We start from the raw sequence: 72,089 nt of genomic DNA, 5'->3' as shown, positions 1-72,089 counted from the left end.
ACACATTTTTGCGGATTGAGTCGTATCCTGTAGTGTCGGCAACGTAGAAATATTGCTCTTAAATGCTGCAAATGATCAGTCTGCTTTCGCGAATGAGCCGGAAGGTCGTCGAGGTATGGTTGAATGATGTTTTTGATGTCATGGAAGGCATAATTCATTGCCCTCTGAAAAGTTGCCCCCGCGTTCTTTAACCCAAAGGGTAATTTTCGATATGCGAATGTGCCCCACAGACAAATGAATGCAGTCTTTGACTGGTCGTGTGGGCAGATATTTATTTGATTATACCCGGAGAATCCATCCATGAATGAAAAGATTTCGCATCCGGCGCATTCATCAATTATCTGGTCAATGAAGGGTGTAGGGTAGTTGTCTTTTGGACAAGCTTGATTTACATCCCTATAATCGACGCACACTCTAATTGTCCCTTGTTTTTTCATAACAGGGACAATATTCGATACCCAATCGGTTAGCGGAACCGGGTAGATGAAACCAACATGGAGAAGTTTTTCAACTTCTGTCTTAATGGCAACAGATTTCTTGGGGTGCACCTGCCTTAGCCATTGTCGTACTGGTTTGACATCTGGATACATCTTAATTTTGTGTTCAAAGATACTCGAGTCGATGCCTGGCATTTCACTGTATGACAAAGAAAAGACATCTCTGAATTCGCAAAAAAGAGCGTTATATATTTCCATTTCTGAAGGAGAACAACATTTGCCGACATAAATATTCTCTACAACATCTGTTTTGGTCGAGATATTTATGGCTATAGTCTCTTCAATGTTGGACAAGTTTTGCTCGGAATCCACCGTATTTACAGTATTTGATAGAAAATCAACTACTGAAGGATGGTAAAGGTCATTTTGAGTATCTTCTTCATAATCCGGAAGAAGAGAATGATGGTGGGAATCATTCCATGGTGCTCCTTCAATTACCATAGCTTGGAGAATTCCTTCGGCGGTGACATGCACTCGCGACCAAGGATCTGAAGGAGTACCATATTCTCTAGACCTATCTACCCAAATGCTTGATGAGCGTTGACTTAGATTTGCCCCCCATGCTAGAAATATTGATTGCTATAATATTTCTATTGGGCTCAGGGGAAAAACCATTGCATGATCCATGTTGATATCGTTTTCTGAGATCTTTATAGAAGATATCATGTTGCAGGTTCCTATCGACGCTACTTACGCTAGATTGATTAGAGGTGGAAGGATGAAAGTTCCCATTAAAATAGGATCTTTTAGTAGGCCTAATCCGATATTCTGAAGTGAATGGGGGCTTCCATGGATCATGGGAATGCTTCCTGTAACTTGAGAACCATAGGGGAGGAAGTTTTGTTGATCGACGATTGTAATCCCTCCTTGAAAGGGAAATGAAATCTTTCTAAAATAGGTCGACACAACAGCTGCCATGGAATATATCCATGGTCGTCCCAGTAGGATGTTGTAATGAAGATTCCCATCGATGACTTCAACATCTATTTCTACTGTTTTCCCTCCTAGTTCAACTTTCAAGTTATTTAGGATACCGTATGGGGTATATGTCCTTCCGTCGAATGCTTTTAATGTCGTCGCAGAGCACGACAAGGTTGGAGACCCTAAAGTTTTCCAGCAACTCATCGACATAATACATGTAGATGCCACCTCATCAATAATTGTTCGATGAACAGTTTTGTTGAGGGCTTTCACTTGAACAAGGAAAGCTAGTTGAGCTGGTAATTGAGGATCGTATCCTTTATGGTCGAAGGATACAAGATTGGAATCCTTTGGATCAATCCCACCAATGGCCGATAATAAAGCCTGCCTTTGGGATGGGCAATTTTGTAGTACTTCAAGAGTCAACATAGCAGATGGCGATTGGGCCAAATCTTCCACTATGTTATAATGCTGCGCCACTCTAGTGCGGGGATTAAATGTCGACTTGTGTACTACTCCCTTGGGCAGTTTTATCGTCAATTCAGGGATGGTGGGTGGTACAACTTCTGTCGAAGTTGTTTTCGAACTACTTGGTTGATCTTTATCCTTGTTGTTCGACAGCTGCGGATTGTCGTAGTCTTTGTTCCTTGTCGAAATCAAAGCATCATTCTGTTGTTTTGAAATCAACAACATTAGCACTTGAGACGGGGAAGCATTTCCACTTTCAACCAGATTTGTTCCTAGATTTGGAAACGGATCAGTTAACACTGCTGAGGTTTTCAAACTCTTAAAGAATTTCTTAAGCTCAGCTTTGTACGTACATTCAGAGGTCCACTGATCCTCATCGCATATATGGCATGGAGTTCTTGGTTTCCTATTTCGAGGAGGGTTTGAAGAAGATTTTTTAGGTGATGATTCATCATGTTTCTTGTTCTTCCATTTGCCTTTCTTCTTGCTTCCTGGTTGTTTGGTTTCTTTGCCCTTATCTGTCGATACGACATATACTTCCGAAGCAAGAAGTTCATCTTTTGCATTTTGACCTGAAATCTTACGGGCTTTCTTGGATGTAGCCTTTTTCGATTTCGTGTCTATCTTGCCAATCACACCATCGTCGGCATGAGAGTCACTGTTTGATTTAGGAGGAGGAGGAATTGAGAATTCCGGTCTAGGGGCGTCAAATATTTTGTCATAGAGCATGCCGGACTGAGTGTAAATCAAGTCCAGATATTATGCATGAGCGATAACTTGCTCTTCTATTACGACTCCCCCCTTTGCCACATCTTCCGTGATGGAAGGTAGTAATGACTTGATAAACCATTCAACTAATAGCTGATCGGGAACATACGTTTTTACCATCCTACGACGACGTCGCCACTCATGTATATGATCAGATATGTGAGTGGCCGTTGTCTGTTTGAAGTTGGTAAGAAGTTTTGTTCCCATTTCATACCTTATTGGTAATTGAAAATGGGTTAAAACAGTTGTGGCTAAGGTACTGAAGTTGTCGAACGAAGCTCTAGGAAATTCAATGTACCATTTTGCCAATGGATCTTCACCCGGATTTCCATTAAATTTAGGAATATCTGATGGAAGTTTATGCGGAGTCGCTGGCCACCAAGGGGCGTAAGCAATTGGATCGTTTGTTAATCGGTTTAAATCAGGTAACTCTAAAGTTGCCACGAATGGTAACTGTTGATTCAGGTTAGGTGAAGCGTACCCAGGATATGATGGAATCGCCTGAGTAGTTGGTCTTTGCATACTTGCATAATGCATTTGATGTTGGTATGTTTGGTAAGGTTGGTGGACTTGACCATTGTAAAATGGTTGATTTTGACCGTTTTGAAAGTACGGTTGTCCACTGTTCGCAAAGATCTACTGCTCAGCACCTTGGTATACTTGTTGGAATTGCGGTTGTTGGTATTGCACCAGCCATGGTTTTGAAGCCATGTGTTGTTGCTTGATACTAACTGTTTGACCAAGGTGAGGGGTAATTGTACCCGTTTGGACCTGTGTCGCCCCACTAGTCGGTGATTGTGGTTGAGTCGCCGGGTCAAGGGGCTGTTGCATTACAACCTGAGAAACCTAAGGTTGACATACAACAGGCAGCGCTTGAACTTGCAACACCGTCACAATAGCTGGCGTAGTCGGGATGTTCGACATAGGTACGCATTGTTGCATCGAATACACAATTCTTGGTTGTTGGGGTAGTATAGGTACCCAACCACTTGAGGTAATTCCAGTATAACTTGAATGCTGTTGTGAACTCCCGTATGGATATCCTCCCAGAGGGGATAGTGAAAGGGCATACTGCCCCCCATACAGTGGTAATCCAGAACTCAAGGGAATTGTTTGCCCTTGGGGACCGGACTGTCCAAATTGACCTCCAAATGGATCAATTTGTTGAGACCCAACATAAGAGTTTCCAGATTTTATTCCGGATGAACAAACAGGAACGGACCAGATTGTCGAAATAGCCCCTGAGTGGGCTCCTTCTAGCGGTTGAGAGATAGTTGGGACAGATGGTATGCCGGCGAACATTGTCGGAGTGACAGCAGGGAGTTCTACCATCGCTGTGTCAGATGACACAGTCCTAGATGTTGACGATTGTTCAGACATTTGTAGCCTATCCAAAATATTACCTAGCGATTCTAGAGGAACTTCCGCTAGTGGTAGACTAACTTCTGATGTCGAAGGATATAGAGTGATCCCGACTCCAAAGTGCGTTGGAGTACTCGTTTGAGGATCTTATAAAATTTCTTCTATTGCAATCAGACCAGGTGGAAGGGGAATACCGTCAAGTCCGTAAAATATTTCTGGTGCCGAAGAAGGTGTGAAATCAGTAGCGACAGATGTTTGGAGAGTAATACTCCCCGAACCGGTTGTAGATGGAACTGGTTCGGTAACACAAGTGTTTATTCTCAAACTAGGATCAGTACCACTGTCCTTCTGTGGCTGTTGAACTTCTTCTGTTGAGGCAGGGATTCCAGAAATGTTTGGAGTAACCGGAGTCTCTGATGTCGTTGGAACACTTGTTCTAACTTTGATAGGAGATTTGGAACCGGTTAAACGAGTTCGCTTTGTCCGTACTGGTTTTGATTCTGGAGACAAAGACGGTTGACTCGTAAGCCTCCGCGAACAACAGGGTTTCAATTGAATTTCTTCCACGATTGCGGATTACTCGATCAACTAAAATAAAGGGAAGGTATGTTTCCGAATTAAATGAATTTTAGACACTTTTGACAGAACTTGTTTTTTCAATTTTTAAGAGTCAAGAAAAAACAAAAGATGACTCTAGTCTCCTTCGATTTTTAATGAGCCTGAAGTGACAAGTGCTCAGATGGACCTTTTCTATTAAGGAGTCTGAAAAGGAACGAAAGGGACTACTCTAGAGGTCTAGGTAGAGGGAGTACCAAACCAATCGCAAAACTGCAGAATAATTTTTACGGTACGACAGTCAATCTTCCCGAATGCTGTGTTCGGTGCATTGTGATCAGTAGGGTGGCCGACATGGCTTCATATGGATAAAGGTTTTAAGCCTATAGGGGTCTTCCAATATATACTTGACGGTACGTGGGAGCACAAGTCCGTACTAGCACTCATCATCTCAAAGTGGAGGAATCACCCAACCATCAGTGAGGACAACGGTTACCAGGCTTTACGACGGCGAAATACGTCTCTAGCCTAGACCTCTAAATGTTGTGCGTTAAGTTCCAAAGCGTTGTTAAGTTCATTGAATTTATTTTAAGTTGATCTTTCTTATGAAGTTTTCCTTTTGGGATCACCACGAGATGTAGATGTAATTCCTAAAATGCAATCTAAAGATGATAAACAAACTTTTATCTCTTTTCAGCAATGAAAATCCTAGCTACTAGGGGAAAAGAAAGACACAATATTTTTGCAAAGAGCAAAGAGCACACTGTAAATTCACTTTTCCTAAATCAAGCCAAACAAACTGCCAATATGCAAATTCACATGCATGTGTTTTGTTTTTCACTTTCTTAATATTGATGCCTAAAAGGAAAGTTGATGTACAAATCTGAATTTGCTTTCAAGTGACAAACACAAACAAGCTTCTTTTCAAAATCAAAAGGTAGAGATGATTACGACACTTTATGATTTTGAAATAAATACTCGTTTCGACACTAGAAAGTCACAAATTCAAGCCAAAGGAAAAATTAAAAGCATAATCGACTATCAACAATAAATAAACTATCTCCTATGATCAAAATCGACACTTGCGACAGATCTAAATCAAAGGACGACAGTACGACTATTATACTTTTGCAATGGAAAACTGTAAACGACGCAACAAACACATAAAAACATCTACAGTTTCTTTTGTACAACTGAGGTGGGATATCAGTAAGGAAAAGGGGTTTGAAATAGTGAAATATTGATCACAAGCTGCAAAAATCAGAGACAAAACTGGAAAAAATGAAACAAAGAACCTCAGCCGCACAAGGCTAGGCTGATCAGCGCACCTGTTACACAGAGAAACTGCATTGTAGTGCAGGTAGCACTCTCGAGAAATGCGTTGAAATGTAGAACCTATTCACAGAGCCTGCGCTGGGGCAGAAACGAGAATTCTATCCGGGTTTTGGGTCACAATTTGCAGTTTAATCTATGGTTTTTGGCCGAATAAAAGCAATCAGAAATGCACAATCAGTTAGTTTATGAGTCAGCTGTTCAAATCATAAAAAAATCCAGTGAATGGATCGAAGCAACAGATGTCTACTTTGCATTTTTTAATGGAAAATGCAGATCGATTGCTACTTCTAAATTTATGAAACAAACAACAAGAGAAACACAAACAAACTAACTAGACACGATCCCGAGCGGAGTCGCCATTTTGTTATCAGGAAAAGTGTCTATCTAGATCTGCTCTATCCCACTAAGGTGTGACAGCTACCTTAGAAACAAACAGAGAAAATGACTTTTGTATTCTTCTTTATTAACTATAAACGAAGAGGAATAGGATGAACCAACCTGTGTCTTGCGCTAGTCCTTTGATCCAATCTCTCTCCTCTTTGACAGCTTCCAGCTACCAGCTCTCTCACTCGCCCAGCTTCACCAAGTACCTGTAAGATCATAGAAGAAGGAAACTATACAAAGACATGGATTCATATTCACAAATAACATAGGATCAGATTTAAGTTAACCATACAAATGTAACAAGCATCAATTTTGTTATCGGGAAAAGTGTCTATCTAGAACTGCTCTATCCCACTAAGGCGTGACAGCTACCTTAGAAACAAACAGAGAAAACTACTTTTGTATTCTTCTTTATGAACTATAAACGAAGAGGAATAGGATGAACCAACCTGTGTCTTGCGCTAGTACTTTGATCCAATCTCTCTCCTCTTTGACAGCTTCCAGCTACCAGCTCTCTCACTCGCCCAGCTTCACCAAGTACTTGTAAGATCACAGAAGAAGGAAACTATACAAAGACATGGATTTATATTCACAAATAACTTAGGTCAGATTTAAGTTAACCATACAAATGTAACAAGCATCAATGAAACACAAGCATGGAGAAGAAACTCAAATAGTTTTATTGATATACAAGAAGATCCAGGAGGAGTTACAACCAATTATTCCTGACCCAGCATCAAACTCCCAGCAAAGAAGTCCCTTCTTCAACCCCAACAAAGCATAGATCACCCAATTATTTGATATGTATCTCAAAACCAACAACAATTCCTTACAATGTGCAAAATTCCAGCCTTTGGATCTCTGGGATGAGGGATCCATATATAGATGTATGCAAGGAGGATGAGTCAGCCCATGAATTGATTAGTGGCTTCTCTCTGTCAGTTCTTGCTTCCACTTGGAGACTGAAAGCCTCTTACTCATCCTTGGTCGAATTCAGTGTGGCAAGTGTCATTGGAGAAGATTCTGGAAGCTTCCATTGTCTCTCCACCTCGTGGAATGACTCTGCCACTTGTCATTTCCCGCTCAACACACCCTAGTAGTGCATTTAGGTGCATTGCAACACACCTAGCTAGTGGACTTAGGTGCTATGCAACGCACTTGGCTAGTGGAGCAGCTGAAATGATCCTGATTTGACTTATTCTGAGCAGTTTCTGGTGTAGAACTTCTGGGAGAAGCTGTAATTTGTTGACCTTGTTCCTTTAGGAGTTAGAACAAAAATTTTAGGGACTTAGGAACCCTTGGTTTATGGACATTTCATGCTTAGAGCTGTAAGGCACAAAAATGTCTATAACACTAAGAGAACCTGCAGAGCACAACACAACAATGCAGATGAATTTGATTGAATATAGGGGTGAGGTTTATATGGATTTCCTTTATTGTCTCCTCAGAGCTTCTTTGATCTGATATATTATCTAAAAACCAAAGTATCTTGCTGGAAAATGACTCACAACCTATGTAAATCTCATGGATGCGCTACTCTGCTATGATATATTATATATAAACTAAAGTCTCTTGCTCGAAAATGAGTCACGACCTACACGAATGGAGACTGAGTCTCTTGCTCAAAAACTAGTCACGACCTACAATAATGGAGACTAAGTCTCTTTCTTGAAAATGAATCGTGACCTGCACGAATGGAGATTGAGTCTCTTGCTAAAAAATGAGTCATGAGTTGCACGAATGGAAACTCTATAATTTATGTAGGAGAATCCCCTAAATTCAACCATGCCCTCAATTTGAAATCTAAGAATTTGGGGTGATTGCAACTAAATCCAACCTCCAACCCAGGAAATTGGGAAATTGCAAGCAAAGCCAGCCTCCCAAACCGGGTGAATTAGGCTTTGTGTTGTTTATTTGATTTATTATTTTTTGGCTAAAATGTAATAAATATTTAGTTTTTAAATAAATTTTGCATTGTTTATCTGCTTTATTTGATTGTGATATTAATTCTCTCCCTGATCTATTTGTCAAGGGCTTCATTAATGCTACACCATTCTTGAATCATCATTGAACCTTAGCTGGAATCATCATCATGTTGACTGTGAGTGGTAGAGAGCATACATTATAACAGAAGTTCCGAGATAGTGAGACTAAGACTATATGAAGACAATCAGGGTTCTGAGGTTCCTTCATCACATACACTCATTATCATGCAATAGGTCCACTGAGATTGTGATTACACTCTTGCCCTGAGATCCTTACCCTTTATGTAAGCCGAGACTGTGAGTGATGTTGTCGCTCCTTGTTATGTCGAGAATGCGATATACATATATACGTATGTCGAGATTAAGATAGCACGATCTCCAGAAGCTAAGACTAAAATAAATACATAGTCCTCTTCATCCATCCGAGATCTACTAGCATGAGGTCCCTTCTTCATCAATCCATGTATTGATTCATAGATATGCCACGAGTATTTAGCCCAATACATTGATGAGTTCCGTGTCCACATTATACCTCCAATTTCTTGTCATGACCACACCTAATACCCTAGCTAAGGTGTAGTCAGACCCTAGTGCAAAATTTACTCTCCATGCGAGATTTGAGAGTGAGATCTTCTTCCTTGATTGCGTTCTCTATGCCTTCTTGATTGTCGTTCCTTCACCCAAAAATTTAGAGAGACAAAAATGCGAAATTTCTTATGTTCTTTTTGGTGACCCTCTCCTGGGAATTTATAATAGTTTGCCCATATATGCAAGCTGACATGATTTTGTGAGCTGTCATGACTCTTTCTTTATCCAACATGAATTTCATTTTCTTAATTAATTTGATATTGCAGCCAACATGAATATATTCTTCTTGATTTCGCTAGCAGACTTCTTTGGAGGATTATTCTTGGTCGTTGGAGGGCTGATACACACCTTTGTGGACTTGATTATATTTACATAAAGTCATGAAGAGTTTCTATACACATAACATGACTCTTTGATACATAAATAAATCCTAAAGACATAAAGAACAAGTATTTCACCTAGTGACACTTCTTACTCATAAAAACCATGTGGCAAGATTACAAATATAATTTATTTCCTTTTATTACAAATACAAAGATCATGTCAATATGAAGACCAAACCTAGTTACACTTTCTTCAACACTCCCTCTTAACTAGGGGGGTATTCATAATGGTACTTGGTCATTCTCAATTTGAAGAATTTATCATAAGAAGAATCATATTTGTGTTTAGTCAATTTAGTGTTGTCTAAATTGCTATCATAAATTGTCAACCAGGAGCTCGTAAGCTGATGAAGTGAGGGTGTACTATATGTACTTAAGCAACCTCTTAGATCTTTTTGTCGTTTGGGGGTGTTGTTTGTGGTCAATTTAACTTCCTAAGATGGAGTGATGATTTTATAAACAGATGAGTGATAGTGTGTGTAAGGTGATTTCTAAATGAGTGAGTGTGTGTTGCTGGTGATTTCTAACTACCTTCTAAAATTTGCAAAGAAAGAGCTTGAAATAAATAACTTGAAATGAACTGAAAGCAAAGAACCACTTTCTAATGGCACTAGACACTATTCATGCTGCTGCAAATAAAAAGGTCAGAAAACCACTTTAAAAACCAATGATAATGTTCATCTCTTCCTAACGCTCTGCTTCCAACATATAGTACTATGTAAAACACGATTAGGAAGTAGTTAGAGATAAGTTTAAAAAGTGATAAAGCTCTAAATGACAAATTATAACACCACTGTGCCTTTCTCAGGCATTCTGCTTCCAACATACATTGTTATGTGTAACAAGTGAAGAAAGAGTTAGTGATATAAGCCAAAAGCTACTCAAAGCAAGTTGTAATTTATTAGTAATCGGATCTCTTAAAGATGAACAATTTATGATAAGGAGACCATCAATGTGTTAGCATACAGCTTGAGGAACTAAGCTAGAAGTAAGCTAAAAAAAATCAAAGTAAAGGCAGCAACTATGAATATGTCCACTGAAAATACCATCAGATATAAAGAAAATACACAAAGACAAAAACAATCTCGGGTTAAAAACCTGCAAAAGAACAATACTGATCAGTTTAAAATAAATGATGGAAATGAAATGACATGAAATCAAATGGTACACTATTATACATGATGAAATAAATAGAAATTGTTGAAAGCAGGAAAATGAAATCAAACACTATGTACACGGGCTGTCATAGATGGGGGCCCTCCATCCAGGCAACCAACTTAAAAGATCAGCTACGAAAAGGTGAACAAAACAGTCTTCTTTTTATAAAACCAGCATGTCAAAATACAGTGAAAAGTGCTGTAGGAACAACCTTCTAAAACAGAGTTTTTTATAACAAAATCAGCACAACAATTACAATATTCAAAAAGCTAATCTATAAGCGTTGGCACACGCTTTATTTATAAGCACAGAGGCAACTACCCTCTGCGTGAAATAAGCAACTACAGCCTAACTTATTAACTACGCAGCAACACATAGTCTTAACTAATTAACTTGTGCAGCAAACACGCAGGAAACTCCGTGCACTTTTGAGGGAAACGGTCATCATGGGAGATAAATCTGTGTTTGGATCCTGTCTTTAGCTATCTTCGTGGCGTGGAGGAGGTGCCAGCTATAGTTCCGTGTCCCAGCTGCTCATGGCTCCCATGCCACCGTTTAGAACTTGACCGTTTGACCGAGGGAACACCTGCGTTGACCAAGGGCTTACGTGACTGGTTTGGCTCAACCAATAGCATACGATCCATGTGTACATCCAACCCAACATGCCCATGTGGCCCGTTCCTTGAGAAGACACGTGGAGCATATCAAACAACAAAAAGGCTGCGGAATCTCTGAGTAGCTGCGGAATTGTTGAACAACTGCGGAATTGCTGAACAACTGCGGAATTGTTGTATATGTTCCAAAATTCTAATCAAATAGTCACACATTAGCATAGTTAACAAACCATGATAAAAAGACATGTAATGCAATAATTTGAACAAGTTAATGGAGGAAAATATGGAAAAAGGAAGAAGTGAATGGAAAAAGGCTGTTGGGAAGATGGCTAAGTAAGTGCAAGGTTGAGGCTCAACAATTTGCAATCCATCTGTTATAGCATCATTTCAACCAACATTGTTTCCATTTAGCAAGGCCTTGACTAACAACTCCATCTCTCACTTAGATTAGAGCACAATGTTGGCGAGACCAATGACTAATAGACACACATCATCATTATCACTCTTAGGGTCATACCCACCTAGGTGTCCTCCGAGTATGCCCTACTTGGACTATTCTCATCATGGGTTCCCAACCCTCACGAATATTGGCCCTCTTACTCACTCTTGCCTTGGATTCCCTACCACATCCTCAAAGAGTGTTGGATGCCAGATGATTACACAATCCTCCATTATTTCTTCCAAACTAAAGACAAGAATGTCGTGTATAACTCTCCCTCTTAACCAGGGAAGAGTTCCAAGTTTATCCTTACTCAGAAACTTGCACGAGTTCCTTTTCTCATAGGAACTTCCCAGAGCTCCCTCTCACCCTGGGACTCTATCATAGGTGCTTTATAGGGTCTTCTAGTTGACTGACGATTCAGGACTTTGATGTCATCAATTTCTTCATATGTATGGTTCAGTCATCCATAACTCTCTTCCATCATGTAATTCATTCTTTCCCAGAAATTATCCTTCTTGGCTTTACATCTGGGGCTTCCTTCATAAGCTCATCTATCCTCACCTTCCTTCAACAGTGATTGCTATGGCTCACAAGGTACATAGTTGTGACATATTTCACAACTCTCCTTTTCTTAATCCTACACACATACCTAGACTTTTTCCAAGAGATCATATACCGAAAACAAATTACATATTACCTTTTGGTGATGGCCTTCTTTGAGTGACATATTCTTGTAGGTATCAATCATCCTACATAGATGTTGACACATCTTCCAATGACATATGTTTTCAAGTGTCCTCATCCTTTCAAACGTCCAACAAAGTCTTCACATATTTCCAAGAGGTTTCTTGGTCAAGTCTTCCTGATCTTTTGGACATTGATTTCCTTCATCAAGGTTTCATACTTCACGATCTCTTCCATCCTCATATCTTTCATTCACAAGAGATATTAGAGTTCTTCAATTGTAGTCAACTACCTCATACTTCATATTAGGGCATATTATGTTGATTTCATCTAGTTAGACTTATGTCTTTCTACATCCTTTCAGAGGAGGAGATCCTTTCCCTTTTGATCATGGTTGATCCATTTTATCTGCAACCATATATCATGACATTACAATATCAAATGAAAATAAAAATACAATCATACATACCTCATTTCTCCTTCAGGTGTCTTTCAACAACTTTCTTGATTGAATGGATCTTCAATCCCTTAATTGTCTTCATCATGTCATCAGTCCTTTGCCTCATGATTTTCGTAAGTTGGAAATCCTAATGAAACTCTTGTTGCCTTTCTAGACTAGGGGATCCTGCGCTGAGGTTACTATCAGAGACTCTTTAGCATCTAGATTGTTCCTATTTGGAAAATGTTCCCTTTGACCAAGATGACTTCTTCCTTTCCTTTGATATTAAACGAGATTCCCAAGAGCTATGTTCTCCATGATTCATACGAGATCGTGTTTCCATGATGCCACAATGCATCTTCTTACAATGATCATATATGCAAGGACTTCTAATAGGATCCTTTTGAGAGGGACACCATCTCATTCATAATGGAGATCTATTACTCCCTTTTCCCTGATCCTTTCTTCAGCCTCCTTCACCCTTCTGGAAATATAGTATTTTTCTTTCTTGTCAAACTTCCCTTTCCTTTCCACACATATTTGATTCCTTTCAAGTTGTCTTTCTCTACCTAGCATAGAGACCTCAAATTGTTACAGAAGGAAATTTCTGTATCCCGAGGACACCTGACATCTTGCTTATTAAGAATGTAGATGATTTTTTCATATCCTCTTTCTTATATCTCCCAAATGACATCTCATGAATATATTTCTTCTTTACTTCATGTCAAAGATTTCCTTCTCTAATTTGTATATATCTCTTATTTATATCCTTTCTTACCACATAGAGATGAGATAACTTTTAAGAGTTCCTCCTCATGAGCTTAAAGGAGACCTGTTCATTGACTTCCCTTCCCTATAAGGATTATGTCAATCCCCTTTATTCCGTTTAAGATAACCCATATATTGTATGGATCTCCTTGCATTCATGAAGCCATTTCAAAGAAAAAAAGATTGCAAATCTTCAACTCGCATTCTATTTAAGTGACATAGAACTTGCATTCTCTGTCATTCAAATGTATACAAATCTTCAACTCAATGTAATATCCCTCCAAGACCAAGAGAAATCCCCAAATACAAGAATGCTTCTCCAAATGCAAGAACACTGAATTCTGTAAACAGAATAATGAAGATCTTCATTTCGGCTCGAAAATGAATTAAATTAAAGAAATGGAAGTAACATCAGCTCAATATAATAGTCAAAACGGTTCATGATTTTATGTCGTCTTGCATATATGGACATAACCACTATAAATACCCATCTAGGGTCAGAAAAAATACATGAAGAAAAAATCTTGCACGCCTATGAAATTTCACATATAGGAGCAGATCCATAGTAGGGTTTGACTGCACCTCGTTCGGGTTTTAGGTGCAGTCATGATCTCAGGTATATGGAGTAGGAAGGAGGAATCTCGGCCAAGTCTACAACTCCAGGTGAGGAAAGGATCTCGACATATCTATGAGACCCTTTGCATGACTGTAAGGTGCAGTTCTCAGATCACCGTAATTGCATATGGGACAACAATAACTTCAAGTGGCACAGTAAGCTGTGATAGTGACTGTAAAGCCCTCATATATATCCTTGTAGTTTTGATCTAGGCATATATATGTGTATCTCGGTGATCGCACACTATTACAGTCTCGACATAATAAGGAGCAGTAGTAATCATTACAATCTCGACATAATAAGGAGCAAAAGTAACCATTACTGTCTCGTCTTAAATGGAAAGTAATATCTCAATGCAGGAAAGAAAGTAATCACAATTTCGGTGAACCTAATTCATGGCAGTCAATGCATATATGTGATAGAAAGAATCTTGGAATCATTACTGTCTTTATATAGCCTCGGTCTCACTATATCAGCTTAAGAAGCATCACATTGATTCTATTGTTGCCCTCATTATCTTGGCACTTTTTTCATAAAGTACACTCTCTACTACTCACAGTGAGCATGATGATGTTTCTAGCTAGGGTACAATGATGATCCAAATATGGTGTAGTAGCAATGAAGCCCTCGGTGCATTGTGATGAGCCTCATAAATGGGTAATTATATGGGCTCATTTTACCTCCTAACCTAGTCAAATCAACCATTCTCTTAGCTTAGTGTATGATTTTTTGATTATATTTATGTTTAGAGAGTGAGTTGAGTTAGTTATGATGCCATGTGGTCTAATGGGTTTAATGTATATTATTGATGAATCTTGTGGTCAAAGTCAAGGATGTAGTGGAAAAATGGCAGCAATAACTCGAAGTGGAAAAAGAAGAGGACTTATAGGAGGGAATCTCCCTCATTTATTACTCCTCACTTAGAATTCCCCTTCATTCAGCTCGGAGAACAAGAGCCATGTCATGCAGTAGAGGCAGGCGAGCAAGTCGAGGATGACTGATGATTATCTTGAGTTTTGGGAGCCAAGCCTCCATGATTTTAAGGAAGCTGTTGGTAGCTTCACTTGTATAATTAGAGAGGTCTAAGGCCTCATTAAGGTTGGATTTTTGTTGTAGTTTTTCTTATGTAAACTTTGCTCAACTTTGAGCTTATTATCTTGACAATTCATGTAATCTTGTTATTTTTTTGGGAATAAAGATGGAATCATTTTTGAGTTAGCACTGTGTTACATCAGAGGGCTAAAGCTCTTGGGTTAGGGCCAAATCCAAGTAACCAAGCTCCTCTTTATTTGTATTTGTATGTTTCATTTCATTTTGTAAATTAGGTTGATGCTAGATGCATTTCTTTTATGGTTAAGAATAGGTTTCTTTTGATGATTCAGTAGGTTTCTTCCATTTGTGATTTCTATAGAAGGTTAAGAAGTTATAAAGAAAATATCTAAAAGTGATATCCGATCTAATACCTCTATCAGAATCAGTTTTTTTTAGTAGCCGAAGTTTTTTTTCTCTTCTTGACAAAAGCACATTTTTTTCCAGCAGAAATATTTTTACAGCACTCAGATTTTACAATGCATTCAATCATATCTATTGTGGGAGTAGTTCCCACTGGCAAGAAGAAATATCATGAGTGGTCTTAGAAAATAAAGCACACCCTCAATTTCAATGAGTTGTGGAAAGGTGTGTTGGAGACAGAGACAAAGAACTAGAACAACCTAGCTCATACAAGGTGTTCGCCATTTGGGAAAATAACAAGAGCAAAGCCTGTGCATTAATTGCAACATCTGTAAGTGAAGAGGCGAGTCGACATATTTCACCATTTTTCAAATGCTTTCGAAGCCTTAAAAAAGCCAACAAAACTCCATGACTCACATTTTGCACTTGAAGTTGTTCAACTCATGATTAAACTCTTCACTCTTGAATTACAAAACAATGATCCTCTTGTTCTTGCATCAAAAGTAAAATCCATAATGCATGATATCAAAGTCACTAACATTGAACTAGATATTCCTCTGATAGCTTTTCTCAAGGAACTTTATCCTACTTACTCCAATTATCTTGAGTCATTGCAAGCAAATGGAAATCTCAAAGATATTACCTTTCACTCTCTTGTGAAAAAATTTACTGAAAGAGAGAGATTTTGGAAAGAAGACAACCCTTGAATCTTCTGAAGAGACTGTGTGCCTTACTCATAAAGAAAAGAATCTTGCCCAAGATTTTTCCAGAGGAAGAGGTGGTTGAAGAGGAAAAGGAAGATTTGCATTGCATACGCGGCAAAATAAATGGATCTCATCATGCCTCCACATGAAAGTTACCTTGGGACAAAATTGAGCAACAAAGAAACCAAACCAAAGGTAAAACTAATGACATAGACAAAGGTAAAGCACATGAATCTGCTCATTATGTTGTGGCACAGTGTAATATTGGAGTAAGTGAAGACTTATTTAATGCTTCACTTGCTTCTTGGAAAAATGATTGGTTGCTTGATTTAGGAGAAACTTGCCACATGACTCATAGAAAAGATTTTTTTGAAGAATTTACTGACAATGTTGATGGAGTAGTATATCAAAACTCAAGCCATCAGGGCTTGGCACAATTAGGCTTAAATTGTCTGGCCTACCAGACTTCCTGCTACATCATGTTCTGTATCTCCCAGAGTTGAAGAGAAACTTGCTATCCTTGGTCCACATCCGCCAGCAAGGTCACTCCATTCAGATGTTTGATGGCAATTTTGAGGTGAGAAAAGCATCTAACCACTCACTTGTCATGAGGAGGATAGAAGAAAAAAGGCTTCTCAAGCAGTAGGGTACCTCAAGTTAATAGAACTCAAATTCACATTTTATATTATTAATATTTTACCATCATCATATTATAATTAATAGCCACAAATAAAATACAAAACCTCAAATTAAAAACTCTAAACATAAAAAGTTGATAATAAATTAACATTGAATGAGTTAAAAATATAATAAAAAATATGTTGTAATAAAATGAAATACTTAATTCATTTAAAAACTTTAAATTGCAAAACTAACTAAACCCATTTCATGCCCCACATATGTATATAATTTTCCTCCATAAAAGCTCGTGTGGAGGTCATGATCTTTTACATAAATAATTGACAGGTAAAAGTATTAACATGTCAAATTTATATTAAATACTTCATTATATTATGAAAGTATTGACTAATATTCAATGCTTCCTTATATTTTGAATTAAAAATTTATATATTTTTCATATTACTATTAAATAACATTTAATGTAGTTTATGAATGGATATAACTAACTCTGTTTCTTGTCGGCTTGAAATTAGGTTTTCCACATGTCCACTATATATTTAACTGCACTTTTCCGTGGTTCACTTTATTGTTTATTTATTTATATGTGGTAAAACTCTAGGTAAACTCAATCGATCAAAAAATTAGTGTGTTTAAAGTGTCCTAATGGAGGTTATTCCGGAGGATGTTGTTGGAAAGTGTTTGCTGAAAATGCCTTATCAGCATTTTCTTTCATAGATCATAGTTTATTTTGATTGAAAATCTCTGTTTTTCTAGATGCACTTATTTCATTTCTTGCTTAATCTCATTGGTTGATTGTCTGTTGTTTATTGCTATGGGGTAAAATGCACAATGGATATGGAATGAAAGGCCTTCCTGGGACCTTCGACAGACTATAAGCTTATCTACAAAAGCTACCAAGTTACACACATGTTCATCTATCAAACATAAATTGACAAGGTATGGAAAGAGGATCACCTTTGGTTTCTTCTAGATTTTCTTGGGGATATCTGTACAGAAAGAAGAACTCCTTCAAGGCTGGCTCCAAGACAATTATTGCACAAAGGACAAGGCAAACCAATCATAGCATACACTCATGAAAACTGATGTAAGAATGCACAATAAACATATATTAGTGTATAAATTAACTACTCATCTTGACAAGCATCACAATGAACAAATAAATGAACAACATTACCGACACAGTGGAGTAGGGAACACAACTGAAGTTATATATTTATAGTGGAAGAGTGATTACAACCATCCGTTGTATTAGCCTTCCCTTGCCCCTTATTCCTCTCTCTCTCTCCCTCTTTTAGCTCTCTTCTTCAAGAATATGACAGTTTCACAACAGATCAATGGGCTATCCTTCCAAATGCTCTGACCCTTTTACAATGGCCCTCTCGCTGCTTATGTAGCAATCGAATTAGGGAAGCCAAGCTCCTCCTAGAGTTCATTAGGGAAAAATCCATGAACCTGCCTTGTTTTCAAGCTTTTTCCCATTTGCCTTCTTTCTCAAATTAGAATTTCTCCAAATATCTTGATTTTTGGAGTTTCCTTGCTTTTCTTGAGCAAATTTAGGGATAAATATCTAGATATTTGTGAGCAGATTCATTGGCTTGACCCTCTGAACTTCCCTTAGATTCACTAACGCTCCCCCTAGTCTAACAACATGAGTTAGCAGGGTGACTAATGCTCCTCTATGCTTGGTAACAAGCTTTATAAAGCAGGTTGAGAGTGTGCAAAGAGTGTTATTGTGGAGTCAAGGCCTGCAATTTTGGTCTTTGCTTCAATCATCTTGTCCTGCAATTGTGGTCTTTGCTTCAATCATCTTGTCTTTCACCTTTAATTTGATGAGGATCTCATTTTTCCCTATAACAGATGCCCCATAAAGTATGATATCAGAGGCAAAGACGATGGCCGAAATACTTCATGAAAACTATAATTTTCTGTCAAAATTTTGTAGAGAGAGGGAGAAGTTTCGGGTGGTAAGGAAAACTTGATACAACACATACATATATATAAACTGCTAAAATCATGTCCTGAGTCGTGCATTCCCATTCTTAATAGCTATATCAAAGTAATTTTCTCTTCTGAGATATAACAATGATGGCCGCCGACAAGCACAGAGTGGATCCAATGTCATAATAGATCATCCTAAAATAGTTGTCTCCAAAGAACAATATCCGTATCTTGGGAGAGGAAACAAGGTTGAATGATGCAAGCCTATACCCAAGGTCTTGATTTCCACTTCACCGAACAGCATAGATCGGTACATGTGATAAGATGTGTTGACGTTGAACATGCACGAAATCATCTCATTACCAGCCAATAATGGATACCGTTAACAGATGCATGGAAGGCCACCGATAATGGTGATGGTCTCCAAGATGCACAGTGCAAACTAGTGAGTGTGAAAAATTTCCTTGTCATTAAACACTCATAGAATCGTTTAACCAGGAGCCAATAATGAAAAACTATGATCAAACAAAAGGTAACCTACCACTAATGTCTACAAGTACCAAGGCACTGAATTTGTTTCTGGGTTATCTTCCTAGATAGAGTGTTGAAGTCGATAGGAAGAAACCTGTCAAAAGGTAGGCAATGATGTGTCCTACATCAGTCGACACAAAACCAGACAAGAACGATTTGGTTCTTTGAGGAATCTTTTGAGAATTTGGGTCTAAATAATGGAGGGCATGATGAAAGGATATGTATGACTGATTGATAGAGGAAAAAAATGGAGACCCTTGAACAATAGAAGGAACGACAACAGTTTTAACCAGACAACACTAGACTCATGAACACTACAGAGTGTTAAGATACGGAGATGCAATTACATCAGGGTATATAGGCTAAAACTAATAGGTTGGTAGGGTTCATATTGAGAGGCTATCAAAATGAAGGTTTATATGAGGGAGTGCCATGTTCAAGGGAACGATTGCTACCAAACCATGCTTTCAAATACAAAATATAGTTGTATTGTCCACTTTCCCCGTCTAATTTTTTAATGAGTCCAGACGGGTAAACTCATCAATCTTTTCATGTTTAAAGAGTCTGAAAAGTATCACAAAAAAGAATGACTCTTTGCCCTATCTGATTAGTTTAATGAGTCCAGGCAACAAACTCGTCGATTTTTTCATGTTTTAAGAGTCTGAAAAGTATCGTAAAAAGAACGACTCTATATCTTGTCTGTGTAATTTAAAGAGTCCAAACTAGACAACTCGGTGGTATTTTCATGTTTATAGAGTCTAAAAAGATTGTAAAGAGAGACTCCATGGTGGTCCCTTTGTCATAGTTGTTAACCGGGTGAGACAAAAGGTTAATAGTATACTCGGATCGGTTACTTTTCCATCCTTTAATCTATTGAACCCAGATAAAGAGAAACCTTTTTCCAATAGATGTCGACCTCATTTTGTTATGAGTATGAGGCAACAGACTAAACTCACATTTTGTTGTGAATTTTTAACAAGCCCAGTAACAAAAACTCAGGGTTTTTTAGTTTAACGGGCAAGAAAAGTACCTAAAAGAATGCTCGGGTCATCTTTAGCATGTTTAACGAGCAGCAAGACATAGCTTGGGTCACCTTTAGCAAGTTTAATGAGCAGCAAGACATAGCTCGGGATTTTTTCAGTTTAAAGAGCAAGAAAAAAGTGCCTAAAAAGAATGCTCCTTTGGTCTTTTTCAGTTTGTGAGCTGGAAAAAGATCAAAAAAGAGTTTCTCAGAGCATCGTTACATGTATTTAATGAGAATAATGATGAAAACTTGGAGATGTTTATTACTTTTCAAAGAGCAATAAAATATCACAAAAAGTTCTTTGACCATCATTGCAAAGATTTAACGAGCTTAATGATGAAAACTCGGAGATGTTTATATTTTTTAAAAAGCTATAAAATATCCCTAAAAGTGCTCTATTGATTTTGGTGTATGTTTAATGAGCCGCATGTCAAAAAACTCAGAGATGTTTATATTTTTTAAAGAGCAATAAAATATCTCCAAAAGTGCTCTAGTGAGAATTGCATGTAGCTTTTACTGCTTTTAATTCCTGAAAGTACTTTCATCAAAAGCGGTAAAAGTAAAAAAAAGTAGAAATTCTTATTATCTGGGTTCATGCATGATAAAAAATTATGGAGAATGGATTACTTCCTCTTTAATGATTTTCAAAAAATCATGTCTCTCAAATTTATATAAGGAGATGCTTTGAGCTTTCACATGCATCATTTTCACTATTTTGAAGTTTGTGAGAGCCTGTTGGAGCTAAAGAGGAGCAGATTTTCTAGAGACCATTGCAAGAGATCCTAGCAACCATTTGACGTGCGTCAGTCCCAGATGAGAGCTAAAACCTTGCACTATTCCTTACTAAACGTTTCTTAACAATTTTATGGGTGGAATTTTGTAGATCTAAGGTGCCCTAGAGCCTTATTTGTGCACTAACACCCTCCAGATGGCCAGTAGGGAGTGTTAAATGCTTTGTACGAGCTATTGGAGGGCATGAATCCTCCTTGTGCAGCACTAGGGGTAGCATTCAGGCTGTAGGGCATAGTTAAAACCCTCATGAATGGATTCCTTAAGTGATTTTGCCCCATTTTAACTGTTTTTAGGGTTATTTTGTGCAGGTTTCAGGCTGAAATGACTCACCTATGGAGAGAATGGGCCCATGAGAATGGGGAATTGATGATGCAAAATGATCTAGCATGCATACTTGCATTACGGCACTGTGGTTTATTGATGTATGCAAAGCTAGAGCTGATGAAAGGATAGGAGGATTTACTGAGATGGATCATACAACATTGGGATGAACATGAGCAACTGTTTAGGATTGGAGATCAGGTGTTGGCGATTGACCAGGATGACATTTACTTTTTGATTGGTTTGTCATTCCATGGGGCACAAGCAAGCCTCACCAGTGGCAGGTCAGATCCACTGCACCCCTGAGAGTGGACTAGTCAGTAATATAGTCTCGATAGAGAGGATTCGATCTCGGTCTATGAGGGCAGTTTTATGGTTGATTGTAGAGTTGGCGGGGTCAAAAAGTCCCCATGTAGTGACAAGGGCCCAATTGTTGCTTACGATTTACTGTTTCCAACCATAGATTTTCAACTGGTGTGAAGCAATGCTTTGCCAGTTGAAGGCAGAATTGACAACATGCAAGAACCGTACCCAGCATAGTTTTGGGTACAGTACCATCATAGTCTCATTTTTCCTTGAGAGGGTATGTGTCATGTGCCCACAGATGAGCATAGGTCCCTTTGATCTGAGGGAGCCAAGGCAGGGTCGTTGGTCATCACTTGATCCTCGCATAGGAGGAGGACCGCTCTGAGACTTTTACAAAGACTTCTTCAAGTGGCTCCATAGCCAGATTGTGATTGTTGATGACTATGCCTATGAAGGCATGGACTTTACCAGTGATCCAGACTTGATGCTACCGCCTGGGACCAACTGGGGTCCTCAAAGTGAGAATAATTTTGGTAGTACTTAAGTATTTTTGTGCTTTTGAATGTGTATGCAATGTTTTTAATGGTGAAATAAGAACTAACATGAAACTTTTATGCTTAACACCGATGTGGCACAAGTATGACCTGCAGACGAACCTTACTATGTGCGATAAGGCAGCCAACTATTTGCTAGAGGGGGTGATTTTGATAGTCTCCGCGAGGTTCTGAGGAACCTATAGGTTTTAACTATGGGTGTCGCCCCCCTTCCTATGAGGGAAATGCCTGCTCATATGCAGCAACACACTCTTGGTGTACCTGAGCTGTTTTTGGTTCCTCTTCAGAGGGTAGCTAGAGTTGCTTTAGCTTTTTTGGAGCAATAGGCCTTTTTTAGCAGGTGTTTTGGCGTAGCCATATGAGTGCTTGTAATTGGGCTTTGAGCCATTTTCTACTTAAAACATCCAAGTTTTGGAATATTTTGATGTTAAAAACTAGATTTTGATCTCTCTCTCTCTCTCTCTCTATCTAGCTATATATATATATATATATATATATATATATATATATATATATATATATATATATATATATATATATATATATATATATATACATATACATATTTTTGGTATTTTGGTGGTGTAAATGTGTTTTTAAATGTTTTTTGTAACAAATTTTTAACTTCAGTAAATGTTTTACTTCTCATGCATGCTGCTATAAAGAATGAGACAAATGCCAAACCAATACATAGTTAGCTAATGAATCAGCGACTGTATTTAATTCTCAAGGAACATGCTCATATGTGATTATTTCAAATCTATGTTCCAAGAGTCGCACCCTTAGATAGTTATGTAACAAGGTTGGATTATGAACGTGATAATGGTTTTTCAATTGCATAATGACTAGTTGGGAGTCTAACCTCACCACTAGATTGGAGATGCCCCTTGATGGCGCTTCTATGAGAAGCAGAACGATGGACATGTACTCGGAAATATTGTTGGTGGCTGTACCAAGAATGATCCTCCCAGAGAAAAATAGTTCTGATTCGAGTGTATAGATGACCCAAGCAGCTAATCCAATGTGCCATGTGTGACAACTGGCACCATCCGTGTATCCTACATATGCTAAGGGAAACGACGACATTTGCATTGCGAGAAGAATGCATGAGACAAGTACTCCACTAAATAACAAAACAATCCAATCCTATCAAAAAGGGTAAGCAAAACTTATGAATACATAAAATTACAAAGCACACGCCCAGTGCAATACTAGGTACAATACTTTTTCAAATAGAGTCCATATTTGGGCTCCTTGAGTGGGAATCTTTCCCAGTCCTGCAGTTCATATGCCCCCATAGGGAGGAATTTCGTTGAGAGGTTATCTTTTGGATGATAGAGCGACACGAATTCACCCACTTGGAAAGAACAAAACCTAACCTCTTTCACAAATTGGGTTTGTACCCACTCCTTATGAGCTACGAGTGCCAAATCGGCATCTCGATAGGTTTTATCTGGTTGTTTAAGGTATAGTAGGCATTCTTCTTCGATAGTAGGGCCGGGGATGGGTTCAAGGGCTATTTCTAGGGAAGGGATTGACCACCCATTTTGTTTTTCCTCGTCGTAGAGTTGGATCTCATGCGCGACAAATGATGTATTAAAGTCAGGAATTTCCTCATGAGACCAAACAAAGTCATCATGGAATTCCTCATTTAGGCAGGTGGAGCTTGCAATTTCCTCAAGACTGCAATCTACCGCATCTGGGTGTTTTCCACAATACTTGTTGTGACTGAAATATCTAAGGGAAATGACCTAGAAGTGTCACCCATGTTTCCTTCTGCATCCAAAATTTGGATGATCGTGTATGGTGAGGAAACATTTTCTGGTAAGTCAAAGGATAGGATTTCAAGAGGCATCATGTCTGAATCAGATATTAGGACACATTGGTGCTAATCCTCCCAATGCTGCTCTCGAAAACTCATAATTTCTTGAAAGGCTTCATCCATAGGTATGAGTCTATTGAAAGGATCTAAAGGAGGAGTGGTCATGGGAATGGTGATGGTACCATCAGCAATAGCCAACATGATTGGAGATGTGGATGTGGATTGATTGCCTTGGTAGGCTGATTCAGCTAGTGATAATGGCATCTGGTCTCTGAATGTGTCAAGATCTAAAGGAGCCATTAGGATTGAGGGATCGGTCACTTCATGAGGAATTTATGAAAGCATGTTGACCGATTGTGGAACTTGTAGCGGCTGAAGAGGAAAACAAGCCATCAGGGAGGAAGCCTTCAACAGACCGGTACCTAAACTGACATAGTAGTCAGTTCCACCTCCTACTAGGGGTAGAAAGCCACTTGGTAATGGTGAATAATCGGGGGTGCAAAAAGACAAATGATCCACTGTTATGACCTTTCCATCCAATGGAAATAGGATGATATGAAAGAAAGTAGATACGACAACCGTCATGGCATATGTCCAACTCCGACCCAGCAACAGATTATAGTCGAGTTTCTTGTCCATAACTTCTACATCCACCGTTACTATTTTTCCAGCCAAAGTGATGGGAAAACTAGCTAGGTATCTTTTTGGTACAAATGTGTGGCCATCGAAAGCTTTAAGGGAGTTCGACAGCAGGGATAGGGTTGGGGAAACTAGGGCTAGCCAACATGAAGCCGACATGAAGTAGGTTGAAGCACCTTCGTCAATGACAATCCGATGTATACCTTTACCTTTTTAAATGATATGCACTTGAATTGCAAGCTGGTGGGAAAGGGGATGTTTACACTTATCCATGTCGAAAATAGCAAGCATGGAATCCATAGGGTCAATACCTCTGATAGCCAAAAGAAAAGCTTTCCTTTGGCTGGGGCATGTTTGCAATACTTTGAGCACCCACATAGCTGACGACACTTCTGCCAAATCTTCTATGATATTGTAGTGTTGGGTGTCACATGAAGATGTATTGTGTGTTGCACGTTGAAGTTCCCCCTTAGGGCGGTCAAATTACAAAGTCCTCAACCAGCCTTTTGATATGCAGATTGTTGGGTGGTGATGGGTTTTGACCTAAGGATGGTTTTACTGTCGAAGCAATAGGAGCTCCATAGGATTTGGTTCTTATGGCGAGTTCTACCATTTCAAATGTGTAAACGGTAGAACTTCCTTCACCCGCTGAAGGATGTTGCGAACCAACACTACCCCCTGGCATGGGTTGCGGTTGGTTGGCAATGAGATTTTTCTATTGTTGATTAGGAAAAGGATTTCTAAGGATAGCAAGTGCCTTACCAGAATCTCTTTTAGCAAGGTAATCTATGTATTCTTGAAGACGCAGACAATGCCAGGTTACGTGGTCTTCAAGACAGAGCTTGCATGGATATCTGGTGCCTTTATCCTTTTCCTCATCAGTAGGTGCAACGACCTTTTGTTTCAGGTTGGACTGCTTGGAGGACTGCTCTTTAGAAGGAGTAGTCTTGTACTAATTCTTCTTGTTCTTGCCACCGATTTTTGTGTAGATTGCACAGAGTTTATTGCAATGGTAGGAAGAGGAGTCGCTTTGGTAGAGGGGTCTACTACTAGCTTGGCAATGGAACCACTGAGTTGTTTTACAGTGACCCCAGAGGTTGTGCTGACAATACTATCGGTGTGCACTCCGGGGTGCTGAGTGGTGGGAGCTTTTGGGATAATGTCGTAAAGAGTGCCAGACTGTGAATAAATCAAATCTAAGTGCTGGGCATGATGTATGGATTTGTCTTCTGTGACCCCACCACCTAGAGCGACATCTCTAGTGATTTGTGGGAGTAAGGACTTACAAAACTAGTCCGTTAAGAGAAAATAAGGGAGGGGAGCTTTGACCAGCCTCTGCCTACATCTCCATTCATGAATATGATTAGAGATGTGGGTGGCGGTATCCTAATGAAATGAAGTAAGGACTTTGTCCCTGTCTCATAGCAGATAGGTAACTGAAAGTGTTTTAGGAACTCTATTGCTAATGTGTCAAATGTATTTATTGACACGCATGGTAACTCAATATACCATTTCGTGGCATTTCCAGTGAGGGTGCAGGGAAAAAGATGTAACCAGACACTATCATCCACCATAGAGTTTGAAACACAATAGAGATGGTAGGTGGTGATATGGGTGCCTAGATCCTCCCCTTGTTTTCCATCGAACTTTGGAATTTCCATCGCTATTTTATGTGGGATCAACATCCATTGTAAGTTGTGGTAGATGGCGTCGTTTGTCAATTTGTATAAGTCATGAATATCAAATGGTGCTCTTGTCTCAGACCATGGTGATCACAGATGACTCTATGCTCCTCCCATCGTTTGGTTCCCCATAGTGTATATGGGTTCAGTGGTGTAGCAGTTGCTTTGCGGTACAGTGTTGTAGAGTGGATTTGCATGAGGATTTTGATACTGGGGTATGAAATTGCCCCTAGTATAAGTGGTGCCCCCTTGACTCATTTGAGTCTGTGAGTAGGGTTCCCAGAGGGAATAGTCATGTTAATTAGTGGCGGAATAGTCACGTCAATCAGTGGCTATCCATGCATGCCTGAGTGGAGGGGGAACTGTGACATTCCCCACCGGCATGTGCATATTGGCAACCCCCCCAGATATCTGAATCTGGGGGTTGGAACTGTACATTGGCAATCGACCTTATTTTTGGTAAACTGGAACCGCACCCATAGTTCCACGTTGAGTGTTATATGGAGCCATATATGTGGCACTAGTTGAAGGTATGCATTGTGGTACCATAGGAGTGGAACCTAACATCTGCTGGGTTCCACTTATAGAGGGTGTTATGTGAGTTTCCGTACCTAGGACAAATGGGATAGCGGGATTCCACATTATCGATGTTGTGACGACCATCGACTAGGGAAGTGGTAGAGGACCAACAGTGTCTCTAAAACTCCACAACCCTTGAATCATCGACTGGATAGATGGGAAAGTTCCACCTATTGAAGAAGGAAGTATAGGTACCACGGGAACCATGATAGGATTCGACGGATTTGGTGAGTAGAGTGTTAAAGAGCAGAAGGAATCCTTCCATGAAGAAATCCTCTAGCAAACTAGAATCATTGGTTGTCCACACAGATCCCTTGTGAGATTTAGGAGACTGATTCCTCGAAGATGAGGAATCTGAGTCAGTGGAACTCAACGAACCTTCCACAATGAGTGGAGGAAGTCCTAACAATCGTCTAGAGTGACAACGAGGGCTGGATGTAGCCACGATGACCATTACGTTTTATGAAATAGATTTTAATGTGATGTTCTTTAAAGTCTCAAAAATGATAGCACTCAGGTACCTAAAAATAAAAAATACACTAAATATATCAATCAAGAAATGGAGGGAAAGTACTTCGTCTGATAAGCACCGATTATTGGAGATGAAACCCAGTCTCTCAATGAATAACAGAGAAGGATGGCCAAATGTGTGGTTATGGTTGCTTTAGAACTTCGCCCAAACCTAAAATTGAGGGGCCAAGTCCTCTAGTCAAGATGAGCACCCTCTCAAAAACTGAAGACAAAGTAGATCCATCCATTTTAGGTACCAAGACAGCCCATCCTAGTCACCTTGTGTAAGTACCTAGAAGTTTTGGCCACTAGAGATACCTCAAATCACAAACATTACCAGGGGGGACATAGTCATAGACAACACGCTGTGTGGGCAGGAAACTTGAGTCCCTAACTCAGTTCCGAAATCCTTGGAGTGGTCCTGGTAATATGAGTGCAGAAGGATTTTTCACTCGTTAACAACACTAGTTTTGGTTTTCAACCTTGGGCAGTTCACTCACATGCTTATCCCAAGGTCCTAATCTAGCTAATGTTGGTTTGCTCAAAAGAGTAATTGATTTATTTTAATGTAAATTTTAGTGTATTTGATTATTTGTCTTGGATACGAGTGTTGACGTATGAATATGGTGAGACTCTTGACTCAATAAATCATGCAAAACAATGCTCTGATTTTTTTTTTCAATTTCTTATGCAAACAAGTCTTATTCTACACATTCATCTTTTCACATATTCATGGATTCATCTATGCATCTAAAGCCATTCAACACTTTCCTAATTGAAAGATTCTTTTCCCAATATTTCCTAATTACTACTGAAAACCAAAATGAAGCATCTTACAACTATTTCGATAGAAGGATGAATACAATTTATCATTCTTTCTTTTAAAAAATGTATTTTAAGAGGGAAAAACTGAACATTTTCTTAAAAATAAAATTTCAAGACACCAAATTTGTTAACATAACACTATTGCAAATCTTACTTTAGCCCTTGAGACAAGTTCCCCCACTTTTGGTCCACAAACTCTTCTGGAAATCATGGAAATAGGAGACTAACGCTTTGTTTCAATGTAAACAGAGAGCTAGTTGGGCCACTAATGCTCCCTGTACACAGGCATAGAGCATTATAAAGCTCTGTTTAGCCTAGAAACCTACGTTAGTGAGGGAAATAGCTAAAACAAAGGGCCTTTAGGATCAGTTTTTGAGGAGAATGCAAACTAGAAGGATGTAACAAGATAGTTGGTGGATCAGCAAAGGATTTGAAGAAGTAGGAAGCTCCTAGAAGAAAGTGAAGAACTGAGAGGAGTCCAGGTTGACCGGGAACTAGATGTATAGTCCCCATTGGAGTCCCCAATTCTGCTATTGGATAAAATGCATGGTGGATATGGAATGAAAACTAACCTCAAAGGCCTTCCCGGGATCTTCAACAAACTGTAAGATTATCTGCAAAAGCTACCAAGTTACACACATGTTCATCTATCAAACATAAATTGAGAAGGTATGGAAAGAGGATCACCTTTGGTTCCTTCTAGATTTGCTTGGGGATCTCTATGCGGCAAGAAGAACTCCTTCAAGGCCAGCTCCAAGACAATTCCTACACAAAGGACAAGGCAAACCAATCACAACATACGCTCTTGAAAAGTAATGTAAGAATGCACAATAAATATATATTAGTGTATAACTTAACTACTCATCTCGACAAGCATCAGAATGAACAAATAAATGAACAGCATTACGGCACGATGGAGTGGGGAACACAACTACAATTATATATTTATAGTGGAAGAGCGATTACGACCATCCGTTGTATCAGCCTTCCCTTGCCCCTTCTTCCTCTCTCTCTCTCTCCCTCTTTCAGCTCTCCTCTTCAAGAATATGACAGTTTCACAATAGCTCAATGGGCTATCCTTCCAAATGCTTTGACCCTTTTACAATGGCCCTCTCGCTGCTTATGTTGTAATCGAATTAGGGCTACCAAGCTCCTCCTAGAGTTCATTAGGGAAAAAGCCATGAACCTGCCCTATTTTCAAGATTTTTACCATTTTCCTTTATTATCAGATTGAAATTTCTCCAAATATCTTGATTTTTGGAGTTTCGTTGCTTTTCTTGAGTAAGTTTAGGGATAAATATCTAGATATTTTTGAACAGATTTGTTGGCTTGACCCTCTGAACTTCCCTTAGGTTCACTAACGCTCCCCTTGGTCTAACAACATGAGCTAACGGGGTGACTAATGCTCCTCTATGCTTGGTAACAAGATTTATAAATTAGGTTGACAGTGTGCAAAGATCTTTAGTGTGGAGTCAAGGCCTGCAATTGTGGTCTTTGGTTCAATCATCTTGTCTTTCACCTCTGAGTTGATGAGGTAATTTTGTCCTATAATATTTATGGAGCATATGTATTCTAATAGAAGGCTAGCCTATTAGCCATCCCATCCTCCAATTGATCCATGCCCTATAGGTCACCCAAGTCTCCCCTCAATTCTGCCTTAGTTTCTTACATTTTCCATAAAATTTCTTCCTCTCTTCTTGAGAAAATCCAATTATCTTTCTCTAGTAAAGACATAGTGAATCTAGAGTAATTGAATCAGTAATCTTATTTTAGCATAATGAGCTTTAACCATAGTTGTAAGGGAACAAAAATTGCAATGATAATGGAACAGTAATGGAATGAACAATAATCACAATTGTAGGTAAACTATAGCTAAATGAACAAAAATGCCAATCTGTAAATGAACAACAATATCAATATGTAAATGAACAACAATATCAATCTGTAAATGAACAGTAATTTCAATCTATAAATGAACAACAATATCTGAATTAGATAGTGCGATATTATTTCAGAATGAATAGCATAACATCTTTAGTTGCAAATAATAATCTTGCTATCCAATTACTAATTCGATATAACAGAGTAAGTCAATGAAATGTTTAGGAACAAAAGATTACTGAATAAAGCAAGTAAAGGAAATCAAACCACACACGACTGTAATCGTAAAATAATTATACAAGAAGAAAGTGACCCACTAGGGCCGGGTCCTTAGCCGCCAAGGATGCACTGCTATAGTTACTCCAAGATTAGATAATAGAACAACAATGAAGTTATATAATAATCATAAAGGCAAAGTTACAACTATTGCTCTTTAAAGATAGTCGATGATGAAAGTTTAGATTACGACAGTAAACTCTACAAATCAACAATAATATTTGCCTCTTGGGCTAGTATCATTGTCCGTTTTTATAATGGCCAGGTGGAAATATCAAAAATACAAATAAGTCTTGAGGCAATCATCCTGAAGGATCAAAGGATCCTGAGGGATTTGCCATATCTTTAATCTTCATTTATTTTTTTGTCCTCTTGCATTGATAGCATGTTTCTTCTTTCTTTTCTTGGTCCATGCACTCCAAACTTAATCTACTCATCTGGATGCGGTTTCCTGTCAAAGGTACAGTAGTTGGTTCTGCTTTGTATTTTCCTCTGGAATAGTTATTTTCCATTTTCTTCACTTTCTACATAGAAAAATACAATAATTAATCATTCTACATCAATCACAAATCTCCTTAATTCTATCATAATCGTTTAACATATTACCATCCTAGGATGTAAAGAAGTTATGATTTAAAAGAAAAGATAAAGAAATAGATGGTAAATACGTACCTTTTCCAATGCTCAACACAGCCCCCTGCTTACCCTTTTTCACTACATACTCCTGAGCAGAATGCTATGGTGGGAAGGAAGAACCACACGATGATGGAAGCTGTCCGGGCCATGCTACATGATCAAAGACTTCCAAAGTTTCTATGGGCTGAAACTACGATCACCACCGTATATGTACAAAATCGATGCCCTTGTCAAGCATTGGGTTCCTAAACTCCTGAAGAAATGTTCACCACCAGTCAAAGGGAAGTTGTGATTAGTCATGATGTCACCTTTGACAAAGATATGGCTCTCAGCAAGGTGGAAAATCTGTCGACTTTGAGTAGCTCTCAAGAAGCCGACACTAGGGAACCGAAAGAAAGGGATGATGAATCAATGCCTAATGTAGAAGAACCCATGGATCCGATTGATCCTCATCTGCATGAGCCTTCCTCTTCTAGGAAGAGGCCTTCATGGCTTAGGGGGATACTTGATGATGCTGAATGACAGGCCGCACCCTGAGGAACCTTCCATCAAAGTAAGAAAATTAACAGGTATCAGGGATACCTGACCATCATGAGCACGATCATACAAAATGAACCTTCATCATTCTTAGATGTCATCAAGCATTAATTATGGAAGGATGCTATGACCATATAATATGAGTCTATTATGGATAATGATGTCTGGGAAGTAGTTCCCAGACCCTGGACAAGGCAATTGTTACTTCAAAATGGCTTTACAAGATAAAGCATGCAGCAAATGGAAGTATGGAAAAGTATAAGGTTCATTTTGTTGCTCATGGTTTATCCCAGAAGGGAGGTATATACTATGATATTTGCACCTGTTTCCAGATATACGACCATCTGCTTGATCATAGCCCTTGTGGCTTCACAAGGATGGAACCTACATCAGATGGATGTTAAGACCGTGTTCTTGCATGGTTCTATCAAAGAAGAGGTCTATGTGGAGCAACCTGAAGGATTTGAGATTTATGATTGAAAATCTCATGTATGTAGGTTGAAGAAGGCTCTCTATGGGCTGAAGCAAGCACCCTGAGCATGGTATGAGAGGATGGATAACTACTTGATGAAGCTGGAATTCACTAGGAGTGAAGCTGATCCTAACCTTTACTTTAAGGTTGAAGATGACAAGCCTCTCATAATAGTGTTGTATGTGGATAACCTCTTTCTAACAGGTGCAAACCCTCTCATTCACAAATGTAAGAGGGAGATGGCTTCTGAATTTGAAATGAAGTACCAAGGACTTGAAGTGTGGTAGAAGCCAAGGGAAATTTTCCTATCTCAAGGAAAACATGTTGTAGATATATTGGAAAGATTCGGTATGATGGAGTGTAAGCTTGTGACTACCTCGAGGATCTTAAATTTTAGAAGTTATATGGTAGTTATGTCAGACCATACCTGGGAAATGCCTCTAATTTTCAAAAACTCATTTGCATTGATGTTCTTGGTGAACCTCCGTCCGAACATATGTTTTGCAGTTAGCATTGTGAGCTCATATTTGGTTGAGCCTCACTTGATTGATGCCAGGAATCTTCTGATATGTCTTCAGGACACAATCTCTCATGGATTAAGATACACTGCCGGAGATGTGAGACTACTTGGATATCCTGATGTTGATTGGGCAGGCAGTGTGGTGGACCGTAAGAGCACTTCCCGGTACTGTTTCACATTGGGATCTACTTCGATATCCCAGATGAGCAGGAAGCAGAAGTTGGTGGCTTTGAGCATCGCCAAAGCAGGATATATTGTTGCTAGCATAACCTCGTGTGAGGCAGTCTGGTTGCGAAAGCTCTTCAGTGAGTTGTTTGGATTTACATTGGATACCACTGTGATTCTTTGTAACAACCAGAGGTGGGATTCGATTATTGAGGAATCCCATATTCGTCAATTGCTCCAGCAAATAGACATCATCTGGGATATGGTAAGTCGATGAGAAAGGAAGCTCTATCACATCAAGATGATGTACAAGTTGATACACCTTGTCAAAGCCCCGAGGAAATATCTAATTTGTGATTTTCCGAAACGACTTGGAGTCGGCAAGAAACCCTTGTACAAGGGTCCTGCATGTTGCATACATTGAGCTCTAGGAGCTCTGAGGGCTTGCGGTTCCTATTGGAGCAACATATGACCACAGGGTGACTCACCCCCGCCTGGTGGTGCACACTGGAACAAGATGTTCACTTTCTTGTGGGACAAGATGATTCGCTCTCTTGTGGAACAGGATGATTTTCTCTCCTGTGTAGCAGGATGATTAGTTCTCCTGTGAGGCCTGGATTGATGTGTTCTCCATGGCAGCCTGGATTGATGTGTTCTCCATGACGATTGTAGCAGGATTGATGTGTTCTCCATGAAAATTGTAGCAGGAATTTTCCTCATTTGGACTCACTCATCTCATCACATCTCTCTCTCTCTACTACGCTCAAATGAGTCTCTTCTCTACTGCGCTGAAATGGGTCTCTCTCTCACACATGTGAAGCCGGAAGCTATTGAATTTGAAGCTGCAACTGCAGAAGTAAATATTGAATTGCGTGGCCTAGAATATCTCCTCTTTGTAACTTTACTATAGGTTCATCTGAACCTCCTCTGAAAGCCGCAACTTTTGGTGGTGGAATGAAGTCAATCCGATGAACGGTTTGCAAGATATCGACTGCCCTAGTTTGAAGCCAGAAACTGCTGAAACTGAAGCTGCAACTGCAGAAGTAAAGATTGACTTGCGTGGCCTAGAAGATCTCCTCATCTGAACTGCACTGTAGGTTCATCGGAACCTCCTCTGGAAGCCAAAAATTTTGGTGGTGGAATGAAGTCAATCCGACAAACAGTTTGCAAGATATCATCTGCCCTAGTTTGATAATGAAGCCGCTAATGCTGATGCTATTGATCTAGGGTTTTCTACTGCTGATATGAATCAGATTTATTGTACTATTTCTCTCTACTGAATTATTGAAGATAAAAGAAGATTTGATCAAAGGGTTTCCCCGCACATTGTGGGGTTTGTCCCTGGCTAGCCGCCACATCTTGTATCTCTTGTCTTGGTTTGTTTTCTGTCGATCATTTAATGTTCTATCTGCACTTTACTTTATGTACGTGTGATTGCTAATCTTTGGAATAGAATAAGGAAAAGAAGTAAATTGTTATAAGCATAGAACATACCATAACTTATCACATTGCAGTATTTACTATAAATAACCTTCTAAAAATCAAACCAACATGACACCCATACCACTTATTGGATCTTTATAACACATCTCATGGCGATGTTTATATACATATACATATATATAGGCGTGACCAAACACAACATCAAAAAAGATATCAAAATTGCTTTGCCTCAACCGAGGAACAAGGAAGGATATCTAGCCCGCACTTGATCATCCATCTCTGATGTAGCTTCATCTGGCCCAAAATTCTTCCACTACACTTTGACCTGCTCTATTGACCAGTTCCAAAGCATGAGCATATTTCTCTGCAAAATACACTGAGGTTCTGGCTGGAATTATACTTTTGGTTCCACCTGCAATATAGACCACTCAATAACATGATCAACATCCTTTACATATCTTTTAAGAAATGAAACATGGAAAGCATCATGGAATTATATTATCAAAGGCAATGCAATTTTATAGGCCACTAGTCCAATCCTCTCAAGGATCTCGAAAGGCCCACAATACCAAAGTGCCAAGTTGGCTCATAACCCAATCCTCAAGGAGCTATTCTTGGGATGGATGCATAAGTACACATGTTCCCCAACCTGAAACTCCTTAAATTCCCTGTGTTGATATGCATAACTCTTCTGTCTATCCTGTATTTCCTTTAGATTCTTCTTGATATTGTGCATATCCCATTCCATCTATGCCAAAATGTATAGTACTATTAATACCCTATTAACTAGATCACTCGAACTAATAGGAGTATTACAAATCCACCCATAGAGTACCTCAAACAGAATCATCATCAATGGCTCTTGGTACCCATTTTTGTAAGACAACTAAAGTAGTGTAAGATACTCTTCCCACTTCAGATGTTGATGCATGATGTACATTCTCAACATACTCTCCAAAATCTTGTTGACCCTCTTTGTCTGTCCATCTATTTGTGGATGATAATTTGTACTGAAGGCCAACTCTATACCCAAACTTGCAAATAACTCTTTCCAGAATCTAGAAGTGAACTTGGCATCCCTATCTGACACAATCTTCCTTGGTACACCATGCAACCTCACTGCATCTTTGATAAAGAACTATGCCACATCACTAGTTGAATACGTAGATTTCACTGAATGAAGTGTTATACCTTTGTCAATATGTCCACCACAACCATGATGGGATCATGTTGTGTAGATGTCCTCAACAAACATGTAATGAAATACATGGACATGACCTCCCATTTCCACTCTAGAATAAAAATAGGTTGTAGTAATCCACCTGGATTCTTACTCTCTTCTTTTACTTGTTGACAATCCAAGAATCTCACCATAAACTATGCCACTTATTTCCTCATATTTGGACAATAGTAAAGCTTTTTCATTGTTGTTAATGTTTTCTGCTATCCTAGATGACTTGAATATGGATTAACATGAAATTATCTCAAGACAAGCTTCTTGAGATCATTGTTGTCTGACACATAGATCATGTCACTAAATTTGATTAGCACATCTTGATCACATGTACCCTTTTGTAACCTATGCTTAAGATCCATGTACCTATCATCCTATTGTCCTACCTATAAGATCCGATCCTGTAAATCTATCCCATAAGAATTCACATTAGAAATGTGATTTACCTATATCCACATGCTGAGAGCATCTGAAACCCTATTATCCTTTCCCTTAATGTACCTGATCTCAATGTCAAACTCATTAATCATGGCCACCATATAGATTTCCTGGAATTCAGATTTAGTTGATCAAATAAGTAACTCAATCCACTATGGTAACTCATCAATACAAACCTCCTGCCAAGAAGATAGTGACTCCACATCTTCAATGCATGGACGATTGTTTCCAACTCAAGATCATGTGTCACATAATTCTACTCGTGCTCATTCAATTTCCTTGATTCATATCAAACCACTTGTCACTCCTGCATAAGGACTCCACCAAGCCCTCTCTTGCAAGAATCTATACATACCACAAATTATTTATCTCGATCTACAATCTTAAGCATTGAAGCATTTGTCAACAATTGCTTCAACTACTGAAAAATGTTTGCACATTCCTCTATCCATTCAAACTTATTACCTTTTCTTTGCAATGATGTGATAGGATATGCAATGTGTGAGAATTTCCTTATGAACCTCCTATAGTAGCATGCTAACCCCATAAATTATATGACTTCATCCACATTTCTAGGAGTTTCCCATGCCATGATAGCCATTATCTTTTCTAGATCCACCTTTATGCCTTCCTTGGAAACAACATGCCCCGAGTAGTGTACCTCTATTTTAAATTAACTGCATTTGCTATGCATGGCATACAATTGATGCTCTCCTAGCAACCTCAATACTGCTACTAAGTTTTCGACATGCTCTTCCTCATTCTTAGAATATATCAATATATCTTTAATGAACACAATAAAAAACTTATCTAGATAAGGACACCACACACTATTCATCAAGCACATAAAAGTAGCTAGAGCATTAGTCAAACCAAATGGAACTACAAAATACTCATAATGCCCATACCTGGTCCTCAAAGCAGTCTTGTAGATGTCTTGTTCTTTGATGTGTACCTGATGGTATCATGATCTGAGATCAATCTTTGAGAACACTGTTGCACCCTTCAATTGATCAAACAAGTCATCCATCCTTGGAAATAGATACATGTTCTTGATTGTTACCTTTTTCAACTGCGTGTAATCGATGCACAACCTGATAGCACCATCCTTCTTCTTCACAAACATTACGGGTGCACCCCACGATGATACAATTGGCCGAATGTATCCTTTTCCAAACATTTCCTTCAACTGTAACTTCAGTTCTACTAATTATGGTGTGTTCATCATGTATGGTGCCTTTGATCTTTGTGCTACCGCTGGTACCAACTCAATGAAAAAGTACACTTCTTTATGAGGTGGTAACTCTGATATCTCTGAGGGAAATACATCCTACCATTTTTGTAAAACTGGGTACCTATTCAAGACCTCCACATCCTTAACATCATTACCTTTATCACTAGAGATATGAACTACAAATAACACACACCCTTTTCTACGATTGTGCTTTTCCTACATAGTTGTTTCCATTCTAACTAATGTTGCCTTCTTATTACCCTGTAAGATCCTTTGTTCCCCATTGTCATCCAAGCACTCAATATCCTTGTCATAGAAATCTACCTTAGTCCTATGAAGATATACTCGATCAATACCCAAAATCATACTATATTATCCCAATGGAGGTACATTCAAATGCATTGATGTAGGCATACCATTTAGCTCAAATGCACAAGCTCTTACCAAATGATGAACTCTTTTCTTTGCACTTGTAGCCAACAACACTAACCAAGATTTTGCATGCACTTATTTATTGAAACCACACTTGTCCACCAAGTCAGGGTTAGCATAACTATAATTATATCTAGGTTGAATCAAAATAGAAACAAATTGATCACAAAGCTTACCATCCATCTTGATAATAGATGCCCAATGATTCACCTACTTGTTATCCAATGTTGCGCAGATCCACGGAATGATCTACCCAACATCCCCAATTATTTTGCTTGTTGTTCACTGTAGATATGAGGCCTACCACCATGATACGACAAATAATCTATCTTGAGGGTATCCCTGACATATATCTAACACTGCAATGGTCCCATAACTTCTTGTAAGGAACAACATTCTCCTTTTCATCTACATCTTAGGGTATTTTTTTCGGCTACCATTTACCTTTAGCATTGTATTTTCCTTTGCATCCTTGTTGAGATTATGTCTTGCACTTTGATTGCTCATAATAGTGCTTCAACATACTAATGACTTCTTCAAACGACAAAGGATCATCACACTCAATCTGATTTCTAAATGCTAATGTTAACACACTGAAAAATCCCTAAAATTTGGCTTTCTCATCCTTAAGAAATGCTACATACCTCAATAATTCCAAGAACTTGGTTGTATACTCTTCATATGTCATTGATCCCATATTTAGTTCATAGAACTCCTTGGCATTACTATTGTAGTACCTCTCTGACAAGTACTTCTTCCTAAAGAGTCTCTTGAATTCATGCCAACTCGAATCTTCTTGGGTTGGTTTGGACTGACCCAGGTTTGATCTATTGTACGCACCAACAAAACCCTCAATCACTAGCCCTTTCAGCAACGACCTCCAAGCAGATTGCAGTCTCACTCGAAGTGACTGTGGGAGGATGCAGAACCAAGTTTTTGTTGCCTTGAAGGATGTGGAAATGTTTTATTATTACGTTTTCTTATTTTTAAAATTCATAAATCACTTCACCTCATTACATTAATCACTTAAACATATCATATAAAGTAATAAACCATTAGTATGATGAGATAAAATGAAATTGTAAGAACTTCTATGCTACAACAGATAATAAGTAATTATACACTTGAAGACAACAATTTACCGTGGTTCACCCCAATGTGGGGCTACATACACAATAATTGTTTCTTATAATAATGAATCTTTTTAAAACAAACAATTATTGGCTCATGCACTAAGCTGCAGGTTGTATGTGCACTTAGTTGCAGAATCAACACTTTGCACACTCAGCGACATAGCCTCTCCTTCTCTACAACACTATAGAGTACAACTAAACAACCATAACAATGATATGGATCATAAGGATGATTCTCTTCTTTATTACTTTACCCTATATATATTATTACATTCATGGTTACATAATCAAATACCATCGTCCAAATACCATGGAATCACTAAAACAAGCTACTATGGTCTGAAAACCATTGATCCCTTAAAAAATTGTGTTCATTCATAAAAAGGATGGGCTTCAACCTACCCCAAAGCACCTATATCATGTGGTATATTTACTACTTGGTTCACTTTATGCTTCATTGCTCTACTATGTGATCCACCTTGCACCCCACTGCATTCTCCACTACACACTCTGCTCCACAAAATGCGGAGTCTTTGCCAAAATTTAGGCCAAGTTAGGTTGTTCCCAACAGGCCCCCAACACTCACATGTGACTCGTCTCGAGTCACTAAGCTATTTTTCCTCTGATCTTTGTTGCGATGTTGTTGTAGGAATTGTTGAACTACTAGAGAATATTTCTGACCTGCTTCTCTTTGTTGTGCACTTCCTCCAACAGTGCTTCTGTCACATTTTCTGTAGCCTTTTGCACCATTGTTGTCTCCCTCTATCAAATCTCTTGAAGCTTGTCATCAACTACTTGGAACACTTTGAGAGACTCATCATGCCATGGCAGAGTTCTCTCTATCAAAACCTGATCTTCCTTCCTCAACTCCTTAATATTCCTCTCGAGGGAATTTCCCTCATTAATCCTTGCGAACTTCTATGAGATTGGTAATTTCTTCACAATTTCCCGAATCTCTTCCACCTGCTACCACCTTTTCAAAATATCTTCCTATAGTTTTGCATATTTGGATCTTCCTACAGTGAAGCCAAAATATGTAAACTCTCGTCCAAAATTTTCGCACAGTTTGCCATTGCTGCAGAGATTTTGGCCATTGCAACTTTTAGGTCAATCTCCCTCTACTCCCTCACTTCCTATGGTGTGGTTGGATGTAGCTTCATCTACAACTCACTGATATTCATCTAATATGAGAATTTCACTCCCGCAATCTTCTCCTTGCATCCTATAAATGTAAGCTTGAGCTTCGCAACCTTGTCCTCTACTAGCTCTTCTTCTTGAACATTAAGTTCTGGAATCTCTTGACATGTTGCTTCAACTAATTCCTTAAGTTGTTGTTGTTGAGCTACTTGATCCCTTTCCTGCATTTTCTCATTGAGCTTTTGTAGTGGAAAAGCTCAATCTCTTTCTACTTGAATGTTTAGTTACGATGTGCGATGTCTGTGCAGCTTCAACTCATCTATGATTTCCAAGTGAAACTCGTGTAATCTCTACATGGTACTACTGCTATGTTCATGTTGAAATTCCTCCAATCTTTAGCCTGTTTCTAAACCTGGGCAGAGTCAAATTGCAGGGCTCCGACAGGTATCAATGTTATCCATGCTGCAAGTGTAGGCTCTATTTTCCTTTCTTATCCAACCTTCTCCACTACTTGCACTGCATGCCTAACTGTTTGTGAAAATATTTTAAGTTCTATTGAACCTTGCGATAGTCATCCGATTTTTTTTACAAAGGTATGTGACTCAATTGTACTCAACCCCATTAGTGCTTTGCATAAATAATGAAACCACCAATGTAGGGAATTCATTAGCCCAACAATTTCTCATGATCTTCCTAGCCAATATGTGTGATGTGATAGAAACTCCTTGGTCATTGATTGAGTTTATTTCATACCCTCACTTCCCTTTTGTCAGTCCAAACTTCTTCTTCATGCTTTCATCTATGGTGTGGTCTTGATATTTTCTAACAAATTCTTTTGCAGGGTTACACCCTTGATATGGTAGTATTGTGATTCTCCATATCATAATTTCATCTTTAGGGATCCTCTTCCCCATCCATAGGAATCCATCATGCACTAGCATGAGCAACTATCTCACACAGGCTATACTCCCTAGAATTTTGCTGAAGTGCGATAAATTCAACGCGTTCAATATCCCCATGTGCACCAATGTAGCAACCCATTGTTGCATCTCTAACCTCATCACACCACTTTCACAGTGGTGCACTTGCTTTAATTATCTATCTGATGTGAATTGTGGACATTTCTTCATGTCATAGTCTGTGAACTTCAGTTGTAGAATTTTCCCAAGGATTTCTCTAGTAAATGGTACTTACTCTGGAAATAGGGGTGTGAAGGTGCCATAATTTGCATCCTTCGATTATTTTTTTGGTTTTTCATTCAGTTTTATAGGTGGGATATATGGTGGTAGAGGCGATGGAAATGTTGCACCATCCATTTCTATTTCCACTTGCTCTACTTCTTCCTCACTTTCTTTGATTTGTTAGGCTTCGTATTGAGGCTCGATAAGTTTCTTATCCTATTTATTCTTTTTTCTCTCCTCTTCGGTTGGTTTCTTTCATGGATATCTCCACTACAGGGGGTAATGATGTTGTTGCGGGTGATGTTATTGTGGGTATATTAGATGATGCTTCCATGATTCTAGGTAAGCCCTTCTCACGAAATATATGAGGAATTTATTCCCAAGAATGCTCAGAAACATACGACAATGAAAAATATTCTACAATAGAAACATTATAATTCTCAATTTAGCAAAGTTCCAAATCTAGGAACGAGGCATATTTTTATAAAAAAATTGAATTTATAACCCCATAATTAGCTCAGATTTTGTTCACATTTTGTTCATTAATTGCATATATATCCTTAGATATTGTCAATATGTCCTCATAAATACAACTTCTAGCATGTTTTAACATTGACTTTCCTTCTAACAGTCATATTTTTCGAATGAACTTCGATGCATCCCATATTGTAGCGAAAAACCCTTCTTAAGTTGAGGTTCCTATGAGCTTTGACATAATCTAACCTGTAGCAAAGTAACTTCCTTCATCGATGTGGAGTACTAAAGAAGGTATGATTTGATGGTTATTTCAATATATTTTCATTAGAACTTACAAGCCTTTTTGCATCATGAACTTAGAAAACGATAAAGAATTGTAATAAAACATATGAGATTAAATATGCAAGATGAGAACGCTGACAATTGTCATTTCCTTATGCAGGAAGGAGAAAAAACGAGAAGTTGCCATTCTAATGGAAAAGACAAAGACAGGTTAACTGCTGTCCCTTAGACGAGAGACCATATGTAAACAAGATCAAAACGGATCAGCTCGGGAAAAGAAGCGGAGATATCAGCTCGGCACAGAAAAGAGAAGAAATGACTGAGGGTTAACGGTTCTGTGAATCCCTCAGGATCCCTGATCCTGAGGGATCGCTGTTTTATCTATTTCTGCATTTAGATATCTCCATCGCCACCCTTATATAAGGGGCAACACTGTTAGCTAAAGGGGAGATTATTATGCTTTTATGTAATTTCTTTTAAAGATCAAAACTTTGATCATCGTGTATTGTTAAGAACTACTCTACTGTAATTTTACATGATGCATTAATACAAACATGGTTACTATTTCATCTTTGAGTCTAGAATAACTTTAAGTGGTGTACCCCTGGAGGCTAAGGGCTCGGCCCTGGAGGACACTTGCTCTTGTGCCACTACGCATGGTTTTTGCGTGGTTTTCTTATTGACGTGATTTGGTAATCTGATGTGTTTTATAAAAGTTTACATCACATGCTCTGTTGTGTTTAATCCATTAAGGTTTCTGAAGGCAAAATTATTGTATTGACGCTGCATCATATTACTGTTCTTTTAGGTGTTGATATAATACAGTTAGTTTTTACAGGATACTGTTGCTATTCCATTACAAGCTTTTGTGTTGTGCGCTTGTTCCTTAAAATTACGGAATTCATCTTGGAAGTTCTGTTCTTTGTGATTGTTGGATTCTTGAATACTGTTGTTCTATCTTGAAATGCAATCGTATTCTTTCTAACCAAGGTGATAACTGAATCAGATTACTATTTGAGTATATATATGGTTTTCAGTGTTGTTCCATAATGTATTAGTAATCAGTGTTGTTCCATTTGTGTGTACATCTTTAGGAGTGAAGGATTGACGTTTGGTTATGACTAATGCAATTGATTTGATAGACTAAGATGTTACGACTTGTTAGACTTAGTTGTTGTTCTATTTCTTGACTGCTATTCTATTTCCAAATTGTTGTTCCATTTCAGACTTGCTATTCCATTTTAGGTTTGCTGTTCCATTTCAGGATTGATGTTCCATTTCATTGCTGTTCGATTTCTTTGTCGTTCCATTTCTTATCTGCCGTTCCATTTCTTGTCATTGGTGTGAAGAACGATCTCAGGCTGTAGTGAGCATTGGCATCTGCTGTCCGACTCCCAGACCCCTGATCTGTTCTCTGATTTCCTTTTCCATTAGTTTCCAAAGGGATGGGTTATTGCTACCGAACCCTTGACTGATAAACTGCTTAATGTTCTGAACGTGTGATTTAATCGTTTGAAGTAGCTAAGCTATAAAAAAGCATCCATTTACTCTTCTATTTTCAAACACTGTGCTACTAGCATTACTTTTGCAAATGATAGCCTCAGACTAAGACACTCTTTGAAATAGCAAAACGTTCCCGGATTGACATATTAATGTGAGGTAACTAGAGGTGAAAGAGACCCTTTTTATAGCTCCACAATCGAAGCTCTCTGTAGTGTAGTTTATAGTCTAGTGCCCACTTTCAACTATAGGTGGCACTAATACTTTCCCCCTTTCTTCTTTAGAGCGAAGTTGTAGGGGCGGGGTTGTCCCCATACAGCTTCAACCTATTTCCATTTACTCTTCCCTGAATGAATTCTCCATTTAACTTTGCTAATTTAATTGCACCTCCATCAGTAATATGCTTGATAATGTATGGGCCCAACCAATGAATCTTGAATTTTCTTGGAAATTTTGCAAACTTTTTGTCATAGAGGAGAACGAGGTCTCCTACCTGGAACTTCTTCTACTTAATATATATGTCATGTCAAGATTTTTATCTTGCTTTTTTTCACCTTATGAAGGAATCCTTCGACAAATCTATCTTCCTCCAAAGCAAGAAAATGTGACATTCTTTCCTTCATTATATTAGGGTCTACCATATCTCTAAAAGTTGCAATCCTCAAGATAGGCATGATGTACTCCATGGGAATCACAACTTATTTCCCATAAACTAACCTGAAGTGTGTCTGACCTATCAACTTTTTACATGTGGTCCTATAAGCCTAGAAAAATGCTAGAATTCTAAGGTCCTGATCATCTCTATTCACATTACTACCTTAGTAAGTGAGTTAGCCAAAATATTACTAAATGCTTTTATTGTTCCATTGGCCTGATAATGATAAGGGGTACTCTTTTGATGATAAAATTGGAACTCCTTAGTCAATTCTTCAATAGTATTATTTAGGAAATGTGAACCTTATTCACTCATCAAAATCTTCGGACATCCAAATCTAGACAATATGTACTAAAAAATAACCTTCACAATAGTCTTTTCACTGCAGTCCCTTACTGGTTGTGCTTCGGTCCATCTTGTCAAGTAATTAGTTGTAATTATGTACCTTTCACTAGTCCTCTTTCTAGGTGGGTTGATGGGTCCAAAAAAATCAATGAATGGAATCTCATCTCTTCTTGAAGTTTTTCCCATTCTTTGACACACATCAAATTCACGACAATACTCCTTCGCATCTTTATGTAGTGTGGGCCACCACAATCCTACTCTTAAAATCTTGTGCATAGTAGTCTTTCCTGCATATTTTCCACCAATTGTGCCTCCATGAGCCTTTGCTAAAATCATTTGTCTTGCATGTTTAGGAAAATATCTACACAATATATTATCTAGTCTCATCTTGTATAAGTGTCCCACTATTAATGAAAAATATTTGCCTTAACCACTAATTCTTTCTTTTGTTGTGTATTATATTCTGAAGGAGCCATTCCTTTAGTAAAAAATTGAATGATATCTATGAAATAGTCATATTTAACTCTAATTGCAAATAATTGTGCATCAAGGAGATTATCCTCTAAGTTGGTTGGTTCTTCCCCTATTTCTAGTGTTGACAGATGGCTAGGCCTTGCATTCAATCTCCCTAGTTTAAAAAAGATCTCAAAGTCGCATTCCTAAAATGATAGTAATCATTTGCAAATATTTCCTCCTAAGAGGCTTATTAACCAAATACTTCAGTGCAGAATGATCTTTAAACATTTTAAATTGTGATCTAAATAAATAGTGTTTTGTAAGACATACACCATGGCCATTCCTTCCCTTTCTATAGTAATGTAGTTCTTTTCTAATTTCGATAACTTTCTACTTGAAAAATCTATAGGATGATCAATCTCTCATGCACCAAGTTATGGTAGTACTACTCCCAAATATATACAAGAGGCATCCACATGGACATGGAATTCCTTATTCCAATCAGGGAACACTAGTATAGGTGTAACTGCCATTTTTCTTTCAATATGTCAAGTTTCTTTTAACATTCTTCATTCCACTGAAAAATTATATCCCTTTTTAAAAATTTCTCCATAGGCATAGTAATATGAGCATACCCCTTGATGAACTTCTTGTAATACCCACCTGTCCCAACATAGTCCGAAGCTTTTCCACTGTCTTAGGTGGAGGCAAGTTTACAATGATAGAAATCTTATTAGGGTCCACCATTAGTCCTTTCTTACAAAAAATATGTCCCAACAATATGCCAAAAAGTACACAAAATATGCATTTCTTTAGGTTCAAAGAGATATGATATTGTCCAATCATCAAAATATACCTCTAGAAATTTGTGGATGTATTCCTTAAAAGTTGCAACCACCACCCTAGAAAATATAGTAGGGGAATTTTTCAATCCAAACAACATTATTGTGTATTGATATGAGCCCCATTCTGTAGAAAATGTGGTCTTATGTTGATCTTCAGGTGCCATTATAATATGATGATGACATAAGAATCCATCTGTAAATGAGTAAGATTCTTGACCTCCTACATTGTCTATCACTTCATCTGTGAAAGGGGTAGGGAGGGATAATATAAACATGCATCATTCAACTTTCTCAAATCAACATAGATCCTAATTTCCCCTTGAGTTTTCTTCTCTTGCACCACCATATGACTCACCCATTCTGATTCTTCTACGGGTTCAATAATTCATGTTGCTATCATCTTATCAAGCACTAAATTCACTTTCTCTTTATACTTCATGTTCAACCTATAAGGTCTTTGTTTGATTGGATTTGCATTAGGCTTCCAGGGAATCTTCATGACTCCTAGATCTCTTATTATACCCTTCATCTACGAAAGCATAGTGGGGAATATTTGTTGATATTCATGAACTAACTTTGTAACTTTAGTGACTGTCTCTTCATCCCAGTAGCCTCCTATTGTTGCAAACTTGGGTTCCTTTTCAGATCACATGTTCACCTTCTTGGTCTTTAGTGGCTTCGTTATATCTTGTATCTTTGGCTCAAGTCCAACTACTTTGTGGTATTCTTCCAATTCTACTATGTCGATGTTGTGAGGATCTTCTCCTTCTTCTACAGTAAGGTTATAACATTCCAGTGCATTTTCTATCTACATAGCCCAATCAGGTTGTTGCCATGTCAATGGGGTTATATTCTCAAAAATATTCTTATTACCTATCTGAAGGTCCAAATCTATGTATGGATAGTCATCCTCAAGATTGAATGTTAATATGAAGCCATCAACCATGTCTTCCAAGTTCACGGTACCATGTTGAAGCTCTGTTTCTAGGTACCAATTCTTAGGGATTGTATCTAATGTATGAATGAATCCATGTACCCATTATTGCCATGGAATCTCCTTCCATGTCGTAGTGCATAGCTAGATATGCTTCCTAAGATTAGTTTCACCATCATATTTTATCTCTATCTTTGTATCTATCTATACAAACCTTATCCCGATCAATATTCAACATTCCTGCCAACCTCCTATATTCTCCTTGTGTGCATTCTACCATCTAGAAGGGGTAGCTTTCAAGGCTATATCCAAGGTTGAAAACCTTTGATTTTCTGGAACTTGTTCTTCATAATCATTAAGAAAATAATTTATATCACCCAAGCCATCATAAGAAGGCAGGTTACATACCTCAACTATCATACAAAGAATTAATTTAGTAATTCTTTCACAGTGCCTTGCGGACACTTCATGCAACCTATTCTGCCAATTTTCCAATTCTTCTTTTGAGTTTGATTTACAGGAACTATTAAGATCTTTCCCTCTACAATAGCATTAACACAATCATGTTCCTTAAATGTCATTTGATATGTATTGTCTATGTCAACCACACAGTTTTCTTCTTTGACTGGTTCTAAATATCTTACTCCTTCTGTTGGATCTAAGGGAACGATTAATCTCATATTATTTCCTTCAAATATCATTTTTCTCTTCTTCAAATTAATTATGGCCATATTAACAAATGGCTAGTCAATTCCAAGTAATAGAGGATAAGGGTTACTTTGATCGACACTCTTTATTAATTCAAAGTCAAAACTACTGTGTCCTCCTTCAATATCCACTGTGACACCTGGTAGTCTTCTTATGGGGGAGATGTTTTGCTAATTTTCCACCCTTAACTGAATAGGCGACCATTGTAGCTTAGTCTTACCCATTAATTCCCATGTATTCTTCATCAAGACATTGTAGATTTTCTTGTAGATTCAACAACTCATGTAATTTCCTAAAACACAAGACAATAATCTACTCTACTCTCAACAACAGAAACCAATGATCGATGAAAACAATAATCAACAAGAGGAAGATAATCAATGGCACACAACAAAATATTTCTTTGGGGAAATCCATTGCCTCAAAACCCCCAACTATTTATATTTCATTAATCAAAAGATTTGAGAAGAAAATACAAAGCTTGTTCTCACTAAAAAATTCTTGCACAAGTATAATCAACTCTCTGCTCATAAGCTAGCTCAAGCCAACACTTAGCCTATTCTACTGCTCTCCAAGCCCCTTATTCCTTGTACAATTCCTAGAGGAATTAACTTCTATTTAATGAGGAAATCCTTCTTCCATAACTACGCAATCCAAACTGAGGTCCTAAACTGATTGCATGCACCATCTATACAACTCAGAAAATTATACAACTGATAATACACTCCCTACACTCTAATCTCAACTAGGTCTTCCTCTGAACTAACATGCATGAGTTATTATTGATTGATTCTCCGATTAGCTAGAGTATCACTGAGGATTTACCAGTGCACCAACTCACTACTAGACCTCTACTAGTTCCTCCAAAGGTTAGAACTAGTTTATCTGACTATAACTCAGTCAAATTCAGTTATCTAATTACAACTCCAATAAACTCAATATGGACACCTAAAACTTAGGGATCACACCTACATGAATCTAGATAGACTTCCAACTCAAAATTCCTAAGTTAATTAAGTTAATTTAACTTAATGAACTATTACATGTTGCTATGAGAAAATAATTACAAATTAATTCACATTTTAACTCATGAACAAATAAATTGGAATTTCTAGATGTTATTTTTAACATTTCTTGTTGTTATTTTCAATACTCCCTATAAACAAGAAAGTAATTCAACTCCATCCTGATCCTAAACCTTTGGAATGTTCTGTATCAAACACTTTGTTGTAGTGATGTTGCTACAACAACTTCCGAAACTAAAAAAAATCATCCAACCTGAATCAGAATGATATATCTGTCACTAAAGTCTTTGACTGCTACTGTCTCTGTCGACCGAAAATGTTGCGCTTCTGCTGACTCTAACTTTTTACACTATTGTCAACTCTTATTTGTGCTCTTTAGAATCTGACTGCTCTATCCTTTGTCACTCAAATCTATGACTACATCAACCACCACAAATTCCCCCTGCTACTATGTATTATGGACTCTCGTGGCAAGGTATGATCCATGACACAAAAATTCTCATTGGAACTTGCCCAATTTCAACCCTCTTGGGATTATCACTTCACATCACCCCACCTCACACCTAGAGGTATTGTTGCATGTACTCCCTCTGCCCACTTGGCTCGAAATTTCCCCCTACTATAGGTATTTTCTTGAGTGGATGCCTCCACTCAGTCTCCTCTTTGCTTCTCCGATTGTCATTGCTCCAAAAATTTCTAAGGTTTCTTATTCTCTACTTGATTGGATCTCTCCACTTGGTCTCTTCTCTGCTTCTCAAATTGTGGCTGCTCCACAACTTTTTGAGACTGCTTCTGAGGCTGCTTCTGGGGCTACATTTTGAGAGGTAATTCATGCTCCCTCTCAACCACCAAGCCTATAACCATTGCCTTGATCCTCAAGGATTTTCATGCATGTTGTTCCTCAAGAGCTTATAGGTTTTTGACTCATGCACCAATCTGTTTCACCTATCCTGTGGCGATGTGTCTAAGGAAAACCTTTCCCTTACTAAAAATCACATCATAGCCACAATCTTCCAATACCACAATCGAAACAAGATTATTCTTTAGTCCTCAAACATAGATCACATTTGTGATTCTGAGAGGGGGGCAAAGATCCCTTTGAAAGGTAACTATACCAATCCTGGTAGCGCTATACCTCCAGTCATCTCCAAACTCTATGTTTTGCTTGAGGTCTTTCTCCACAAAATCAATAAAGAGATATTTGTTCCCCGTCATATGGAACGAGGCACCACTGTCAAGATACCACACACCTCCCATTACAGTGTTGGCCATGCATGTAATGAGAGTGAAATAAAGTTCGAATTTTGAACCTAGAGCTTCACCTTCTGCAACTACTACATGATCCTTCTTTCTTGCTTTCTTTTGTGGGAAATTCGTGGCATAGTGCCCATGCTCGTGATAGTGAAAACACTTAACTTTCGACAAGTCCATGTTCTTGTTGCCCGCCTTGCCTTGGGACTTCTTTCCCTTGAGTTTCTTTTCCTTACTCTCTAAGGAAAATTCCCCTTCCACTTATTTGGAAGAGCTCACATCTCCGGTGTTCTTTCAAAACTCTTCTTGTACCAAATCCCACCACAAACATTCCCAATATAGTAGCTTCTAACTCCCATTAATAGAGTCTTGATAACTATGCCAACTCTTGGGAAGTCCGAGAAGATCTAGGTTTACCATATCATTCTTGACAATGGTAATTCCAACACTTCCAAGCTCATCCCGACAATGGGTGAACTTGGTGAAGTAATTTGGAATTGAGTCACCCTTCTCCATCTCTATTTTTCGAATTCTTTCCTTCAATTCCAACTTCTTATGGTCACTGCTATTTTGAAATAGGTTCATCAATTCTTTCCACATAACATATAGAGTTTCCTTACCATAGAGAGTCGATACAATGTGGTCTCGAACTCCCTCAAGGATAATTCACCTTGCCCTTGTTGCACACTTTCCCATTCGGTTAGATCTTTTGAATTTGATGTTGGAGGCTTAGGAATGTCTTGATCAATGAATTACTTGAGGCATTTATGTTTCAGCATGCCTCCATATTGTCCTTCCAGGATATGTAATTCTATCTTCCATCCAAGGCATACTCGAGTCTCAAGCCATAAAAATCCATTTGTCGACCCTGAAGTGTGAACTAAAAATTCTAATTTCAACTATAACCCCAAACTTGAAATATCATCTAGTATACTATGATAAACTTTAATATGATGTATATTTTCCTATAGATTCAACATCTCATGTAATTTCCTAAAACACAGGACAAGAATCTACTCTACTCTCAACAACAGAAACCAATGATCGATGAAAACAATAATCAACAAGAGGAAGATAATCAATGTCACATAATACAATATTTCTCTGGGGAAATCCACTACTCAAACCCCTGACTATCTATATTTCATTAATCAAAATATCTGAGAAGAAAATACAAAGCTCTTTCTCACTAAAAAACTTCTTGCACAGGTGTGATCAACTCTCTGCTCACAAGCTAGCTCAATCCAAGACTTAGCCTGTTTTGCTGCTCTCCAAGCTCCTAATTCCTTATACAATTCATAGAGGAATGGGCCTCTATTTAGTGAGGAAATCCTTCTTCAATAACTATGCAATCCAAACTAAGGTCCTCAACTAATTGCATGCACCATTTTTACAACGGAGAAAATTATACAACTGATATACATTGTCGCTGCAATCTAATCTCAACTAGGTCTTCCTCTGAAGTGACATGCATGAGTTACTCTTGATTGAATATCCAGTTAGCTAGAGTAGTATTAAGGATGCACCAATGCACCAAATCACTACTAGACCTCTACTAGTTCCTCCAACAGTTAGAACTAGTTTAACTGACTATAACTCAGTCAAACTAAGTTATCTAATTACATCTCCAATAAACCCAATCTGGACCCCTAAAACTTAGGGATCACACTTACTGAATCTAGATAGAGTTCGAACTGGAAATTCATAAGTTAATTAAGTCAATTTAACTCAATTAACTATTACAAGTTGTTATGAGAAAAGAATTACAAATTAATTCACAATTTTGGTTCAACGAAAAATTAAATTGGAATTTCTATATGCTATTTTAAAAATTTCTTGTTGTTATTTTCAACAAACATTAGCATCATATCCCAGATCTAGAATAACTTTATCCATCTCATATACTCATATCTGCATACTAAGCCTCATTTCTCTTCTGGTTCTCTTCAGCCGATGCAAATTATTGATTGTGCGCATCTCACTTCGTGGTGCTTCATTGGATGCGCAAGAATCTATCAACTCTGGAAGCCCTTCTACAAACTTTTGATCTCTTAACAATTTCATACAAATCTGCAGAAAAGACTCTAAAATACCTACTTGATTTGTTGAATCCTGGTCCTCTGTCAGAGCTTGATCCTGTGTCGGAGCTCTGTTTTGTATCAAAGTTGATAACACGTCACAATTAATTTTCTGATCGGACTTTGGTTGTGCGCTAGAGGTTGAAGCTCCAACATCCATAAAAAAGTTGTTTGCTTCCATAAATACTTCCTTTTCTTTCTAAATATAAAAAATAGGAACCTTTTCAGCAGTATTTCTGAGCCATGCATTTTCAGATTCTTTCTTTCCATTCACTTTATCATTACTGATCGTAGCTCCACTTCTAGTGACAATACTAATTTGAGGTTCAACGGTCCTTCTTTCAGTAGTCATCATTTGAATATTCTATGTTGGCTATTAGTTCCTTTTTTCTTGCATCTTCACCATATGTACAAGACATTATTCAATTACATGGTCAAAGGATTTACAGTACTTACATGTCATTTAGGGATTCTAACAATCTCTCGCAAAATGACCTGGCTAGCCACAATTATAGCAAATGATCTATCCATGTACGCAAATAGCTCCACCAACTCAACCTCTTCCTTGGTAACCTTCTCGACCACCTCATTGTCCATTGTCCTCTTTTCCATGCTCTTCTGCTTTCATTCTATTAGTGTCAGCACCATGCTCCATCATTAGTTCATAAGCTCGACAATTGTTCTCATCATGTCCTACTGATTTACAAAATTTGCAGTAGAGATTCCTCAGAGTCTATATCTAAATTTTGTAACAAGTAATAGTGTTTTGAATGATGTTCACCTATAGTATTACATATTTCACACCACAAGCTGGATCTTGCATTCATAGGATTTGGTGCTCCACTAGCCATGTGATTCCTAAAGATAGGGAATTATTCTTTAGAATGGCCCTTTGATCTGCATTTTGTACACCATACTTCTTCTCTAGCTTCTTTTCTTTTCTTGATGTCTTGTAACTACATATTTAGGTTCACCAGCTAACCTTGGATTTATTTCATACCTGCATTAGTATCTCCTATAAGAAAAGCTTCCAATTTCAACGCAATTTATAAAGCTTTGTCTTGGGTTCCTATCTTTTGTTGTGTCAATGGAAATATGATATACGATAGCATCACAGCTATAAACCACTCTTGATGTTGCTGCAGAGTGATGTCGAAGCTTACGTGATTCAATAACACCTTAAATCTCTGATCAAACTCCAAAACAGACTCGGTAGGTTTTTTTTTATCTCTTTCAACTTAGTGATTCACTGTGACTTAGACTTTGGTTTCTTAAACTCTATTACCAATGTTGTTTTAATATATGCAAACATTATGTTCTAATTATTAGAATACTTCATATACCATTTTAACGCTCTATCTTAGAATGTCGTAAGGAGTTGTGCTTTCTTTACATTCTCATCGTTGATCTACTTCACTATCTATACTACTTAACATGAAAACCAAAACTATTCTAGATCCTCCAATCCAGTTACTTTAAAAACAATTAGCTTAATATCGTCATCCATACTTATTATTGGAGGGGGAGGGGGAGGGGGACAAGTAAGGGGAGGGGGATGGGGGTATGAGGGGGAGAGGGAGGGGGAGAGCTAAAAACATCCTGGCTATTACTGGATTCCGGTGTCGGTGAACTATGAGGATGGATGGATGAATACTAAGGAGTTACCTGAGGGTTATCTCAGAGGCTTTCTTCACTTTCATATTCACTCAAAAGAAGTCTATAATTATTCTCTATAAAGGTCTTTCTATATTTTCCACGAGATATATTTCTGCTATCTACTCTATATCTCTTTCCACTTTGTGTTGTTCCAATATATTGGTTATATTTATTCCCTCTTCCTCCAAACATAAGTAAACTAGCAATCTGATTGCATCTGTAAAACTCCATTTTCACACAAAAGCATCTTAATCCAAAGTTTCAAAGATTTCAAATACTTACCTCGCGATCCCTTGAAGAATCATCATTCTACTTTGACTTAGGAGAGTCCATTCTACTGTGAACTCAGTAATGGAACCTCCCAAGATACTATCAATCTAGAAATCGAAAGCCCTTGAAATCCTACTATCAGTGCTTTTGAGTCACTTTAGTAGTTCAGGAGTCGACATTGTAATTTCTCCACCTTTAAAATAGTTCTTCCTTTCAGTCAACCTTGATATCCAGTCGCACAACTTGATAGGAAATGAAGTGAAGAAAATTTCATATTGGTCTGTAAAAATATAATTCTTTAACCAAGCTTTGATTGTGAGATGAGGGTTTTTGTTTTCTTGATCCACAAATGATTTCTCTTTTAGTTCTATCTAATATTGAATTTCTTTCTTCGATGAGTTCCGCATCCACATCTCCTTCAAACAAATCTTGATCCTAGCATAAGAACCATTTGTTGCATTAGTTTGGGCTGACCGAGGTTCAATCTATACTGCCCACCAACAAAACCCTCAATCACTGGACCTTTCGACAATGAACTGCAAGCAGATCACAGTCTCACCCAAAGTGACTATTGGAGGATGAAGAGCGAGGTTTCTATAGCCTTGAAGGATGTGGAGATGTGGTTATATATTATTATTTTTTCTTATTATTAACATTCATAAATCACTTCGCCTCATTACATTAATTACATACACATATCATATAAATCCATAAACCATTATTATGTTGAAATAAAATGCAATTGTAAGCACTGCTATGCTACAACAGATAATAAGAAATTGTACACATGAAGACACCAATTTACCATAGTTCACCCCAATTTGGGGCTACGTCCACAAGAACTATTGCTTATAATAATGAATCTTTGTACAACAAATAGTTATTGGCCTACGCACTAAGCTATAGGTTGTCTACGCACTTAGCTATATAGCCTCTCCTTACAAGACCGTAGATCACAACTATACAACCATAACACTGATCTAGATCATAAATATGATTCTCTTCTTTATTAATTTACCCTATATATATTATTACATCGAGGGTTACATCATAAAAGACCATGGTCCAACTACAATGGACTCCCTAAAACAAGCTACTATGGTCCGAAAACCATTGATCTCTTACAAAATTGTGTTATTTTACAAAAAAGAGGGGCTTCAAACCACCTTGAAGCCCCCATACCACATGGTATATTTACTGCGTGGTTCACTTTATGCCCTGTTGCTCTACTGCATGGTCCACATTGTGCTCTGTTGCATTCTCCATTTCACACTCTACTCCACAAAATGCGGAGTATTTGCCAAAATCTAGGCCAATTTGGGTTGTGCCCATAAACTCTTTTGGCTTGATGTCTATAACATGATTCACATCTTCCCACCATATGTCTTCCTTCCCTTTTAGGTTGAAGATAACAATTTTGGCCTTCATGTTCTCTATGTAATCATGCAGATCAAAGTTTTTCTTCATCCCAAGTAACCATGCCTTTGCATCGTTTGGTTTCTTCAAATATCTGTCAAATGTAGGTGGCTTTTCTTTCTTGAAATCATTTACAAACTATCCCCTGTCACTCCTCCTATAATGGTGATGACGACAATGATCATGATACTCGTTAGAACCAAAACTAGAATAGAACTTGTGTCCATCACCTCTCTTATCTGGGGTGTCTAAGAACCTGCCATCTATGATTGTGTCATATTGATCTGACATTTTACCACCATGAGACCTACTGCCATATGTCCCATTAGTCCTATCCATGACCGATCCTAAGTGGTTCCTGTCTCTAAAACTCTAACAAACTCTGAAGGATGAATGCATTAGGTTCTACTTGTTTCTATAATTCCTGAATGATTCTTCCATTATCTTCCTTGCAAATTCTTATTTATGCCTTCAAACCTCTCAATGTGTCTGCTATGTTGGGAGAATACATATCAACATGCTGCTCATCAGATCTACAAGGATAATCTTGTGAACTATAGTCTACCATATTGCTAGTCATCTTTGATCTTCTTCTTGCAAGTATACCATGTGAGTGTTGTAATGGCTACAACCACCCTCCAAAATTTTTCCTTAGCTTCGTTTTGGAGCCTCCCTACCAACCATCCTTAGCAGTGTGTCTTTCACTGTCAATTACATAGGTTTCATTGGTTTTTCAATGGCTTTCTAGTTTTTGCATGTCAGTTTGCTTCATTCCCTTCACATGATGGCATTTCAGAAGACTTAGACTATTTGTTGGCTAAGACACTCCCCCAGAAAATTACGCAATTATGGATGGGAACTAGCCTTCCCTCCAGCAATTGCACAAATCATTTGTGTAGCTTTCTCAGCTCCAGAATTGCATAGAACAGTCAGGCAATCCTCCTTCAGAAAATTGCGCGATCAGACCCGACACTGGGCCTATGTTCAGAAATTATGCAATTCTATGAGGCAGTGGCCTGTTCAGCCCAGAAATTGTGCAATGCTTGACAGATAGCCAACTTTGCTCCGCCCAGAAACTACACAAATTTTCATCCCAAGCTAATAGACCGATGCATGTGCCTTCAAGTTGACCGGTTCCCTCCAAGACCAAGAAAACATGATTTACATGCATGGGATTCCTTTCCTTAAATAGCAAAATGAAGCATGAAAAAGGATCCATAGATTTGAGGAATCTATTTTTAACAGCTAGAGGTTACATGCATAGATCATTTTAAAAATCACTCACCAAGTTTTTCATTTTCCTACATTTGTGGCATATGCGTCATAACCTCGATCTTATCACAACTTATGAACTAAATGCTGCAAAACTCATTCCTCACATTGATCTTACAACTCTTACATCCCACATCACATCTAGGAGTCTTCAACACGTATTGCTTAGTTGTTTCAGGGTAAGTTTGCTTCTCATGTCTTGCACTGCATTTCTGTCGCTTTTTGTGTTTTTCTTTGTGTATGTGGTATTTGCTTGATTTAAATGAGCACTTGTTGTTTTTTTAATGTATGTTAGCTTGTAGAAGCACCATATCAGTTTTTGTTTGCATCTCACTATTGTCGCATTCATGACACTATTTTTGCACCAACGGTAGCCATTGTGGCACCCCACTTCACACACATGCATATTTTCCCATTTTCTGAATCCTGCACTTACTATTTTCATGCATGATCATTCACTCTTTTTTACACTCATTTTCACCGTGCATTCAGACTTCTCAAGTTTTTAGTTTCCCGTCGGTGGGTGTGGGCTGCCTTGACCTGGACCTTACTTTTCCCGGCTAGCATTGTGCATTTTTGGAAGTGAAGGGTCTGCCTTTCCTCTAGAAATTACACAATTCTGGCCTAGCACTGACCTCCAGGCTTTCATTGTGTAATTCTGAGATGAAGTGCCTTGCTGGCCCTAAAAACTGCACAAGGGAGTGTGCTTGTTTGCATGTCACTACTGACTGGAATTACACATTGCATAGTTCTAGACCTCAGCAGGCCACAATGGACTATGCATTACATAGTTCTAGCAGTTAGCCTCTCTGCAACTCAACCTATTCCTTGCATAGCTTTTGCAGTCAGTCTCCTAGCATCTCGGTAAAAATTGTGCAATCTTCACAGAGAGTCACATAGGTATGTTGCATGTGACTCCTCCAGTTTGTTTTGGTTTTCAACAGAAAATTTCGTTCCATGAGTGTTTCTATGTCTCCAGGTATCCAATGTGTTAATCTGCCTCTTAGCAACACAAGTATAATGGATTCTAGGAGAGAAGAGTCAAAGACAATGTTGAGAGCGTAAATGGAGACGTAGTCGATCAAGTGTCTATGAAATTTCTTGTCTATGAAGACATAAAGTTGTTCATGGACAAGGATATGAAGATGAAATGGTAGTGACATCATAGAGAGAAGCATCATTAGCACCAATAGAAGCTAGCACACCTACGTGTGACAAATGCAAGAGGAAGGTTGTTGACAGTGCAGAGGGAGTGCAAAGCTACAAGTTCAAAGAAGATCCACTCATGATGAAAGCAGTAGCTTTGGATATTGAGGCTATGAGGTGATGGTGAGATAAGAGTATCACACAAAGGCATAAAGTGAAATAGAGAAGGTGTTCTAGATGCTGAAGTGAAAACTTAAGGAAGAACAAGAGCTACACAAATGAGAGAAGGAGTTGCAGCACGAACAACTACAACAAGAGGTGAAACATGCACAGACTGATGAAACTATGGCCATAGAGGTTATGGACCCATCCAGTAGCTGGCATGGAGAAGACAAGGTGAGAAGTGTTGTTGATCGCATGCAAGGGTGTTAAGGAGCATGGATGTCGTAGAGTTGAGGCTTCTGTGATCCATAGCAAGTTTATGATAGATTTTTCGGCGAAAATCACATGAGAGATCATTTGTCGACGCATTTCGAACCAACCAGTGTGGTTCATCGTCAGGACAAGTTGAAGAACAGATCCAGCTTAGCGTGTTTAAATAGCTAGAGCAGAGACACCAATGGGCTTAGCAACGGTTACCTGGCCAAAGGTTGACTTAAGGAGCAAGGTCAAATTTAGTTATATTAGGTAAGAAATAAATAAATAAATATCTATATATATCAATGATAAATTATAATATAATAATAAATAAATCAAAAATAAATAAATATATATAAATCTGTAAAAAAATTAGTTATATTAGGTGTGAAATAACTAAATAAATATATAAATATATAAATAAAATAATAAATTTATTGATTAACTGAATATATAAATATATAACTAATAATAAACTATATTTGTTTATTTATTAAATAAATAAATAAATATAAATATAAAATAATAAATATAATAGCAAAAGTAAATTATTTATTTAATTTATATAAATGGTATTATTAGTGAGGTAAATAAATAAAAATATATAAATTTAGTTATACTAGGTGTGAGATAACAAAATAAATATATAAATATATAAATAAAATAATAATAAATTATTTATTTATTAATGATGATGATGATGGTTAACGTCAGCTCAGACCAAATAATGATCTATCGGACCTAAAAAGACAAATTATTTATTTTGATTTAAGATTTTATTCCTATGCTCAAAAAAGTTTGGAGAGAAGCCTCCCGATTTTGGCATTGTAAAAGGCTAGGAAGGTTAGTATTGTAACAAAGGTTGTGAAAATGAGATCTAAATAAATATATAAATATATAAATAATACTAAATTATATTTATTTATTTAATAAATAAATATAAAAATATAAATTAATAACTATAATAGCAAAGGTAAATTATATAAATGGTATTATTAGTAATGTAAATAAATATAAATGCATATATAAATATATAAATATAGTTATATTAGGTGTAAGATAAATAACCAAATGAAGAAAAATAATAATAAATTATTTATTTACTAAATAAATATATAACTATATAAAAGAAGAATTAAAAATAATAATAATTCTTTATTTATTTATTTATTTATTAAATAAATGAATGAATATATAAATAAGTGAAAAAAAATAAATAAATAAAAATAAGAGTAAATACATTGCTTTATTTAATTTATATAAATGAAAAAATAATAAAAGAATTAAGTTATAGAAACTAAATAATAATTAAAATAAATCAATAACAAGAAAAACGATTACCAAATAACAGTATTTCATAAACCATTATTATATCGCTACATAGTAGTATTTAGTAATAGTTTATAATTAAATAAATAAATAATAATTAAAATACTAAGTGATTAAGTACATAAATCCTAATACTAATATTACATCATAATAATAACAGAAATAAGTTATTAACAATAAATACTAAATATAAAGAAAAACGATTACTAGTAAAGAAATGTTTAATAGTTTCTTATTTGCATACTATTAAAAGACTAATAAAAAGTACTAATAATAAAATATAAATAATAAAAAGAGACAGGAAAAACGACTAAGAAGAAAGCGCTGGGACCCAACACCTGCTCATTTTCGAGCCATCATCTCTATTGAGATTGTTGGATCTCTTTTCAATCTCAATAGCTTCCCTACTTTCAACGGATTCCAGGTGTTCATCTTCCTTAAGTGACCACTGATAAGGTTGCAAGGATTCTCACGATGCACAGTGTCCCCGTGAGAGTTAAGGATCCTATTGACCCCAAAGATATGAAAGGGTTTTATATGATCCCCTTCTCCTTTGGGACCCCTTATATTGGTGAAACTCGTCGCTCCATTAATCAGAGGATTAGTGAACACGCTGGTCAGCATAGGAGAGTTAAGTCTTCTGGTTTAGCTGATCATGTGGAAAAAACCAACCATGATGTTTGCATTGAGGAGGCTAGTGTTATCGCTAAGGTTTCACATTTCCATCATCGGAAATTTAGGGAAGGTATTGAGATTGAAAAGACATCCAACAATCTCAATAGAGATGATGGCTGGAAAATCACCAGGTGCTGGGTCTAGCCCTTAGCCCTTTCTTCTTAGTCGTTTTTTCTGTCTCTTTTTATTATTTATATTTTATTATTATTACTTTTTATTAGTGAATATGCAAATAAGAAACTATTAAACATTTCTTTACTAGTAATAGTTTTTCTTTATATTTAGTATTTATTGTTAATAACTTATTTATGTTATTATTATGATGTAATATTAGTATTAGGATTTATGTACTTAATCACTTAGTATTTTAATTATTATTTATTTATTTAATTATAAACTATTACTAAATACTACTATGTAGCGATATAATAATCGTTTATGAAATATTGTTATTTGGTAATGGTTTTTCTTGTTATTGATTTATTTTAATTATTATTTAGTTTCTATAACTTAATTCTTTTATTATTTTTTCATTTATATAAATTAAATAAAGCAATGTATTTACTCTTATTTTTATTTATTTATTTTTTTTTCTCTTATTTATATATTCATTCATTTATTTAATAAATAAATAAATAGATAAAGAATTATTATTATTTTTAATTCTTCTTTTATATAGTTATATATTTATTTAGTAAATAAATAATTTATTATTATTTTTCTTCATTTGCTTATTTATCTTACACCGAATATAACTATATTTATATATTTATATATGAATTTATATTTATTTACCTTACTAATAATACCATTTATATAATTTACCTTTGATATTATAGTTATTAATTTATATTTTTATATTTATTTATTAAATAAATAAATATAATTTAGTATTATTTATATATTTATATATTTATTTAATAAATAAATAAATAATTTATTATTATTTTATTTATATATTTATATATTTATTTTGTTATCTCACACCTAGTATAACTATATTTATATATTTTTATTTATTTACCTCACTAATAATACCATTTATATAAATTAAATAAATAATTTACTTTTGCTATTATATTTATTATTTTATATTTATATTTATTTATTTATTTAATAAATAAACAAATATAATTTATTATTATTTATATATTTATATATTCACTTAATAAATAAATTTATTATTTTATTGATATATTTATATATTTATTTAGTTATTTCACACCTAATATAACTAAATTTTTTACAGATTTATATATATATATATATATATATATATATATATATATATATATATATATATTTGATTTATTTATTATTATATCATAATTTATCATTGATATATATATATATATATTTATTTATTTATTTCTTACCTAATATAACTAAATTTGACCTTGCTCCTTAAGTCAACCTTTGGCCACATAACTGTTGGTGTCTCTGCTCTAGCTATTTAAACAGGCTAAGCTGGATCTATTCTTCAACTTGTCCTGACGATGAACCACACTGGTTGGTTCGAAACGCATCGACAAATGATCTCTCATGTGATTTTCGCCAAAAAATCTATCATAAGCATTGATGTCATTATGCGCATGCATTTGATCCCACCCATTGGAAAACTCACCGAGGCAAAGACAAGAACAAAGTCCGAATGGAGCTGAACATGTATTTCGATGGGTTGATGTGCATAGTCACGAGCACACACTCGACGATCAATGCAGACACTATGCATCAATATCTTTTTGGTCCAGCTGCACTCAAGATGATGATGCACATATTATCAGGTGACTTGGACAAAGGATCCATACTTGTGTACTTGGATGCAACGGAGGCAAGAGTTCGCTTACAATAGGATGTCACCATTGAGCGTGCATACACCATCATGGATGACCAAGCTTGGCATCAGTTGACCATTGTCAATCATCGTGAAGATGTCGAAGAGTTGGTCTTCCCACAACTGTTTGAGTCTTAGTGATAGCTTGCATGTCTTTCTCAAGCCTATTTTGTCTCATGTGGGTACATGTGCAGATTCTATGCAACATCTTGTAAAGTGAAAGTCCAAGTGTCGATAGTTGAATGTAACAATCATGTAGTCGGCGAAGAGTCGTGATGGTAGGTGAAGAGTCACAAAGGGAAATGTCAAGGGCCACCCCACCCTTTTCTATTTACATAACCCCATAACTCATTGTGAGGGATTTTGGTCAGCCAAGCTTCCAATAGGAGTATCTTAGAGAAAGCTTAGAGAGTATTGTAACGAGCCTTGGCTTCTCCACAGTGAAAATCTAGTACATCTCTTTGGAGGAGCAGGCAGCAGTGACTGTAACGTTCTGTTATCGGGACTAGTGGTTGGTCATGGTTGTATTTATGATTGGATCTTTCACTTCTTAATATAACAGAGCTAGCATGTTTCATGCATATGTTTTTATTATATTTCAATTAACTTGTTTACTCTAATGATATATGTACCTATTTTCTTACGCATGTATGTATAGAATCTTTCTCTATATGTATGAATGAATCTTACTTAGATGTACTGTTGATTTAACCATCACTTTCGATTGTTGGTTCGCCTGCCTTCCAATTCGATATGCATCTTTTCTCATGTGTTCCATTCCAAGATGAGTGTTTCCAAGGCACACTCACTCCACCTTCCAAGTGTTAGAACCATTCATGCACCTTCTTTGGATTGATGTGCATGTCACACCCTTGCTACCAACAAGGTGTTATAGCTCCAAATCTCACTCTTATGGTTTGTGATGCTGCACTCATGGCCTAGGGCAACCCCTCCTTCGAGACCTGGTCCTAAAAATTTAAAAAACAGTGTTTTATTCCCTATACGTGACATTGCCCTGAGTTAAACGCGTGTACATGCGGGTCTGTGTATACCCAACCCGCGTGTATGTATTAAAACACTTAAAAAAATAAATAATTCCTCATTTTCGGGCGGAGATCGCGGGTTTTACCTGCTGATCACCTGTTAGTGCCCGTGGTCCAACTATTCCCAACCAAATCCTAACTAAAAAACTACTTTGGAGATGGTATAAAAAGACATCAAAGGGAAGGCCAAGGAGAGAGAGAAAAAGAGAGCAATATTATTATGCTGAGATTTTTCCCTTAGACTAGGTCTAAAGTCCTTGGTGCCTTCTGCACTTCCCCCATCTTGCATAGGAAACCCTTGTTTCCATGTGTATTGGTGATCATTCATCCTTTATATCACCATTGAGTAAGACTTGGAAGGAGCTCTTGTTGGAGGCTTGAGGCTGGAACGAATCCGGGAGGAAGCTTTGCTTGGAGCCTGTTGAAGGTGTTTCAGGTGAAATCTTTCCGTTATATGTACTTTACTTGCCTTTATATAAAGAAACACATCTTGGTTCCCGAAACAATCTTTCTTTATGCTTATGAGATTCTTGTCTTGAATTCTTATGCAAGTAGTTACTAAAAGATTTTTATAACTAACTTTATAGCATGAAGATGGTTTGTGTATAAGTATTTGTCCATGTACTGTTGTGTTCTTTGATTTGTTTGTTTTACAGGTCAAAAGAGAAGAAGCGAACTCCAAGAAGGGTTTGGACCCTAAAGGCCTTCTCGAACGTAGGACCTTAGGTACATACCCTAAACATTAGAATTTGCTTACAATAAAGATAATGGGTGTGCGTGTGTTTCTTTGAATAAGCAATCTTCGGTCTAGTAGAGTCTTAACCCAAAGGACCCTAGGGGTACTTTCCCCTCAACCACAAGGACATCTTTGTTACCTCTACATACAACCATAGTCAAGGAGATACCATATGAACCACTGATGGGAATCCTACACCAAACAGTCTCAGGTCTAGTTGGGACTTCTTACAGGGGAGATCCCCTGACATGTTGGCAGGTTCAGCACCATCAACATTTTGGCGCTAGAAGGAGGGCCAGATGACAATATAAGCCCTTACATCATGTTTTGAATCTTCGTACATCTGTCATCGATAGTATCAAACTTATCCCTCCACGATGTTTTTTGCATGCCGAACCTCTTAACATCACAAGGGAGTTTGTTGATCTCTTTTCTGAATTCACGTATGATGGTGAAGGCAAAGTAGACTAGCCTAAGTACTTAGAAGGATTATATGCATTCCTTGCAAATGAGTTCTATGCAAAAGAGGCTAGTGTTCTTCTTGCATACACACTTCGTGAATCCCCACTACGTGGTGCTGGAGTCTATCACCTGGCAGCATGCGCTCACTTGATTAGTTTTGTGATCTCATTGAATCTTATTGCCATTATTTTGATCTAGGACCACTTGACAAAAAAACTGTTAAAACAACAAAAGACGCCGCAAGCATCGCCTATGTATTCCTGGGACCGCTTTCGTGTGTTGCAGTTTTAAGCTACGAAAATCAGATGAAATTATAGTATCTCATGGATAGATTTGAATATTTCCTTACCAAATATGTCAATCCTAAAAAGAATTTCAAGCTCATTCCCCACTCAGCATACTTCGGTGATGGAGTTACGCAATCACAGATGGACATGGTTGCTATCACAAGTGATTGTCCACCGTCCCCTCATCAAACAGCTTCACCACTGTAGAGTGATGTGGGAGAACATACACACACGTTTGTTCAACCGTCACATCCTCCCAACATAACCTCTCTCAATTTTCACACATATTTGGTGGTGAAGCCCATGGGCTATCATATCCATGTATTACCTCAACCTCTGTCTTCATGTTCTGTTGATCTTCCAGATTGCACTCTCTCATGTTTTTCCATTCTGAACGCTACACCTATTGTGAACGAGGATCAAGCTATCAATGGAGTTAGTGTTGTACAACTAACCTACGCTTTCTTTCATGAAGAGTATGGCTAGGAGCTTAAACATCAACCCCTCGTGAAGGATGGTTCCCTTTTGTCTGCACCTCCTCTCTATTTCCCTCACATCTTTGGTGATTCTTCCACCCCTAATTTTGCATGTGTATCTCTCTCTACAGATGTATCCAATGTTGATCATTCACAGAACATACTAGATTTCAGTCCATCATCTGACAACAGAGAGGAAAAATCATTCCTTGAAAATCCACTTGATTCTTCATGTGCTTTTTCTGGAAACATAGAGGGTGAACATTATTGCTTCTCATCTACCCTTTTCTATGATTCATTAAACCATGAGGATGCTAAAAAACATCCTAAGTTTTATGATCTTGGTTATCATGATCTCTCTGCTTCTTCATCTGATCACGATGTTGATTCAATCGTTGTTAATCTGCCTAAGACACTGGTTTATGATGATCTATCTATCAACAAAGTCAAAACTCCCAGGCTGTCAAGGCAGTTCAACCCGAGATGATGGTTATATTAGGCCCTCACTATCCTAAGGTTGGTTTCACTTCCAATCAGGAAATTGTTCAAACACCCAAGGCTCCTCATCACTCATCTGTATGCACTGATTATCAATCTAACAGTCAGATTTTGCTTCCTCCACTCAAACTACATGATCCCATCGCTCATGCATTGGAGGAATCTTACACAGCAAGCACACTTGTGGAACGTAAGTGGTCTACCTTTATCACATTTTCTTGCATGTCACAGTGAAGAGAATGTGTATGCTTAACATATGCATGTAGTATAGCATAGCACCATGGTAAGTCCACAGGGTACATGTCATGCACTTTCATTCACTTCTTTTCTATGGATGCACTTAAGCCCGGAGTGTGTTTTCCTTCATTGTTATATCTTTCATGTTTGCTGGTTCACACTTCTATTCTATTCACGAACCATGCCTTCACCATGGGTCAACCAATGCACTAGTGGCTGCATTGGAAGTATCACTTTACATAAGCAGACCAATGCACCATTAGCTTAGGAGTAGGAATAGTGTTTTCTTTTTGTTTGTTTTCTTGCATTCATGTTTGCTTCTTACTTTGCATGTTTGTTTGTTTGCATGCTTATTTTCTTACTCACTTTTCTTACGCATTTGCTTCTTCCTTTTCTTTGTTTTTTCATTTGTTTTCTTGTTTATATTCGCGGGTTAGTTTCACATGAAACTGTGTACGACTCTTGAAACAAGTTGGGTAAAGTATAAGAGGATTTGTGCAGTTATCATTACTTGGTTATTTTTCATCCTACATCTGCATGAAGATCTTGTTGTCTTCATTCCATGATACATCAATGAAAAATACATATTGTTCGAAGTGAACCTTGGTGAAAACATAACCCTTGCACACTAACGAGTGTCACCTACTCTCGTCAGTTGTTTCTGGGTTAATCCCTTTCAGCTAAGTCAAGTAGAGTAAAGTGAGGGGAAGACCTTAAAAAGCACGTTAGAGGTATATATAAACTACTTCTCTGAAGGAATGACCTCTTCTACTCTCAATAAGTTGGGATCCCTCTTCTGCCTCCGAAATTAATAAGTGTTATGCACAACTACGAAAATGGAAAATGACAAATGAAAATGGAAAAAAATTCAAAAAAATGAAAAATGAATAAGGTGAAAGAAGAGAAAGGCTTCCTGTGCAGAGAGGTGATGCAAGTAACTCCACAGGGGTACTTGCCAAGATCGCTGGTAGTGGAGCGATGCTTCTGTTTCTGCTTGACTCCATGAGGGTACTATCCAGTCCTGCTGGCAACACTAGAGACGAAACTAAAACTCTGACAATTGTATGGCTTGTGCACCAATATACCCGTCATCCCAATCGAAACAACTGTGTTGGCTTGGCTTGGAATGTGTGTTGACCTATTGAGAGCTTGGCAGATGCTACATATTACAATCAAGCAAGTGTGGAAACCAAGCCGAATAGATAATTGAGCAATACTTCCAGAGGTGTTAGACTTGCTTTTCATGGACAAGGTCCACTCAGAGAGCTAGAATTCGACCAATGTGTCACCAAGTGTTGTAGTGGCCTTCCTACCAACCATCCTTAGAAATGTGTCTTGCATTTTCAAGTACATAGGCTTCATTGGCTTTCTAGTGGCTTTCAAGCCTGTGCATGTCAATTTTCTTCACTCCCTTCACGAGATGACATTCCAAACTTAGACTATTTACTGGTTGAGACACTCCCCTAGAAAATTGCACGATTCTGAAGGGGAACCACACTTCCCTCCAAAAATTGCACAAATTAGTTGGGTAGCCTACTAGGCTCTAGAATTATGTAGAACAGTCATGAAATCCTCCTTCAAAAAATTGTGCAATCTAGCCCAACACTAGGGCTTAGCCTAGAAATTGTGCAATTTTTGGAGGTAGTGACCTATTCAGCCTAGAAATTTCATAATGCCTGAAACACAACCAGCTCTTCTCAGCCCATAAACTACACAAATTTTCACCCCAGGGTCACAGACTGATGCATGTACCTTTAGCTTGACTGGTTCCCTCCAAGACCAAGAAAAACTGATTTGCATACATGGGCTACTTTTCACAAAATCAAAAAAAGGAAACATGCAAAGCCATCCCTAGATCTAAGGGATCTCTTTTTAGCTTCTAGATGTTACATGCATAGATCGTTTTAGAAACCTCTCACCAAGTGACACTTTTTCCTAGATTTGTGGCATGCGCATCATAACCTCGATCTTATCAAAACTTATGAGATGGATGTTGCATAGCTCATTCCTCACATTGATATTATAGCTCTGACATCCCACATCGCATGTAGGAGTCTTCGACATTTACAGCATAGTTGCTTGAGGGTAAGTCTTCTTCTCATGTCTTGCACTATATTTTTGTCATTTTTTATGTTTCGTTTTGTGTAAGTGTTTCTTGCCTCATTTTAGTGAGTGCTTGTTGTTGTTTTAATGTATGTTAGATTTTAGAAGCACCATTTCAGTTTTCATTTGCATCTCACTATTGTCGCATGCATGACACTTTTTTTGCACCACCGGTTGATATTGCGGCAAACCACTTCACATACAGGTATGTTTTCCTTTTATCTGAATCCTGCACTTACTATTTGCATGCATGGTCATTCACTCTTTTTTACACTCGTTTTCACCATGCATTCAAACTTCTCATGTTTTCAGTCGCCCGATGGAGGGTCTGGGCTACCTTGACCTAGACGTTGATTTTCCCGGCTAGCATTGCATATTTCTGGAAGTGAAGGCTTTACCTTTCCCCCATAAATTGCATAAGTCTGGCCCAACACTGACCTCTAGGCTTGCATTGCACACTTCTACCAGGCAATGCCTTGCTGGCCCCAGAAACTGCACAATGTAGTTTGCTGGTTTGCATGTCACTGCTGACTGAAATTGCTCATTGCACAATTTCAATCCACAACAAGCTAGTCTAGACTATGCATTACACAGTTGAAGCAATCAGTTTGTCTCCTGACAGCACTAACTGTGCCTTGTGCAATTTTGGCACTCAGTCTCCCATCCTCCCACTGAAAATTGTGCAATCTTCACAAACAGTCACATAGGTATGTTGCATGTCAGTCCTCCATTTTGTTTTGATTTTCAATTGACAGATTTATTTCCATGAGTGTTGTTATGTGTCCAGGTATCACAGGTGTTCATCTGTCTCTCAACAATACAGGTAAAATGGCTTCCAGGAGAGAAAAGTCAAAGGCACTGTTGAGAGTGCAACTTGGAACGTAGTAGATCAAGTGTCTATGAATTTTTTTGTCTATGAAGACATCAAGTTTTTCATGGACACAGATATCAAGATGAAATGGCAGAAACATCACAGTGAGTAGCAACATTAGCAATAGCAAAAGGTAGCACATCTGCATCTAACAAATGCAAGAGGAAGGTTGTTGACAATGTAGAGGTAGAGCAAAGCTGCAAGTTCAAAGTAGATCCACTCATGATGAAAGCAACAACTTTGGAGATTGAGGCTATGAGGCGATGAAGTGACAAGAGGATCACACAAAGGTAGAAAGATAAACAGAGAAGGAGTTGCAAGTGTTGAAGTGGGAACCCAAGGAGGAACAGGAGCTACATAGATGACAGACGGAGTTACAGTAGGAACAGGTACAATAGGAGGCGCAACATGCACATACTGATGAAAATACACCCATACAGGTTATGGACCCATCTAGCAGCTGACATGGAGCAAACAAGGTGAGTAGTGTTGTCGATCGCATGCAAGTTTGTTTAGGAGCATGGATGTCATTGTGTGCACGTATGTAATCCCACCCATCATCACACTCACTGAGGCAAACACAAGAACCAAGTCCGACCAGAGTTGAATATGTATTTCGATAGGTTGATGCGCATAGTCACCAACACACACTTGAAGATCATCGCAAACACTATGCATCAATATGTTTTTGGTCCAACTACACTCAAGATGATTATGTGCATATTATCATATGAGTTGGACAGAGGAGCCATATCAGTATACCCGGATGCAATGGAGGCAATATTTTGCTTATAGCAGGATGTCACCATTGAGCGAACAAACACCATCACGGATGACCAAGCTTGGAATTATTTTGCCATCATTGATCATCGTGAGGATGTTGAAGAGTTGGTATTCCCACAACTATTTGAGTCTTAGTGATAGCTTGCATGGCTTGCTCAAGCCTATTTTTTCTCACATGGGTACATGTGCAGATTGTATGTAACATCTTGTAAAGTGAAAGTCCTAGTGTCAATATTTGAATGTAACAATCATGTAGTATGTGAAGAGTCATGAGGTTAGGTGAAGAGTCACAAAGGGGAATGTCAAGGGTCACCCCAGCCTTTGCTATTTATAGAACCTCATAACTCATTATAAGGGCTTTTGGTTAGCCAAGCTTCTGATAGGAATATCTTAGAGAAATCTTGGAGAGTATTGCAATGATTCGTGGCTTCTCCACAGTGCATAGCTAGTACATCTATTTGGAGGAGTAGGTGGCAGTGATTATAACATTTCGTTATTGGGACTAGTGGTTGGTCATGGTTGTACTGAATGATTAGACCTTTCACTTCTTAATATAACAAAGCCAACATGTTTCATGCATATGTTGTTATTTTATTTCAGTTAACCTGTTTACTCTAATGGTATATGTACCTTTTTTCTTACGCATGTATGTATAGACTATTTCTGTATATGTATGTATGAATCTTAATGAGATGTATTGTTGGTTTAACCATCACTTTGGATTGTTGCTTCGCCTGCCTTCCAGTTTGTGATGCATCTTTACTCATGTGTTCCCTTCCAAGCTGTGTGTTTTGAAAGGTTTCCAAGGGGCACATTCACTCCACATTCCATTTGTTAGAACCATTCATGCACATTCCTTGGCATGCTACATATTGCATGCCCTTGCTACGAACAAGGAAATCTTTCTTACCTCTACGCACAACCATGGTCAAGGCGATACCATACGACCAACTACTGCGACTCCTACACTAAACGGTCTGAGGCTTAGTTGGGACTTCTTACTGGGGAGATCCCCTTACATGTTGGTCGGTCCAGAACCATCAACGTTCAGCTAAACCAAAACATAAACATAACCAACATATCTCAGCATAGTTTAGGGAAGGATATCTCGTCTGCAAGATCAACCAAATTAGCACAAGACATGTATGATCATAATCATAATAGTATATAAACATCATATCAACCATTATTCAATTACCATGCAAGACTATACCATGACCATGACCATGACCTTGTGCATTATAGACATAACCATGAAAATGCTTGCATATATCCACAGAGATGACAATCATACACAAAAATTCACATTCAAGTGATCATGCATTCACGACAATACATCCTGACAATAATGTCATCAACTTATACAGAACAACATAATTGCAACAATGACCACCACCATGCATACATACCAAGCACATAGACCACAAAAGTAAAGAACACATATGAAACCTGTTGGAAAACACTGGGGGGGGGATTAGAATTCCTTAGCAATTAGCACTTTTAAATCTTTTTAGAGCATTAGTTAATATTCAATTATCATTAATGTTTATACAATAACAATAGTGAATAAAAGAACACAAGAGGCACAAAAATTTAGGTGGAAAACCCCCTCCGGGTGAAAAACCGCCAAACGATTTTCTAATAATTCGTTAATCTTCAACTCCAATTGAAAATAAAGCTCCAACTTCCTAGAATCTAGAAAAGCATTCTTCTTCAGCTCCCACTAGATGGATGCTCCAACGCCCGAGATTCTTTAGTAGTCAATTGAACGGATGTCCCAACACCCAATGAGCTACAACTCACCCTAGAACCACCCTACCACCCGGAATTTCTCACAAGCTTGAACCTGTTCGTGACTTCATGCAGCAGAATAGCACCACCCTACCATCCTATAGAAGAATAAAAGAAGAAAGGACTCATGTACCAAGGAAAATGGTCCACTTTACAATGATATAGAATGATATAGAAGAAGAAGACGGACTAGACCATAACCCCCACTATGACACAACCGCCTAATGATGATCCTATACCTCCCAACACTGCCTCTTCAACTCTTGGTAGATAGACACTTGTACAACTTTTATTATGATGATTTTACAATGACTTTGTACAATGATACTTTAACAATGAATGTATGCAGTGCTTTCCACTTGAAGATTTCATATGGTGAACTTCTTGCTGCTGTTCTGCACCTTCATTGTTGCTCTTATCATGCTGCCCTTTCTCACTCTTCAAAACATTAGATTATGCATTGATTCTTCTCTTGATGAATATCTAATACTTGCAAAAAGTCTTCAAGGAAATACCCATGACATGATAATAGCAAAACTAATCTCATCCTCTAGAGCATATGTCAGTGCTAAAAAAAAAAGACAAATTAAAATACAAAGAACCTAATTCAATTAAGAGTTGAACATGCATATAAAGAATATACTTACCTGTATCTTACCTCTGCTTCATCATTTTGCTACACCTTTCTCTTTGTTGCCCTAGAAAGTCTGGTCCTTTGCACCCCTTGACAACACTTGATCTAGTTTTTCTTGCCTTCTAGGAGCATGATATTTAATCTGATCTATCTCTGTGATTTCAAATCCCCAACATGTGATATTTGGTCCTGTAGAAGAACTCTAAGTCTTCTTTCTAATGCGATAGGTCTGATCCGATTTTGACTCTTCAAGACAAAGTTATGCCCAGTCTCTCACAAGGACCTAATTATGGACTAGTTCAGTAGAGAAAACTTGTACGGAGTTCCATGTGTCATCGTTTCCTCCTTCAACTTTGAAATTGATACACAAAAAACCAAAGTCCATGCACTATCCACCACCTTTTACCGAATTCCAATCCTCTTCTCATAGAGAGAGTTATGACGATTTTCCCCATTTCACTTCTTTGATATGAAATTCGACAACCTGAAAAAACTCTAACTTCCGCAGATCATATCTCTCACAATATAGCGAAACGAGATCATCAAGAGTCCAAATCAAATGGGTTTTAATTTCAGAATGTAAGACTTCG

The sequence above is a fragment of the Pinus tabuliformis genome, chromosome 8 (assembly GCF_031772625.1).
Source record: "Pinus tabuliformis cultivar Carrire ecotype Pingquan chromosome 8, CPIR1, whole genome shotgun sequence".
Taxonomy (NCBI): Eukaryota; Viridiplantae; Streptophyta; class Pinopsida; order Pinales; family Pinaceae; genus Pinus; species Pinus tabuliformis.
The sequence above is the reverse complement of the archived record's forward strand: the minus strand, read 5'-3'. Positions refer to the sequence as shown.